This window comes from Lentinula edodes (assembly GCF_021015755.1).
Source record: "Lentinula edodes strain Le(Bin) 0899 ss11 chromosome Unknown C8R40scaffold_44, whole genome shotgun sequence".
In the NCBI taxonomy this organism is placed as follows: Eukaryota; Fungi; Basidiomycota; class Agaricomycetes; order Agaricales; family Omphalotaceae; genus Lentinula; species Lentinula edodes.
In genome coordinates this window covers 1-51,646 of record NW_025764350.1, presented here as the reverse complement: position 1 = coordinate 51,646, position 51,646 = coordinate 1, and the positions used below count along the sequence as shown (strand labels likewise).

General features: G+C 45.9%; 18 protein-coding genes across 18 annotated transcripts; 16 read left to right on the top strand and 2 right to left on the bottom strand.

The window, feature by feature from the left end:
- Nucleotides 1–8,586: 8,586 nt before the first annotated feature.
- C8R40DRAFT_1073199 (uncharacterized protein) lies at nucleotides 8,587–10,305 on the bottom strand (the record flags this gene model as incomplete). The annotated part of the gene is made up of 5 exons (XM_046226534.1): nucleotides 8,587–9,165; nucleotides 9,313–9,578; nucleotides 9,672–9,899; nucleotides 9,941–9,991; nucleotides 10,041–10,305. The coding sequence occupies 5 exons, from the start codon at nucleotides 10,303–10,305 to the stop codon at nucleotides 8,587–8,589; spliced, it is 1,389 nt and encodes a 462-aa protein (XP_046081568.1).
- Nucleotides 10,306–11,172: 867 nt separating this feature from the next.
- Nucleotides 11,173–13,723, top strand: C8R40DRAFT_1073198 (uncharacterized protein; the record flags this gene model as incomplete). Its single annotated transcript, XM_046226533.1, has 12 exons — nucleotides 11,173–11,253; nucleotides 11,287–11,313; nucleotides 11,368–11,500; nucleotides 11,610–11,775; nucleotides 11,833–12,310; nucleotides 12,360–12,387; nucleotides 12,436–12,792; nucleotides 12,839–12,904; nucleotides 12,963–13,045; nucleotides 13,114–13,321; nucleotides 13,377–13,517; nucleotides 13,572–13,723. 12 exons carry the CDS (start codon nucleotides 11,173–11,175, stop codon nucleotides 13,721–13,723), a joined length of 1,920 nt encoding a protein of 639 aa, XP_046081567.1.
- Nucleotides 13,724–14,463: 740 nt separating this feature from the next.
- On the top strand, nucleotides 14,464–15,604 carry C8R40DRAFT_1073197 (uncharacterized protein; the record flags this gene model as incomplete). Its single annotated transcript, XM_046226532.1, has 2 exons — nucleotides 14,464–14,710; nucleotides 14,781–15,604. The coding sequence occupies 2 exons, from the start codon at nucleotides 14,464–14,466 to the stop codon at nucleotides 15,602–15,604; spliced, it is 1,071 nt and encodes a 356-aa protein (XP_046081566.1).
- A 2,460-nt stretch (nucleotides 15,605–18,064) lies between these two features.
- On the bottom strand, nucleotides 18,065–18,655 carry C8R40DRAFT_1073196 (uncharacterized protein; the record flags this gene model as incomplete). The annotated part of the gene is made up of 3 exons (XM_046226531.1): nucleotides 18,065–18,145; nucleotides 18,175–18,402; nucleotides 18,452–18,655. 3 exons carry the CDS (start codon nucleotides 18,653–18,655, stop codon nucleotides 18,065–18,067), a joined length of 513 nt encoding a protein of 170 aa, XP_046081565.1.
- A 7,847-nt stretch (nucleotides 18,656–26,502) lies between these two features.
- On the top strand, nucleotides 26,503–27,837 carry C8R40DRAFT_638717 (uncharacterized protein). The gene is made up of 4 exons (XM_046235738.1): nucleotides 26,503–26,549; nucleotides 26,646–26,805; nucleotides 26,896–27,485; nucleotides 27,554–27,837. Exons 2-4 carry the CDS (start codon nucleotides 26,740–26,742, stop codon nucleotides 27,588–27,590), a joined length of 693 nt encoding a protein of 230 aa, XP_046081564.1. The 5' UTR covers nucleotides 26,503–26,549; nucleotides 26,646–26,739; the 3' UTR covers nucleotides 27,591–27,837.
- Nucleotides 27,838–28,045: 208 nt separating this feature from the next.
- Nucleotides 28,046–29,477, top strand: C8R40DRAFT_1073194 (uncharacterized protein; the record flags this gene model as incomplete). The annotated part of the gene is made up of 5 exons (XM_046226530.1): nucleotides 28,046–28,111; nucleotides 28,203–28,714; nucleotides 28,771–28,825; nucleotides 28,905–29,322; nucleotides 29,371–29,477. The coding sequence occupies 5 exons, from the start codon at nucleotides 28,046–28,048 to the stop codon at nucleotides 29,475–29,477; spliced, it is 1,158 nt and encodes a 385-aa protein (XP_046081563.1).
- A 1,604-nt stretch (nucleotides 29,478–31,081) lies between these two features.
- Nucleotides 31,082–31,731, top strand: C8R40DRAFT_1125900 (uncharacterized protein; the record flags this gene model as incomplete). The annotated part of the gene is made up of 3 exons (XM_046229001.1): nucleotides 31,082–31,103; nucleotides 31,162–31,414; nucleotides 31,480–31,731. A coding segment is annotated over one exon (242 nt), but the record flags the coding sequence as incomplete, so codon positions are not given.
- A 697-nt stretch (nucleotides 31,732–32,428) lies between these two features.
- C8R40DRAFT_638518 (uncharacterized protein) lies at nucleotides 32,429–33,959 on the top strand. The gene is made up of 3 exons (XM_046235737.1): nucleotides 32,429–32,929; nucleotides 32,996–33,468; nucleotides 33,522–33,959. The coding sequence occupies exons 1-3, from the start codon at nucleotides 32,861–32,863 to the stop codon at nucleotides 33,532–33,534; spliced, it is 555 nt and encodes a 184-aa protein (XP_046081561.1). The 5' UTR covers nucleotides 32,429–32,860; the 3' UTR covers nucleotides 33,535–33,959.
- Nucleotides 33,960–34,547: 588 nt separating this feature from the next.
- C8R40DRAFT_638490 (uncharacterized protein) lies at nucleotides 34,548–35,610 on the top strand. Its single transcript, XM_046235736.1, has 3 exons — nucleotides 34,548–34,715; nucleotides 34,767–35,212; nucleotides 35,271–35,610. Exons 1-3 carry the CDS (start codon nucleotides 34,647–34,649, stop codon nucleotides 35,281–35,283), a joined length of 528 nt encoding a protein of 175 aa, XP_046081560.1. The 5' UTR covers nucleotides 34,548–34,646; the 3' UTR covers nucleotides 35,284–35,610.
- Nucleotides 35,611–36,465: 855 nt separating this feature from the next.
- On the top strand, nucleotides 36,466–37,831 carry C8R40DRAFT_638791 (uncharacterized protein). The gene is made up of 7 exons (XM_046235739.1): nucleotides 36,466–36,926; nucleotides 36,979–36,996; nucleotides 37,046–37,069; nucleotides 37,130–37,215; nucleotides 37,275–37,407; nucleotides 37,474–37,707; nucleotides 37,769–37,831. The coding sequence occupies exons 1-7, from the start codon at nucleotides 36,578–36,580 to the stop codon at nucleotides 37,795–37,797; spliced, it is 873 nt and encodes a 290-aa protein (XP_046081559.1). The 5' UTR covers nucleotides 36,466–36,577; the 3' UTR covers nucleotides 37,798–37,831.
- Nucleotides 37,832–39,089: 1,258 nt separating this feature from the next.
- C8R40DRAFT_999372 (uncharacterized protein) lies at nucleotides 39,090–39,836 on the top strand (the record flags this gene model as incomplete). The annotated part of the gene is made up of 1 exon (XM_046236808.1): nucleotides 39,090–39,836. A coding segment is annotated over one exon (747 nt), but the record flags the coding sequence as incomplete, so codon positions are not given.
- A 48-nt stretch (nucleotides 39,837–39,884) lies between these two features.
- C8R40DRAFT_999759 (uncharacterized protein) lies at nucleotides 39,885–40,376 on the top strand (the record flags this gene model as incomplete). The annotated part of the gene is made up of 1 exon (XM_046236812.1): nucleotides 39,885–40,376. A coding segment is annotated over one exon (492 nt), but the record flags the coding sequence as incomplete, so codon positions are not given.
- Nucleotides 40,362–41,318, top strand: C8R40DRAFT_1024776 (uncharacterized protein; the record flags this gene model as incomplete). Its single annotated transcript, XM_046223064.1, has 1 exon — nucleotides 40,362–41,318. A coding segment is annotated over one exon (957 nt), but the record flags the coding sequence as incomplete, so codon positions are not given.
- A 573-nt stretch (nucleotides 41,319–41,891) lies between these two features.
- C8R40DRAFT_1001111 (uncharacterized protein) lies at nucleotides 41,892–42,113 on the top strand (the record flags this gene model as incomplete). The annotated part of the gene is made up of 1 exon (XM_046222755.1): nucleotides 41,892–42,113. A coding segment is annotated over one exon (222 nt), but the record flags the coding sequence as incomplete, so codon positions are not given.
- Nucleotides 42,114–42,617: 504 nt separating this feature from the next.
- Nucleotides 42,618–43,133, top strand: C8R40DRAFT_1056848 (uncharacterized protein; the record flags this gene model as incomplete). The annotated part of the gene is made up of 1 exon (XM_046225111.1): nucleotides 42,618–43,133. The coding sequence occupies one exon, from the start codon at nucleotides 42,618–42,620 to the stop codon at nucleotides 43,131–43,133; it is 516 nt and encodes a 171-aa protein (XP_046081554.1).
- A 461-nt stretch (nucleotides 43,134–43,594) lies between these two features.
- On the top strand, nucleotides 43,595–43,855 carry C8R40DRAFT_1001093 (uncharacterized protein; the record flags this gene model as incomplete). Its single annotated transcript, XM_046222754.1, has 1 exon — nucleotides 43,595–43,855. A coding segment is annotated over one exon (261 nt), but the record flags the coding sequence as incomplete, so codon positions are not given.
- Nucleotides 43,856–43,924: 69 nt separating this feature from the next.
- Nucleotides 43,925–44,122, top strand: C8R40DRAFT_999835 (uncharacterized protein; the record flags this gene model as incomplete). Its single annotated transcript, XM_046236814.1, has 1 exon — nucleotides 43,925–44,122. A coding segment is annotated over one exon (198 nt), but the record flags the coding sequence as incomplete, so codon positions are not given.
- Nucleotides 44,123–44,817: 695 nt separating this feature from the next.
- Nucleotides 44,818–46,417, top strand: C8R40DRAFT_1175477 (uncharacterized protein; the record flags this gene model as incomplete). The annotated part of the gene is made up of 5 exons (XM_046232335.1): nucleotides 44,818–45,129; nucleotides 45,376–45,462; nucleotides 45,511–45,658; nucleotides 45,712–45,950; nucleotides 46,013–46,417. The coding sequence occupies 5 exons, from the start codon at nucleotides 44,818–44,820 to the stop codon at nucleotides 46,415–46,417; spliced, it is 1,191 nt and encodes a 396-aa protein (XP_046081551.1).
- Between the last annotated feature and the right edge of the window lie 5,229 nt (nucleotides 46,418–51,646).

Genomic DNA, 51,646 nt, shown 5'->3' with positions numbered 1-51,646 from the left:
CTGCGCCGATACTGGCCCATTGGGAGCCGAATCGCCCACTTATCGTGGAGACCGACGCTTCCAATTACGCCATTGCGGCGATTCTTTCCATCCAATATGCTGACGGTGAAATTCATCCTCTAGCCTTCCTTTCCAGAACGCTTCACGCGGCGGAACTCAACTACGATACCCACGACAAAGAGCTACTGGCCATCTTTGAGGCCTTTAAAGCTTGGCGTCATTATCTGGAAGGTTCGGGTGATCCGGTGGACATTGTCACCAATCACAAGAATCTTGAGTATTTTTCTACTACCAAGGTTCTTACACGCCAACAGGTCCGATGGTCAGAATTTTTACATCAATTTAATATGGTCATTCGCTTCCGACCGGGGAAACTCGGCGAGAAACCTGATTCGATAACTAGACGCTGGGACGTCTACCCTAAAGAGGGGGATATCGGCTATGCCCAAGTGAACCCTCATAACTTCCGTCCTATCTTTACTAACAAACAACTCACTGCGTCTCTTCGAGCTACCTTCTTGGAAGGCCCGGTTTTACGAGCCTCAATTATCATGGATATTGAAGCCCTACACCAGGCAATCATCCTCGCCCTTCCCGCCGACCCGAGCTCCGTTGTTGGTTTGGAACTTGCAAAAGATCCTTCCAATGAACATTGGAGCTTAGGTAGTGATGGGTGATTATGCCTTGACGACCGTATTTATGTTCCTAATCATGGCGATCTTTGCCTTCAAGTCCTCCGTTACTTTCACGATCACCCACTCTCCGGCCATTTCAGCCAGAACCGCACTCTAGAAGCTGTACGTCATCAATACACCTGGCCCAAGGTCAGAGACTTTGTTCGTGACTACGTTACCTCCTGCACTATCTGTGGTTGCAATAAGCCCCGCCGTCATCGGCCTTATGGCTTGTTGAAACCTCTGCCAGTTCCGGTCCGACCATGGGATTCCATCTCCATGGACTTCATTGAGCAACTGCCAATGTCGAATGGTTACACCGCTATCCTAGTCGTTGTGGATCAATCTTCCAAACAAGCTATATTTATTCCAACTTACGACACCATTACTTCCGAACAACTAGCTGAGCTTTTTGTTATTCACGTTTTCTCCAAGCATGGTGTTCCTAATCATGTCACTTCTGATCGTGGTTCCGAATTTGTTTCGGCGTTTTTCCGGGCTCTCAGTAAAGCGCTCTCTATGGAACTTCATTATACCTCTGGATATCATCCGGAAGCTGATGGGCAGACCGAGCATGTTAATCAGACTCTCGAGCAGTACATCAGGATCTATTGCTCCTACCAACAAGATGACTGGTCGCCTTTACTTCCGATCGCTGAGTTTGCCTATAACAACGCTCCCAATGCTTCCACAGGTATTACTCCATTCTTTGCTAACAAAGGATACCATCCCAATATCACCGTTCGGCCCGAGGTCGATATGAGGTCTGATCTAGCTAGAGACTTTGTCGTCAACCTCGATGAACTCCACGTTTTCCTTCGAGAGGAAATCCTTCTAGCTCAGTCTCGTTACAAGGAACAAGCTGACAGGAAAAGAATCTCGCACCCGGAGTTCCTGATTGGCTCCGAAGTATTTGTTCTTGCTAAGCACATTCGCTCTACTCGTCCTACTGAAAAATTCTCAGAAAAATATCTTGGTCCTTTCAAGGTCATCAGTTGACCTGGTACTTTGTCTTATGAGCTCAAGCTCCCGGATTACCTTTGCCGTATTCACCCGGTTTTCCACGTCTCACAGCTGGAGCCAGTTACGCCGAATCCATTCCTGAATCGTACTCAATCTCCTCCACCTCCAATTGAAGTTGATGGTGAAGAGGAGTACAACGTTGCCGAAATCCTGGACTCCAAACTGGATAGAAGGTATAAACATTGTCCTCTACGTTACTATATTTGGTGGGCCGGTTACAAAGGTACCGACAATGAATTTTCCTGGGTTGCTGCTGATGAATTACATGCTGACGGGCTGGTACCTGCATTCCACGCTCGTTATCCTTTGAAGCCTGGACCTTGATCACAAAAAATCACTTTATTCCTTTTCTGCCGCGCTCCGCCGAAGCTTACTTTGTGCGTTAGAGGGTAAACACGATGATAGCAAATTGAGTGTTTATCCCTTTTTCTTAATTGTTCATCTTATTCTTTAATCTACTATTCCACTTATATTCCTTTCACACTTAAACTAATTATACTTCGAACTAATAACGTCTCACGCCACCTCGCGGCCCATTCACTTTCTGATTATAAAATGCGTTAACATTTTTTATATACAAACAAAAAACCAAAAAAGAACTTATACAACAGGATAGGAGGTTACAAGAAGATTACAAGAAGAGGCTAGAGCGCCGATGTTCGATGTCCGATATTCTACTCCACTGCTCTCTCCTTTCCCTTCTCTGAGGCCACCGCCTTCGCCGCTGTCGGCGCCGGCGCCTCCCCCTCTCCTTCTTCCTCTACCTCCATCTCTCCTCTTTCTTCCTCTACTTCTCCTTCTCCATCTTCTTCCATACCTTGCTGCACTTCCTTTTCCTCCTCCTCTTCTTCATCACTCCCCCTCACAATCCTCCGCCGCTTCTCGGTAGTTCCCCTCGACGGTCCAGCCATCGCCGATCCTCCTCCCATACCCATCATTGCCATTCTTGTCTCCATGGCTATCAGGCGGGCATGGTTGTCCTCTTGCCTCCTCAACAGTTGGCGGAGGTATTGGTGGGTTTTTGAGTCCGCCTCTCATAGCGCCCGGCTATCGGCGAGACTCTGAGCCATTTGGCTCTCCAAGACGGCGATTCGTTCGCCGGAACCGCCTTCCCGTTGTTTCGAAGTTGTGGGGCACCCCGAGTAGGAACACCTCACCTTGGTGTTGTGACAGGGCTTACAAATTATAGAACTCCTCTTGCCTGCCTGCATTTGGCAAGGGAGTTTTTTGGTCTTGCACCGTTCGCAAGGTGCGCGGTCTTCGTCATCGTCGTCCCCGTTGGGATCTCCGCCCACTGGCTAGAAACAAAAAACGTTAGTAAGGGGGGTGGAACCACAAAACCTTGACTCACCTGGGCCTTGGCCTTTCCTTTCCCCATCACTACTCGGCGAACCTCCACCACCAGCCTCCTTGGAGAAGCGGACATCTCACTAGGAGAAGTCCCCCTTTGACTTCTGGCGGTCGCCGCCTCGGCCAAAAGCCTCCTTCGCTCCGCAACCTCTTCCTCCTGTTGACAAGCCCGATTGGCCCGCTCTCGCGCCTCTTCCGCCGCACGCTCCCTAGCTGCTGCTGCCCTTGCAGCCTTCTCCTCTGCGGCCTTCTTTGCCGCCGCCGCTGCCTTTCTCGCTCTCACTCTCTCAACTCTTGCCTGCGCCCTCCGAAGTATTTCTTCCTCGTCTTCATCCTCCAGACCCTCCTCTTCAGGGACGACGGGATCAGCGGGCGGTACTTGTCGTGGCCTCAAAGGACCGGTGGTTGAAGGATTGCGGGTGGTAGTTTGGGTGCGACTGGTAGTCATTTTTGGACTTAGAAATTTGGGAACTTGGGTCTTACCGGCAAAACTCTGGGCCTTTTATACGGCAAAACTGCGCACGGACCAGCAAAAAATTTCCTTTGAATTGTACTCGGCTTACGGTGAACCAACGAAATTTTCCTGATGACAAAAAGGATAATTGCTGGTGCTAACGGGATATAAAATTTTTTCTCTGGTGACTAATAGTATTGCCCGATACTAACGGCTTTCGAGGGCTCAAGCCTAAGAGGGGGATACTGTCAAGTCCATGCCTCGGGCCTCCATTCCGCCGCTCGGTACTCCGAAGATCCACTCTTATTGTAATCTTACTCTTATTGTTCTTTCTCGCTACACATACCCTTTCGTTCTAGTCCCTTCTTATTGTCTTTTACTTTACCCTGCAGGTACTACTTGTATAGCTCCTAGTAGTTAGTCTGGCGCTCCGCACCGATGCGCCAATCCGTAGATATAAATACTGCCTGTATGCTACTGTAGTTCCTCAGTTTAATTATCGATTTAGATCAACTTAGATCTCCCTTCTCAACTTAGCTCTTCTCTAAGTCTTCAGGCTTATCGCCTTGAAGTACTCTCTACTATAACCTTAGGACTTAGACGTCCTCTGGTTCAGTCCTCGTCACCGGCGCTACCGCCGCTCCGACTTGGCTGCTACTTAGCTCCTCCCTCTACACTCTCGATCTCCGGGGACTAACGGCGTAACGGCGGTGTTGTTAATAACTTCACTACTGTCCCACTCGTCTTCCGCACTTAGACACCTTGTGGCTTTGGCACGGTTACACGGTGTACATGATCTTAACAAATAGCTGGTACTAACAGTTGTAACGACGGCCGGATTTCCACCATGTCAATGTATGCTCTGTCAACAAGTCCAACCTGATGTCCTCAGCTTTGAGAGCATTTGATGGATGTGTTACAAAGTTCTTCTCTTTGAAACCTCGTAACAAACGGATTGTTTCGCAACCACGACTCCGTGACAACGCCACATACGCACTGAAGGGACTCTGGTCCGGACCTCCCTGCGCTTTTCCTAGGTCTACAATCACATATTCTAGCATTTAACCTTGACCTTTGTAATCTGTGAAAGCATAACCGGGTGTCAAAGCCAGTTGCCGTCTAGTTATTGTTCGCTTTGTACCATCTTTGATGGTGATCGTGAACAAAGCTTCGCTTGGCGTAATTGGCAGGATGCCATCCTCGACACCCTTGACAGTAACTCGAGATTTTCTGTATGGTCGAAAGAAGACCACCGCGGGTGGATATTCCAGCATTGTCACGCCATTCACTATTCGCAGTTGCGTGACTTCCTGTTCATCTAAAACAATTCCCTCTATGACACCGCGAGTACCGTTTGCCAAATCGGCTTCAGTTGCAATGTTAATCAACACCATGGCTTTCATTCCAACCGCAATTTCCACCCGGTGTGAAAGGTTTGCGGTCTGCTTCGTATTTCTTTGAGCGACTCTCATTCGATTGTCTGAAGATAATTGTGATCCACGACGATTATCTTCAGCTGCACAGGAATACAAACATGTCTTGTTCCCTGCGCAATGCCTTCTCAAAGCAGCGGCATTCCACCTATTACGTGCAGAGTTTCTGGATGTGATTAACACCGCATTGGACCACTCTTGGCTATCGAAATTTGTCCGTGGGTTGTCAGGTATATCCAATCGCAATCCGTGCAGAATTTCTATGTCTTCCGGGGTGCAGCTTCCTGTCCTGAGACGATCTAAGAGCTTCATCCACCGTCGATCCCGAATTCGCATCTGCTGGTGTAATGTTATCGCCTTGTCAAATCGTGAGTAGATCTCTCTACCCTTTTCCCCATGTTTGCCGCTATGCTTCGGGTGATAGAGGGCGGCATCTGGGTTGGCTACTGGTGGAAATTGGTGGAAATCTCCTCAAAGGATTACATTCATACCTCCGAAATACAGGCCATCGCCTGGTTTTTCGAGCTTCTTGCGAACATATGCGACAATGTCACTAATATTTGCCAGTAGATCCTTTGTTGCCATCGATACTTCGTCAATGATCAGATACTCAACGGGGCCAATGTTGAGTTCCCTTTTTTGTGCAGTTCGAATAGACCCCTCTAGCCAGTTCACTCCTCTTGGGCCACCTGACAAGAATGTGCCTACAGGTCAATAACTATAGAGGTTCTGAGGCCGGATCTGGCCCGGGAATGGCCCGGGATAATTCCGAGGTCTGGAACTGAGTATTGGCCTGTAGTACACACTGGGAGTGGGACGTCGGTGAAGCTATTAGCAACACCCTTCACACACTGTTGGTGTCCCCGGGAATTATGGCAAGAGTGCAAGATTGGGATGAGCAGCCTAAATGGGGTTCCTGATAATCCGGGAGTCCGGAAGCAAAGGGTAAAGGAGATATTAAAGACTGGGATAAGATGGTACACTTGATTTCAAGCTTGACTACAACGTACAAAGTATTCTAGCTTATATACATCCCAAATACAGTAGTCATAAGACCTCGATGAAAGCTCGGAATAATAAATAAGTCACAAGGTAATTATTCCGAAGTCCGGCCGCTCTGGGCCGGGCCGGGAAGCGTATGGGTGAATTGCATGCATATGACACCACCTACAGGCACACCGGCCCACGTGTGAACAGTCCGACCTGAGATCAACGTAGCTGCTACCCCCGATGTCGCTGTTTTTGCGAGTTGATGCTCTATGCCCATCCGCTGGAACAACTCCGTTACTGCATTGATGGCAACCGTTTTACCAGTTCCACCAGGTCCACGTAAGATCATTAGAAGTTGTGGCAGAAGCAGCCCACCAAATGCAGCTTTCAAGTGATCTGCAACTACATCATAAAACAACCCCTGCTCTTCATTCAAGACATCATGAAGACATACATCTGAACCGTCATTGTTGTGCATGCGTGCGATTCTTTGAACACCAGGCACTGAATCGCTCAGTTGTTGTATCCCAGAACCTAGATCCAAGCCATCGCTGCTTTCAACAATGGTTCCGTTGGCAGCATAATCTTTCAGTTGGTCTGCCCATTCTGCATACTGAACTTTGTCTAGTGCCGAGCACCTTCTTGCGAGGATAGCGGTTGGATCCTGCTCATATTCCCTGTTGAAAACACCTGCATCATATGCGTGCTCCATGGCTGTGTCCCCGAATCTTTGATTCTGTCCCTTTTCAGCTTCTTGTGCTGCGATAATTTCCGCTTCGGACCAATCAAGATCTGCAACTACTGCAGGCAGCGCTTCGTCAAGAACATCAGCAGGGTTGTTGTTTGCTTCGTTCTCGTGCTCCTCCAGTGGGCCTTGGTACGTGCTGTATTCCTTCTCACAACGCAAAGAAGATTGGTCTGAACAATGATAAAAGTACTGAACGTTCTCAAGAAAGGCATCATGGGCGCCATGAGATTCTTGGAGGAAGCACTTCCAAGCTTCGTCGACAGTCTGAAAACCTTCAACTATATCTGGCAACTTTCGCCATGGCTTTAGCACTGCCAACAGCATCAACCTATACAGCAACTGATCCTCTTCCCTATCATTCCGCGGAAACCAGCGTCCCACGAACTGGGGCATGGTTTCATGTCCACGTTGGCGGACGATGCATGCATGTTTCGGACGATAGTTGTCAAGATATCAATGACAGGGGCTTGCCCTCGAACTTCCTGCTTCTGAGCTTGCCTCTGCAGCTGTTGCGTGACCATGATGTTGCTCGTAGGTGTCGCAGAAGAATGATAGTAGGTTATATCCGCCCAACATTTCACCCCTGTAGCCATACACTGACAATTGGTTCTGTATAGAGATCTTTCCGCTTTCACTTGTAAGACGCACACTTTCTGCCTGCAAAAATGATCAGCATTGTTAGAGCTTCAGCTGCTGATTCACTTACTTCCGACACAGAGTCCCACCTTGCCTCGACAGCACCTGGTGTACCATCCATGTTGGTTATTCTAATCCATCTATAACCGAACAGATGTTCAATGCTAACTCAAATTGTACTTAGAACCACGCACTTTTTGGACTGCAGGGCAACAAAAGTTTGCCGCAATGCTGCCAATAAACCGTCAAGATACACGGGCACAAAGAAGTGCGATATATATCTGTCCCCCCCACCCCATTAAGTAACTTATCACCTCAGGTGCACTAAGCTCTTGCTCGCGACTTAGGGACGCAGCACACCGTGTGATCAAACGACGACCAACTTGCTCGTAATCCGAATTCTTGGCCTCTGTTAAGATCATGTACGCCGTGTAACCGTGCCAAAGCTACAAGGTGTCTAAGTGCGGAAGACGAGTGGGACAGTAGTGAAGTTATTAACAACACCGCTGTTACGCCGTTAGTCCCCGGAGATCGAGAGTAGAGAAGGGAGGAACTGAGAAGCAGCCAAGTCGGAGCGGCGGTAATGCCGGTGACGAGGAGCGAACCAGAGAACGTTTAAGTCCTAAGGTTATAGTAGAGAGTACTTCAAGGCGTTGAGCCTGAAGACTTAGAGAAGAGTTAAGTTGGGAAGGGAGATCTAAGTTGATCTAAGTTGATCTAAGTTGATAATTAAACTGAGGAACTACAGTAGCGTACAGGCAGTATTTATATCTACGGAACGGCGCATCGGTGCGGAGCGCCAGACTAACTACTAGGAGCTATACGAGTAGTACCTGCAGGGTAGAGTAAAAGACAATAAGGAGAGACTAGAACGAAAGAGTAAAAGACAATAATGAGAGACTAGGACGAAAGGATATGTGTAGCGAGAAAGAACAATAGGAAGAGATTACAATAAGAGCAGATCTTCGGACTACCGAGCGGCAGAATGGAGGCCCGTGGCATGGACTTGACAGCCTCCTGTTTCTTGTGAAAAGTGTACCGCTTTGCTAGTATTGCGGTTTCGTTCGATGACTTATGCTGTTTCTTGAATGCATAATTGGAGAAATAAAACGCCATGTCTTTCGTTGTGTCGCCATTAGTGATCAACTTTATATCGTTATTACAAAGGTGTGTCTCCTGAATGGTCGAATTAAAAGTGTTCACATAACCTACCCGTCGTACCATTCCCCAGTCTCCATTCGGTTTAATCCAATTTTCATTGGACAGTGGCCAAGGTGCTCAGTTCTTGCAAACTTGTCGACCACCCTTCATGATCAGACATCTTCCCATCGCACACTGGTGCACCTGAAGTGCGCGTGTAAGTAATTTCTGCTGTTCCAATCGCTTCAGACTGTACTGAGGATCAAAAGGTGACTGCGGTCGATTGAACGAAATTGCAGGTTTTGCACGTAGACTTAACAAAGATTCCTGATCCAATCCCACATCTGCTGTAATGTTTGTTGCGATAAAATGAGCCACTTTCCGACGGAATGCTTCGGATTGCAGACAAGTCTTCATTACACTCGGTGCAGGCGCTCCGTCCAAGAACAGAATCATATGTATATGTAACATTCCGCGACCCTGCGCTTCCACCATCCCGACGTACGCCTTTACTTTCCCGAAGATTCCATTGTGACAACTAAATTGGCGATTAGTAACTTTAATGCCAAACAGTGTCTCCAGTATCGCCTTTACGACGAAATGAAAGAATTTCGCAGCGGCATAGGGGTCCGCGGCCATGTTCCTTGATCGTGTGCTGCTAACAGGCCCTGCTTCCACATCGAAGTTGTCGAGGTTGATTGCCTCGCCCGCAAATACCTGTGCAATAGGGTTGTGCACATCCGTTGGGTTCAAGGTCAACCACAGTGAAGGGGGATTCATCATCGTACAGAGGGACCAGATCTGTGACCGAACACTGACCCTGCTTTGGTTAGAACCCATTACGTGTGATCATACAGCGGATACATAGGAGCACAATGCTCTCATTGTTGGGTTGCTATATGGCTGCTTTCGTCGCTCTTGCTCAGTGGCCAAGACGAAGTCCTGCGCTTTGAGGTTTTCTATACCACGGCGGTTCCTAACATACTCCGCGCGAGTCATACGCAGTGCAGCCGAACCACAAATTTGCCTCTTCTGCAAAACACTGAACACTTGGAAAATGAACTGGAAATCCCTTCTAAATCTGCCATCAGCATATTCTAACGCCCACTGGCAATGAGCCTTGTAAGTTACTTTTCAACGCCGTGAGGTTTCAAATCCCCCACAACCATATGGAAAGAGCCAAGGAAAACAACCGAGGAGATGATTCGGGTTATCAGGAGTACCACTCGTTCGTTCGCCACTATCATCCACTCGGGGATACTTGTTCACGAATCCCCCTCTGCAAACCAAGAAATGCGCATCATCATTGTTTAGGCCTTCTTCGGATGTATTGCGGCACCGTGTTGTGTCGGCCATGTTTCGGAGTGCATGCGTAATCAAATCTGTTTGCGGAATATGGTTACCCTCAACATTGATTACACCATGGGCTTGCATCGCAAAAACAGCTGCGTCTATGTTAACGGATTAAAAACCTCAGTACAAGAGCACCTACCGGGTGTCGTGTTATTTGCATCCTCATCTTCGTCTTCAGTACCCACCTCGGCTGCGTCACACATCAGTTTCTTGCCCAGTATCTAAAACAAGACACAAACCATTGTTGGTACTGTATTCAGCTGCCTCATATCCTGTACTGCCCGTGTTTTCTTCATCTTCTTCAGGCACATACCCAGCATGTTCCTTTTCCAGCAACGCCACCTGGTCGGACCACTTGACGTTTCCCCATATTTCTTCTGGCACTCCATCCACAGGCAGGTCTTCGAGGTTTTTCGCTGATATCTGTAGACCTTGGTACAATTTGTTGTGGGCAATTAACCACCTCAATGCGTCAGCAACTCGAGCCCGTCGTACCCGTAACATTGGTGCCAAACTTCAAAGCGGAATGTTTCGTGGTCCAACAAATGTGACTGCAATCATTGCTGCTAGGATTGACGATCTCGGGGGAAGATAGCCGTCATCAACCATCACGGCTATTTCGGCAGTATTCAAAAAGTATGTGGAAATGTTGCCCTTCAAACCACTTGAGAGCATATCTGCAGGCCATGCTTTTGCTCCATGCTTTTTCGGATATAGCTTCACAATATAAGCAGCCGCAAAAAAACGGGAGACCAAAACCCTTTCTGGCAATGTTAAAATGCGAAGTTCAAAGGGTATCGCCCCGATCCACATATTATTGGCTAATGACAACCGCGGTCGTTGCTCATTCCGTAGTTGTTGCAGACAATCCATGCAAACAAACGGAGAGATGATTTTTGTATCTGGATTCGTGTACAGAAGTTTGCCTTCATGAAGAACATGTGCATCGTGTCCAACTTTGGGAACCAACAGGTGGCCGTTCAGTAACTGATAATCCGGACAGTCCACCACCTCTGTCCGCAACAGTTCCCTAGTGCAAACACAGCAAACCGACTGTTTCGTAGCGGCATTACCTGTGCATTGTATATAATCTGATACTAACGTTCTGCAAACGTCCTCGGAAGGTACTGCAAACAGAGGGCTGTTCATGACAGCCTCAGCGCCCTTTTACACTCTAATCAGCACAAACAGACTAACAAAGGCTTTCCACATACGATGTTGTTTCTGACATCAACTCTTCGCCGCTTGTTAACACCATCTCCCAAGTCTTCGGTGACGCTGGCAAGCGATCGTTTCCCGGAATCCAACCCGTGTATTGTCTGCATTAAAGGCCCGAGCAGCTCGGGCCGTATGCTTTGCAATCTTGTAACAATGGTGGCCTTCGATCTCAAGTCTGCGCTATTCAGAGTAATTCCATGGTTTGAGCAAGCTGCTTTCAACCGCGCTTTTGTAGTTCGTTGACAAATACGCTCGATATCATTGTAGGTGCTCATTACGCAGCGCAAATACCTAGTGGGTGAGACCTTCTCGTGTCACGCTCGACCTGTGAACTAATTCGAACAAAAGGTGAACTATCAAATTTCGCAAACGTACGGAACATTCCCGTATCCATCCCGCTTCTGCACTTCCTATCACTACTTCCTATCACGACTACTTTGCGCTATCATTCTGCTTCCATTCGTCATATCAGCTGGTCTCCGTTAGTTTTCCATATTTGTATCAAGATTCATTATCGAGCCTACTCCTTTGCAAATGGTACAAGTGTTGTACCTCTTGATCTGTGATTCGTACTGGTATCTTCCAATTAGAAACCTCCTCTGCCAAGGTCCACTTTGCTTTTTCCAATAGCAACCACCGGCGGGCTAAGGAAAGAGCTAAGGAAAGAGTTTCTATCATGCACTTCCGCTTTCGCAGAAATATGAAAGTGGAAAAACAAATATATAATAGTCAACCACAACCCCCAACTTGCAAATAGTAACCAAGTCAGCACTTCTTCTCACCATAATTAATTTTTGACTTAACAGTTTGTAGCATGAACGACCAACAACTTCACCGCTATTTTCAACAGCTCCATGCAAACAACACCTATCTAGGGTGGCACGACAACGCACTTCCAGGGCCGGGTTCTTTCTTTTACAATGACTCGATGTACGTCTGGTCTCACCCACTGCAGCCTGGACATGAGAGACCAATGCCAATGGTCCTTCATATCGTGGGACGTCTCTCCAACCAAGGTAACTTTACCAGTTTAAGTGGCAGCGTGAATGCCCTGCTTAACTCGCCCGCTGGGTCGGACAAACTACGGGTCAAAAGTATGCGATGCACAGCGCTAGTCGGTCGACCTCGTGCGGGTGCATTTCCCCAAGATTGGGAGCCAGCACTGACTAAAGTGAAACTACTACAAAAGGTGCTCACTCGATCCAAGTCTGAACCCACATGTTACCTCTGGTTCAATGAGGGGGGTGGCCTCGCTGATACTCACATGAAGGTCGGAACACCTTGCTTTCGAGTATGTGGCTATTCACTGTCACGTCCCATTACTGACTGTCTTTTTCTAGCCTCGCGCGTACGGCGAACAAAGTGACGGTTAGTACCTATTGAGTGTCGTTAAATTGCATGCTTACCTGTTCATAGGCCGTCTAACCGATCTTATACCTGGGAAGGACCGCAGCGACCCTCGATGGGTCGAGGCGTCACAAGCCCTCGCAGTCGCCGACTTCAATGCAATAGATCATACTGGAACTACACTGCCGGAACCCTTGCTCCCTCATGTTCTTAGTGGCGCCACTGTCGATATCGCATTCAGTTTGCGAGGTTGGAAATTTGGTCGTGACACAGTGTGGGGCTTCACGGCCGATATAAAGCAAATTGTTCTGCTTCGTCCTGAACAAGTTGAACCCATCTACCAGGGTATCACACCCCCAAGGGCTACCAGACACCCTCTGCCATCGATACCCATCTCATCTGTGCAAAATGGGGACTCTTACAGCAGTGTGTTTATATCAGCTTGTATGACTACCACTTAACAGTTTAACAGATTATGCCATGCACCATGGAAATCCAACGCCTGCGACACCAAATACTTTCATTCAAGCACACCATGGTGAGTCACTTAACATCTGCTGTACCGAAGTAGTGATCTTCTACCTCCCTTCTGTTAGCCAACGCTAACGGCACGTCTGATATGCTAAGCGTGCTCGGTCCTACCGATGCACCAACTCATCGTTCACCGTACCACGGACAAGTACCTTTTGTATCGCCAACAGCACCAACACACGTCCCCTACCCCAACACTGTTGCGGTATGTATTAGATTTCACTTGACGGTAACGGCTCTCGCTCAAACATTGGACAGCCAAGTGACTTAATGTTGCGTAATCCAACTTACACGACGTTCAATCCCCTCGAAAGCTCGTTTCTAGGGCCGCACGCTACAAACGATAATCCGTTCAACCAACAGGTGTTGCTACAAGAGGCTGATTACATGACGGCCATGTCATTGCCTACTCCTATATCACCCGGTAAATACTTGTCAACTCAGTATCCAATGGGAGGTTCACTTACATTACGGGTTAGCGCTGCTGTCAGACAAGACCATCACACCAAACTTTGATTGGGAAGAACCAGATCCCTCAAACCACTTGCCCATATTGACTCAGGGCTCTAACTTGGACGACACTCCAAAGGATAAACCAACATCAGATACGAGCAACAGTGGTTTGTTTTTGCCTGTCACATCGTAACACAATAACTCTGATCTGCTAAACTAAGGTGATCGCAACGGAAACACCTCCTCTTCCTCAGAGTCCGTCAATTTGACCGGAAAGGGTAAAAAGCACACAATTCCTGACGACATCGCTTTCCGCACGACATCGGCTAAAACACCGAGACTGGATAACGTCCAAGGAGCAAGTGCCAAATGAGCCGTTCCGGAGGATATTTCAGGATTGCTTACTTAGATTTCACGCTACGTTACTTTAGCTTTCATCCGTTTAGGTTGTTCAACTGATCCAACCGTGTTGTACATTCATGAGCTTCAACAGCTGATAGTGTTTTCCGTTTACTACCTTCTTTTGCACTTCATCCAAAATTTACATATCACGCTACCTTACTTCACCCTTCATCCGTTTAGGTCCTTCAACATTCCCAACGGTGCTGTACTATCGGAAGCTTCAACAGCTGAACTACTCTTTCCTTTTCTACCATATTTTACCTTTTATCCAATTAGGGTGTTCAACATACCCAATCGCGTTGTACGATAGCGCGCTTCAACAGTGCTACAAGTTGATAACAAATATATTCTACATGTAAATATGCCGGATTGTGTTTCATTCTTGCAATATAGTTTTATTCCACCAATATGTAAACAAACTTATTATTATTAACTGGAGCGCTTGAACAAGCAAGGTGTAGGGCCCCGCAGGGGTACACTAGTATACAGTATGACCTTGCTTGCTTAGGTCCTTCTCCAGTCCGCCCGATTAGCGCGCGTGAAGATTTTACCACGCTTGTTCCGAGATAAGTCAACCGCAGGTTGGCTTATCATAGGATAAGATAATGAGTGGCGATTGAGTACGATTAGGTGCCTGCTTGTTCTCACCCTCGACGCTCACCATCCGACCTCTTACAGCCTCATCTTTTGTCATGATTTTCGGATACAACCATGCAGCTCCCTCTGACCTTACAGAACCCTGACAGAGTGCATATAACGCACAGTAGTGTCGAAGCTCGGAACATGTTCGCTTCTTGGGACATAACGACACGTCTAACATTCAACAAAGAGAACAACGCAAATAACATCCGTCGCGACTTACAGCGAGCAGCGCATCTCAGGGATCCGGAGAACATCAGGTCACCATCGCCAGTCACTTCAGAACTCACCATCCAGCTGGAGGAATGGGAGAAGATTTGTACAAACCCAATTCGCTTTGACTCCTTGAAGCACCTGATTCCGGATTTCATCCTGGAATGGATGAAGAGTCGGAAGATTCAGGAGGTCAAAGATAAGAGGGAGAGAGAGGAATACTAGCAGAGAAGCTGAGGAGGAGAAGAAGAAGAAGAGAAGATTGGCTGAACCTTTGGTCCCCGTGGTGAAGAATCCGCTCATTCCTTTCCAAGCAAGTTTCCACGATGCATTATACGAAATCGCACACGTCTCCCCAATCCCTCTCCCTTTCTTCAGTAACGACGCTCTACAGTTCATTTCCGCCCGCGCCCACTCACTTCCGCATAAAAAATTCAAGTCAAATGATCCCAGGAAGAGTGGTTATTTCATCGACATCGAAGCTCTGAAGAAAATGCTCAGGATCAAATATGCAAACGATGATCAACTGGAAGGCCTCGACTACATTCTTTTCATCAAGTGCGTCAACAACTACATGAGATTCGAGATGAGTCGCGACCCAGCAGGTCCAGCTGGTACACGAGCACAATTCATTATCCAGCACTTCTCATTCTTCCTTAACAAATGTCATACAGCCAAACTCTACGCCTTCTGGAAGCCAGCGGAACTCCGAATCAGAAACGAACAATACCTCGAATTCACAGGTTTTATCCAGAGTGTGTATGACTCGGAATGGACCAAGGTAGAGAGTCAAGTTGAGTTTGAGGATACTATGGCAAAAGCTCGTGGCGGGTCATTGTGGTATTCCTACCCATTCCAATCCCACACAACCTCAGACACATCTCCTCCATACCAGGGTTCTCCGATCGGGGATATGCCACCACTGTCGGAAAACACCATCACACCTGACCACACCAGTGTCACTAATACCCAGGTAGTGAATCAAGATATTGCCGAATAATATTGCCGCAATGATTTGCAAGACCGCCTTATATTATTTTTGGACATCGAGTTTTATGCTCTAGGGTGTTATGCCTATTATTATTTTGGGTGTTATGCCTGTTATTATTTTGGGTGTTATGCCTCTTTATTATTTGGGTATTATGCCTCCTTATGATTTCGGGTGTTATGCCAATTTTATGCTTTTGGGTGTCATGCCATTCTTATGGGTTTGTTATAGTCTCGCCGGTCTTTATTTGTGATGCATAATGCCATGTATACTCAACAGTCAACTTATATCTATATTATAAAGCCTCAGCTCTAAATGGGGTACAGCTTCACCTTATTCAGAGCGTGCTGGGAAGGAGCCTTGGCTCTGTTTGGGTATCTAGCCCTCTCCTCATATATGGGTGGGAGCGCGGGGCTTTGCCCCCAGGCAAAACCTTTCTATATTGATACTGACACCTACAAATGATATTATCTAGGGATATATACGAGGACACTCAAATAACTTATTCTAAGATAAGATAATGAGTGGCAATTGAGTACGATTAGGCGCCTGTTCGTTCTCATCCTCGACGCTCACCGTCCGACCTCTTACAGCCTGATCTTTTGTCAACCCACCCACCCACCCTTTATATTGCTCTTAGTGTCTAGCTGGTAAGTTTATTACAGCTCAGATGCTCCGGTGACATGCCTAAATTTTGGCTAGACGTCTATACTGTGAATTGTGACATTTTCACGTATAGATTTGTATCGAGAGGACTGTAATTGAGACCCAGATTGACAGTCAAAGTCAATACTGAATCAGTCTAATAAGTTGAAGGGACCATATACCCATACTACCACAAGTTGGTTAGTTTACCCATCCCCGATATTACCTTCGGATAACAGTCTACCTGTTTGTCAAGCAGGATTATACCAGACTCGGACTACATCCGAAGGATGACCATTCACGTATGACATACCAAGGGTATTCTTATTGGACCTTACACTGGCAGGAGTTTGGAAGAACTTACTCAAGTGACCATGAGCCGAGGATTGACTCAAAATGACTTTCTAGAACTCAGGAATTGTCAAATACTCCTTCTAGAACGAGATCATGCATTAATCTAAAAGACTGTGATTTAGTCTAATAGACCAATCAAGTCGCATGGTTGAGGAAAATGACTAGAAGAATGATCGAAGTACTGCGAGGCTCCGAGACATATCAAATGAATGTCAAAGAGTCCTGACGTAGAAAATATTGAAGAATGCCATTAAATGAATACTATGCGTAACTCCCTTGATAGAGTATAGGCACAATGGGTGTCTGTTGAAAGAGAGAAGCAATTAGTTTAATCCAGACGAATCAGATTGATAGGATTAGAATCGAGGAGAGCTGATTTGCCTCCGGACGAGGTGACAAATGATCGAAGTAAGTGTTGAACAGCAATGACAGTTGAACACCATTTGAGTCATTCTCCAAAACAATTAAATTAAATGAATAACGAAGTACCTACCTATGTTTGGAGGTATACTTGAATCTTGGAACCATTATGGACCAAATAAGGACATGTAGATTCAAATTAAATGGTATCAGACCGAGTGTAGAAGTTTCCTTGCGGTTCCAAACGTTTATTGTATTAAATTAATTGTACTGTGCGATTCTATATTCTGTATGTATAAATAGCGATCCGATGTATCTGGAATACAAGTGATTTTGGGACGACGTTGCAGTGCTAATCCGTAAAAAGGAAAGACACACTCCCGCCAGACTGAAACCTCTTCGCTAGCAGCCATTCGGGCCCGGCACTTGTGAGTATAGGAACATTGTGTTCTGCTCCTTGTGACTGCGAGAAGTATATCCAGTTGTTGGGTATTCTTCGAACTTAGGATCAGTCGTTGGTCTTAAGGGCAAATCACGCTGTGTGGTTGTGCCAGCACATAGTTCTAGCCCTCTGTAGGGGTCTGTGTGTTTCGGTTTTAATTTACTTTGATTCAAACCCCCAATTCTTGATATACCCAAATCGATACAAACCAAAGCCCAAATCGTGCTAAATCTACCTTGATCAAAGGAATATATCGAATCCTTAGAACGATTCAAATTGATTGATCAAAGCTTCGTACTTAGCTCTCAAAGCTTTGCGGAACCTTTGCCAACGCTACCCCTTGCTATTAAATAAATTTGATAGCAGTGAACTCGCATATTGTGTATTAGATTGGTTGGTTGGAGTGCCCATTAGATTCCTTCCTTTCTCTTTCACACAAAAACGAGGCAAGCTCATTACCGGGCTTTAGATCCTCGCTTAGCGGTGTGTTGCCCACCCGCGCGGGGCTTCGCCCCCAGGCAAAACCTTTCTATATTGATACTGACACCTACAAATGATATTATCTAGGGATATATACAAGGACACTCAAATAACTTATTCAGATTATCATTTCGCGTCACGTTACATTATCTTATTTGCACACTTTCTCTCACCAAAACGAACATTGTTGGTCACACAATGTTAGTTCGGTCAGTATCAATATTCTTTAGTACAGAGGCTACCTGACCAATCTCCTTAACGTTAAATATTCCCTGCATTGCACAAAGCCTTTCAAACGCACATTATCTCTTAAAATCACTCCATCCCACTTCGCTATTGCCTTCCTCTCAGTCGAGTCGTAAACAGTCACCCTCATCTGTGTTCTTCTTGGTACTCCTACTTTGGTCAACATGTAATCCACTGCATCGGAAATAGTGTCAGGATGACCTGTCACCATCATCAGTAACTCTCGAATGTTCTCTAGTCGTGTCAATAGTTCAAGAAAAATATCAGCCACTTCATCATTAGCCTATCGCGGATATTATCAGTACACATCGTAAGTCGTTCTTTTGACGTACGTGGATTTCCTGATACCAAATTCCTCTCAGGACAAACTTGAGCGTTTGAAGCTGCGGTGCTGCGTTCAAAAGTTCCAACGCCTGTGTATACCGATGCCCTCCTTGCGTTCGAAGCTCCAATGCAGTTATAGTTCGGACTTTGGACAAAACATTGATGAACAGTGTCCATTCAAATTCAGCCACCTCGTCATCTATCAAGGTCATCGTCTGGATCTGTTCGTTGTTGCTTTCCAGCAACAACCAGTTGTGCACAATTGATCCTGAAAAATGGTCTAGTGCGGGAAGCTCGTTGAAGTCTAACGCAGCTCTTCCTCCCGTTCTATGGGACCTGTAATCCAGTCCGTGTCATAAAGTACGCAGCCCCTATCATTTTCCTTTTCTCACCGTCTCGACGCCTTTACTTGTACGATACATCATCCCATCACTGTCAAACCCCCATCGATTACTGATCCATCGATTACTGATCCACCTGACCCATCTTCTCCTTCTATTGGCTTCCGCCACCTTCCTTGTTCCTAAACTGTACAGTATTACATTGTTGTTTCTCGCAGACCGGATTATGTATATATAGCCAACCCTCCACAGCCTGGTCCCTTATCTTGACCTCTCTGTCATTATCTGGGACCAGGTATGTGCTTACTTATTATTACCTATGACTACGATACTCAATATATCTCTGTCATTATCTGGGACCAGCCTGCCGCCGTTCTGCTTAGTCGCTCCGCCTTGTTGCCTTGTCCAGTTGCTCCGCCTCACCGTTCTGCTTAGTCGCTCCGCTTTCCCGCTCCGTTAGTCACTCCGCCTCTGCCGCTTCGTGACATTAGGTCAAGATCCATTACTGCACTGACAGCCTACCGATAAGGTTGTCCTTGCAGGGTCTATAGACACCACGTCTTCCCCAGTTCTGCCCGACTCTGAAACACCTGTTGCCAGTATAGACTGCTCCGCACTCCCGCACGCACTTGACCCCAGAGACCAAGCTCACGCCCATAACAACGACGATACTTGGCGCGATTGCCAGTCTCAACCTTGCCCCAACGCCCTTTCGAACTCAATCCGAGAGCCACTCACTGTGAGCAATATAACCTTCCTGCCGATTCCCCAGCCCCGATTGCCTACTCCCATCATGTCGACTCCTATCCCGCCTGCCCCAAACACCTCTGCGGAGGATCTCATGGCTCAGCTCATCAGACAAGTAGCTAACCTTGCTACAGCTATGGAGGAACGCTCATCCTCTAAGTCAAGCATGAACAAACCCGAGGTTTTCAAGGGTAAAGATGGCGCTGAAGCCCGTCGCTTCATGGCTCAGTTCCAGAATTGGGCGTCAGAACAACCGGATCTCGCCAAAAGCCAAGTAAAACTCATCAAGTCCGCCTTGGGCTTCTTCACAGAAAGTGCCGGAGATTGGGCAACTCCCCATCTGCTACATTTCAATGCGGAAAATCCCCCTTTCGGAGGAAATTGGGAGGCGTTTCTGAAGGAATTTAGCCAACGGTTTGAACCAATGGACCCAGGTATGGAAGCCCGTAGCGAGATCAAGAATCTCAGGCAAAGTAAAGGACAGACAGTTGCGGAATTCGCTCAGAAGTTCAAGGATATCGGAGATCGGACTGAAATGTCTGATATTGACTTGCGGGAACGTTTCTTCACTGCATTACTCCCAGAGATCCGACAACACCTCATCACCGTAAACATTGCCCAAGGAATTGCTCCGACTCTGAAGGAGGCAATCAAACGGGCCATATCGGTGGATGTCTACCTGCACGATCCCACCATGACTGGCCGGAACTCTGGATACCCCCCCACGCATACCGCTCATACTACCCCTGCTGACCCCCACGCTATGGACATTGATGCAACCCACACCAGTAATGGGAATACTAGGGAAGCATTCCTAGCTCGCATGCGAGGACGATGCTTCGGCTGCGGTGCCCAAGGTCATGTCAAGCAAAACTGCCCACACCGAGAAACCACCTGCCGCTACTGTGGACGTCGAGGACATCTGGAAGCAGTCTGCCAAGACAAATTCATGGGACTCGGACGAGACCGAGGCCGACGCCAGCAACCTCGACGCCAACAGATATCCGCTACAGGACCCGCGCCATTCTCCCTATTCCCAAACGAATCCGTCCAAATCGCGTCCTCGACCCCAACACCTGCTCCTGCACCCGTAACTGCTACTCCGAGCCCCCCTAACCAGGACTTTTCCAATCAGATTGGTCAAATAAGGGAATTACTTGATCGTGCTAACGCTATGTCCTCCTCGTCCTCTGGCTTTCAACAGGGTTTTTAAAGAGGGTACCCGCTTCGGCTGCACCGAGAGTACCCCGTAATCAGTTTGTTATGTTCGCTACTTCCTCGTATGACTCGCACCCATCATGTACAATATCGTCGATCCGGGAATTAAACTCTACTTCCTCACATTTCCGAATTCATGCGAGACTAAGAGGAAGGAATCACAGTATAACAACTGCAGCCATGGTAGACTGTGGAGCTACCGCCCTGTTTTTAAACCAAGACTTTGTCACCCGGAACCATGTAAGATGTGCACCCCTCCATAAACCAATCGACGTTTTTAATATCGATGGAACACCTAACCGAGCTGGACGGATAACCCATTTTGCACGTCTAGCACTCACAGTGGATAATCAAGAGCGATGGATGGACTTTCTGATCACCAACCTAGGAGGTGAAGACATCATCCTTGGACTCCCCTGGCTACGGAAGGTAAATCCGGAGATTGATTGGGAGAAAGGACGACTTTCAGTAAAGCCTCCTCGAGTAACGATAGAAGAAGTCCCAGACGAGGAGATCTTGTACTCTCATCTAGCCGCCACTCACACAGAAACCCCGATCCTCGAACTCCCGGAACTGGAACCTCCCGCAGAAAACCCCCACATTGAGGTGCCACTAGAAGCGACCCTTGAACCGAGTGAATCAACAGCGGTGGAAGAACCACCAATACACCGAATTCGAGCCAATCATAAAACTCGCCGGGCATGGGTAAAAGCAGGAATTCTAGAGGAACAGACGGAGGAAGTCTGGTGCGCCGCAGGATTCACTTACTCCCAGCAGCTAGCAGAGGAAGCCAACCGAGACAAACCCGTTAAAACCTTCGAAGAAATGATCCCTGAGCAGTATCGTGATTTCAAGAAGGTTTTCTCAGAATCCGCCTCCGAACGATTACCTGCCCACCAACCTTGGGACCATGCGATTGATCTCGTACCTGGAGCACCGGCAACCATGCGTACCAAGATTTATCCCATGTCCCTAAACGAGCAGGAGGAGTTGGATCGTTTCCTAGAAGAAAACCTACGGAAAGGCTATATCGTTCCCTCAAAATCACCAATCTCATCACCGGTCTTCTTTGTAAAGAAGAAGGATGGGAAACTCCGTTTCGTACAAGACTACCGGAAACTGAACGAGTACACTGTGAAGAACCGATACCCTCTCCCATTAGTTGCTGACATCATTAGCCGACTTCAGGGAGCCAAATACTTCACGAAGTTTGATGTCCGCTGGGGTTACAATAACATACGGATTAAGAAGGGGCATGAATGGAAAGGCGCGTTCGCAACAACCCGAGGCTTGTTTGAGCCTAAGGTCATGTTCTTTGGTCTCACAAATTCCCCTGCCACGTTCCAAGCACTTATGAATGCTATATTTGCTGATCTCATTGCAGCCGGCAAGGTGGCAGTCTACCTAGATGACATCCTTATCTTCAGTAACGATCTCGAGGAACACCGACGAATGGTACGGGAAGTATTAACCCGGTTAGAAAAGCACGACCTCTACCTACGACCAGAAAAATGCGAATTTGAACAACAACAGATTGAATACCTCGGACTCATCATCTCAGAAGGGGAGGTGAGAATGGATCCGGTAAAAGTAGTGGCTGTTCGCGACTGGCCAGTCCCTACTAATCTTCGGGAACTACGAGGGTTCTTGGGATTTGCAAACTTCTACCGACGCTTTATCCGGAATTTTGCCAAAATAGCACGACCTCTGAATGACCTGACGAAGAAAGACATCAGCTTTACCTGGACCGACACTCGACAGAAAGCATTTGATACCCTTCGAGAAGCCTTCATCTCCGCACCGATCCTTGCTCTATGGACACCAGACAGGCCTACTCGAATCGAGGTAGACGCATCAGGCTTTGCCACGGGAGGCGCCCTTATGCAGAAGCAAGACGATGGCCAATGGCATCCGGTAGCCTTCAGATCGGCATCCATGCAGCCAGCGGAACGGAACTACGAAATCTACGATCGAGAAATGCTTGCTATCATTGAAGCACTGAAGGATTGGAGGAACTTTCTAGAAGGACTCCCTCAACCATTCGACATCATTACGGACCATTCGAACCTCGAATTCTGGCGCACTGCACAAGACCTCACCCGCCGACAAGCCCGATGGGCCCTCTATCTGTCACGGTTTGACTTTCATATGATCCACCGCCCTGGCAGAGTAAACACCCAAGCTGATGCTCTCTCCCGCATGGCAGTTCATCATGTATCGGACAGCGATGACAACCGACAACAGACAGTCCTTAAACCTGGCCACTTCGTAAAAATTGCAGCTTCGATCCTACAGAACCCCTTAGAGGATCGTATCCGGAAAGCCTCAGAACGGGAGGCACAGGTATTGGAGGGTCTCAAAACAGTCAAAGAGCACGGACTACAGCGCTTGGCCAATGGGATAGCCGAATGGGAAGAAGACAATGGGTTGGTCTACTACCGAGGTCGAGTATATGTACCAGCAAACGACGACCTACGCACTGAGGTACTCCGTCAATGCCACGACAATCCAACTGCAGGACACCCCGGACTACATGGGACACTCGACTTGGTCAGTACCCATTTCTGGTGGCCTACGTTGCGCTCTTTTGTGGAAAAATATGTTGAGGGATGCGAGGTTTGTGCCCGTAAGAAGATCCAGCGACACCCACGGGCCGTAACTCAACCATTAGATGTACCATCCGGTCTATGGGAAGAGGTAGGGGTTGACCTGATAACACAGCTACCTAACTCCCAAGGCTACGATGCTGTCTTGGTTTGCACAGACCTGTATGGAAAACAAATTCACGCCATTCCTTGCACCAGCTCCATCACAGCCGAAGGCGTTGCCGATATTTACTACCGAGAGATCTTCCGTCTCCATGGTCTTCCTCTTCACTTTAAATCCGACCGCGGACCCCAGTTTGCAGCTAAACTCATGCGATCCCTTCTCGCTAGGCTAGGAATTAAATCAGATCTAACCTCCGGATACCATCCTCAGTCTAATGGCCAAACCGAACGAGCGAACCAGGAAGTAGAGAAATACATCCGCCTCTATGTAGGACGACGACAAGATGACTGGGCAGAGCACCTTCCCATGGCGGAGTTTGTGATTAACTCTCGGACTCATTCTGCGCTAGGCATGTCCCCGTTCGAGCTAACCTACGGCTATCTTCCCCTGTTCAATATCCCAGTGGGCCAACGCAGCGGTATTCCAGCTGTGGATGACCGTATACGGATTCTCCGAGAAGCGCGACAAGATGCCGGAGCTGCCTTACACCTAGGAAAGAAACAACAGAAGGAGGGATACGAACGCGGGAAGCGGAAAGCTCATCAATTTAAAGTTGGAGACCTAGTCTGGCTCAGTGCGGAGGACATTAACCTTCAACTTTCCAGTGAAAAGTTAGGAGATCGACAGCTTGGCCCTTATCGCATTCTGGAGAAAATTGGCCCTTTAGACTACCGCCTCGACCTCCCCCTATCCCTAGATCGCCTCCATCCCGTCTTCCATGTCGATAAACTATACCCCTGGAAAGGTAACTCCATTAATGGCGAAATACCAACACCACCAGAGCCGGTATACTTAGAGGATGAAGACGAACCGGAATACGAAGTAGAGGAGATCTTAGACAGCCGGGTTCGATGGAAGAAGTTGGAATATTTGGTTAAGTGGAAAGGTTACGACGCAGGGCACAACTCTTGGGAACCCGCAGCCAACCTCAGTCGAGCACCAAAAATTGTTCGGGCCTTTCATAAAAAACACCCAACAGCGGCAAAGCCTTGACCATCGAGGGCAATGGTCATAAGGAGGGGGGTAATGTCATAAAGTACGCAGCCCCTATCATTTTCCTTTTCTCACCGTCTCGACGCCTTTACTTGTACGATACATCATCCCATCACTGTCAAACCCCCATCGATTACTGATCCATCGATTACTGATCCACCTGACCCATCTTCTCCTTCTATTGGCTTCCGCCACCTTCCTTGTTCCTAAACTGTACAGTATTACATTGTTGTTTCTCGCAGACCGGATTATGTATATATAGCCAACCCTCCACAGCCTGGTCCCTTATCTTGACCTCTCTGTCATTATCTGGGACCAGGTATGTGCTTACTTATTATTACCTATGACTACGATACTCAATATATCTCTGTCATTATCTGGGACCAGCCTGCCGCCGTTCTGCTTAGTCGCTCCGCCTTGTTGCCTTGTCCAGTTGCTCCGCCTCACCGTTCTGCTTAGTCGCTCCGCTTTCCCGCTCCGTTAGTCACTCCGCCTCTGCCGCTTCGTGACAGTCCGGTGATGGCGACGTGGCGTTGAATGAATTGTGTTATGTTCGCAATGTTACTCCTGTCATCGATGGTCAACTCTCGCAAGTCCTGAAACAGAAAACCGTCATTGTCCAATAGCCGTTGCAATGGCCTCTTGTCCCTCCACAAGGGTCTACGTCCAACGCAGATGGATAATTGCTGGACCCCCGTTGCAGCCCGTTGCATTTGATCCAACAACTTCGCTAGAGTAAAATAATCAACTTACCCAAGGAGAGCATTTCAAAGTTTCATAAAGTAATGTTTGCACACCTGGCTTACCCAGCGACTGTAAATCTAGTCGAACAGTCCGCAGCGTTTTCAAACACATTTGCAGCTGTCTTGGTATTGAGTTACGGATACTCTCGCTATGTTACTTGACCCTTCATCCGTTTAGGGCCTTCAACTGACCCAACCGTGTTGTACAATCATGAGCTTCAACAGCTGAATGTGTTTCCAGTTTACTACCTTCTTTTGCTTTTTATCCCAATCTTACATATCTCACACAACATTACTTCTCCCTTCATCCGCTTACATCCTTCAACAGACCTAACCGTGTTGTACTACCAAGAGCTTCAACTGCTGAACGAGTGTTCCCTTTGCTACCTTATTTTGCACTTTATCCGATTAGGGTATTCAACAGACCTAAAGATGTTGTACGATAGCGAGCTTCAACAGCTCTGGAACTTTATAACAGATTCTAAATGTAAATAAGCACAGATATGCCTGATTGTGGTTCATTGCTGCTAACTGCATCATTCTTGTTTTATTCCACCAATATTTGAAAAGAGTTATTATTTTTAATCGGAGCACTTGAACAAGCAAGGTGTAGGGCCCCGCAGGGGTACACTAGTAAAGTAACGTAGTAACAGAAGTCGTGATGTGAAAAATATAAAAGGAAGGTTCCCACGCTCAAGCCCACTATAGGACGATTCCTCATTACATTTCGGACTCGTAATTTTTTTAAATGTTTCCCTTCACTTCATGAGGACTAACAGCAGTGTACACCCCCACACATAACCTTTAACAGTTGCGACACCTGGCCACACCAAATGTCACCAATTACCACTATCATTATATGAAGGAGAGGCAGGATCACAATTGCTTCTAGATAAATACCGCACAGTACTTGCACCAAGAGCTGGCACAGCCCAGCGTTCTCCAATAGGAAATTAGCAAAATAGCCTCATTTCCAGCCAGTTCAGCAACGGCTCCTGAGCCAGGTGCGAGCTCGTCGAAGTCCTGCCCCTCACGTCCCGGGGACTGTGCGGTGTTCAGATCTTGGACCATGCCGTTTAATATACCTTTCTTCCTTCCTTCCATCATTGATGTAGTCGCCTGTTTCTTGTTTGCTTTCCTATAAATTGGGTCCCTTAGCTTATACGAAGGCAAGAGGTAGGTTTGGATGTCATTGCTTCCAGATGAGAGCTGGCACAGCAGGGCACAGCCTACATACTGATATTCCTTGAAAATTGGCGCATTTAGCCGCACTTTTCCATCATTGATGCATTGTGGTCTGTTTTTTTTCATTATTTTGAGTATAAATTGCTGATCCCCTGAGCTTACTGGTTGAATCTGGTTTTCGCACTCGCTATTCTTTGCTGGCAAAGATTAGTCCCTTCTACAAGTACCGCTTACTGCCAACTCTCTTTCGTTGCCACCTTCAACGAACACTTGCACGAAAATTTCACGACCGTATTCATTATGCGTCTCTCATTGACCTTCATTATCTTCGGACTAGCCACTGTCGTATGTGCGGCACCTCGACCTGTGAGTAACCATCATTCAGATATTCGTCGATTGCCTCCTTTCATGGAGCGGCACGATATAGCCCAAGTGCTAATTCTCCTTTTCGGCTAGATGAACGCCGAAACTCGTGAAATAGGACATACGGAGGCATTGAAGCTTCACGAAACAGAAGCCCTCGCTGCTCGTGCTGCCGCCGGTCCCAATCCTTCATCGTCCGACCAGGTTACCGCTGAGAAGAAGAAAAAGAAGAAGGGAAAGAAGAAGGACAAGGGAAAGAAGAAACATAATTCACAGAAAGATTTAGCCGCGGACAAAGACAAAGGCGATGGATTGGCAGCTGTTGTGTCCTGTACAGGAGGAGGAAGAGCATTGAGCGATTACGAACGGGGCATTGCTCAATACCAATTGGATCTATTCCTTAGTCCAAATCCCAGGCCGCCAGAGCTCCCCGCCATCCACATTCCAATGGACTTGCCAGAACGTTACGCAGTGCAAAATGTCGGTGCCGGAGGCCAAACCCATCAGATCATAAACTTCCAATTCGCGCACCCGAAATGTGGAAAAAGAGAATTATCTCTTTGCAGAGGATCCCTGAACCTTTCGACCAATGGTGGCAAAGTCTTTAACGAAGCAGGTAAATTGATATATTCACGAGCGGCGTCGGAAGCGATGTTACGGAAAGCAAAGATGGCGAACAAGAGGTCGGTGTCTCAAATGGCCATTAGGCAGGAACTCTGTGCTGACTTGGGTCACCTTCTCTCTTTCCAAGCATTCCCTGGCCCAAAGCCGGACTCTATCAAGGATAATCCCATTCGAAATACGAGTAAATCGGGAGTGTTACTTCAGCGATGACTGTGTTGTACCTGCACAAATAGTTCGTCAGTAGTTGGATCAACATTGCTTTTCTCTATGTAAATCTGGTCTTCTGTCGGAAATTCATGCGTTCACAATGTTCAAGCTACAAATCATTGCTGTGCTTTGCTACATGAACTCAGACTTAAACTTGAGCGCGCTCGGAGTGTCCTTCCGTCGGTGTTAATGATCACCTGAATCTACCGACGGTGTATGCGATATAAAATGGGTCGTCAAGCTCAAATTCCTCAGCTTACTGGTTGAGTCCCCTCTCAAGTGTACCTTGGCTAAATCTTTGCTGGCAAAGACCCAAGCCCTCCGACTGCTGCCTACTGCATCTATATCTGCCACCGACTACTATCGAATCGCGACCGCTGAAACGACCCACTGACGACGACAAATCCTCATCATGCGTATCTCAACCACCTTTCTCTTATTTGAACTAGCTTCCATTGCATGGGCGGCACCTCGACCTGTAAGTGACTATTATATTCTTGGAAAAAAATCTTCGTATGACAGGATATGAATCGGTTGAGCAATGATTTGATTGTGCTTGTTGCTGCCAGGTGAACGTTGGCCAACCGAATGCCCAAGCTCGCAGTGTGGCTTTTGCTCATGGAGTAGCCCCCGATCAGAATCCTGCTCTCCTCGGACGAGGTGCATCCCCGATTTATACTCGAGAAAAGAAGAGTCCGAACCCATCTTCTACTACCGCCGATAAGGCTGAAACGGAGGATGGAACTAAGATACTCTTTCGCCCCAAAGGCAGAGGTATATCACTGAAGTCCGAGCAGCAGCCTCTAGTCCAGTCAGCTGTGACTGCGTTTCTCAAAGTAGTCGTGCCCAACGTAAAGCCCAATTTCCCTAGTGCATGCTCACGGTTCGACGAACTGAAAACGGAGGTTCCTCCCGGTGGGAAGCCTGCGCAGGTTGTCACGTTTACTTTCGAGGATAAGAAGATATGTGGCGGTTACTGTACTGGTTTTCTTGATATCAAAACCCGTAATGGGAAGATTCGGAAAGCAAACGGCAATGAGGTTCATCCACCCAGGAAACAAAGCTCGCAGAGTTCTTCTAGGTTGGTATTCATTCTGTGCTTCGACTTTTGTTGGCGTTGACTTGAATATACTTCAGGCACTCTGGTTCTACGGCTCCTGGAAATCCTGATGGGCCAGCGACTCGACCTGTGGTGAGTTGAGCCTCGTAGAAGCGGCACTGATTGCACATATCACCCCGGGTGACTGAAATATTTTCTCCTTCTCGTTTAGGGTCGTGATGTAGGCCGGGGCGCTTCCCCCATCCATGGTCAGGAGAATGCGAACTTGGGGAAGCGGTTTTGGCCCTTCACTGCGAACGCAGCCAACAAGGAAACAGCTGAATCGAAGGAGATTCTGATTACCTATGTTAACAATGGAGGTAGACCGGCGTCAAACCAGGAGCAGAACATGATCAAACAACATACGACGCAGTTTCTCACCACAACGGAAGCGAAGAAAATCCTGCCCAACCCGAAACTAGGTCAACTTTGCCCAACGATACAAGTGTTGGGAGATCATTACAAGATCGTCAGCTTCGAGTTCGAGGATAAGACACATGGTAAATGTCGTGGAGATCTGAATCTCATAGACGGTAAAGGGAGAATCGAGGATGCCAATGGAAAGCTCATTTACCCTGCCGAAAGCAAAGGTCCGTGTGTTCTGTATGTGCTTCGAAAAGATGTTGTTCAATTACAAGTTTTAGCGCTTTCCAAGGATATGGCACAGGAGAAACACATACCTGAGAGTGAAAGTTGGAAGATACCAGATTATTATAATGTTACACGTCGTTGGGTAGAAGCTTGAAGCTCGGGCCGTTCTCCTGTATTTACTCGCAATTTTCATAGCGTGTACACCTGAATAAGAGTAGTACTGTTGTAGCAGTATATTTGAGTGATTTGGTGAAATCTTGGCTTGAACGGTATCGGACCGAAAGATTAAGCGCTTAACAATGAGATGTTGGTTATGTATCAGTAAATTTAAAGACTGTTTCGATATTGACCTTCGTGGATAGTCCACAGCGCAGCCTCGTTACCGACAAACATCTTCGGCTTCTACCTTCCCCATTGAGGAATCACCAGGACAAGATATTTGAATGAACCAAAAAGCCCGCAGCTGAGCCAATCGTAACAAGCGATTTGGAAGTGAAATGTACGACTATGTCATGCGCGAAGGTTGAAATGCTAACGAGAAGAATACAGTAGAGTCCGCCAATCGTTTGGTGGGCAACACGTTCTTGGACTCGTGTTCAGAAGGATTCAGATTCACTCCAAATAGCGGACAACTGGCCTACTTTCCAATTCCAAGATTGGTTTTTCTACCTCGTTGAAGCCATAGTTCCAGGTGAGCAATGTTCATAATTTATTGTTGAAGAGGACTAAGATATTTTTCAAGATTTGAAGCCAGTGTATAATGGGACAAACGAATTCACGCTCCAAGCGTCAAGGGCAACCTTATCCACTGCCTCCTCCTGGTAGTTTTCATCCGGGTGCTTATTATCCTCCTGCATATCCTGCATATCCCTCATATCATGCGCCCAATCAACACCTCGTTGTACCATATCCTTATGTACCTCAACCCCCAACCAAAAGAAGAAAAACAAGGCGAAGAAGACCTACTGCGAGCGAAACCACTCGACGTGCGCGTTCCTTCATTTTCCTCTCTCTTCCCAAGACTAATATAAGTAATTCCAGCTTATGTACCTCAAGCGGCGTCAGCTACTGATAGACCCGTTATGTCTATGCCTGTTCCTACTGTCGCCGAATCACGCGCAGCCACTCAGCCCGACAACCTGTTTACCCCGATGGCAAACGGTGGTGACAGACTCGCCAATTTTCCTGCAGAACCGCAAATTCCTGTTCCTCCAAGAGGTCGTGCACAAACTCCATATCACCCTACAGTTCCACCTCCAGATGACGACGATGAAGAAGAAGAAGAAGACGAATCCGCTCCGCCAGTTGTAGTACCTTCTGTTGCAGGCTCCGCACATCCACCATCCGTTTCACAGCATCGACGGCGACACTCTGAACCTCTTCATCCTCAAAATATACCTCCTCCTCCGCCTCCCGTAGACCCTACCCGTCCATCTGCTTTTGACCGTCCATTATGGTCTCCTTCCGGTAACCCGCTCCCTGAACCTCCTCGTGACCTATTCGATTCAGAGGCATATAAAGCCGTACTAAACATTCCTCGCGGCACCGATCTCTTCACTGCATTGTACGGATACCAACGGAATCAAGTACAACAACCCGGGCAGAGTGTCCCTTCTGATTTAAACCCTCAGCGGACAAGAACTGGACTTTTCGGACGTAAAAACTCCAAAGGTGGCGGTTTGTTTAGGACACTGACTGGAACTCGTGGCAGGAAGCAAACTTTGTCTGAAATACAGCCTCAGGACGTCGCCAGAGACCGTGTACGTCTGGGTGACGTTAGGCTAGTCCCGTTTCCTGTGCCTGTTGAACGAGTCAATGGTGAGACACCGTCTACGCAGGGTGCCTTCAGACATGTTCCTCCATCAGAGGATAGGTACCTGCCTACAACGCTTCCTGGCGCAGAAGTAAATGCGACAGCTACGGATGGTGTAATTCCTCCTCCCCCAGTACTTGAAGAGCAACCAGGAGGTAATCCGCCGTTCTTGGTAATGCCTGGACCAAGTGCTGCCCCTGCTGCTGGTCCATCACAGATCAATGCCCCCTTCCCGGTAATGACCGCTCCTCCTCGTGCACCTTCCGCAGGCCCACAACAACAACAACAGCAACCTAATTTCCCTCCCGAATCACCTGTACGGCATGTATATCACCCACCACTCATTTTCACCCAATACTCGCCAACCTATCAAGGTTTCTTCCCCCATTCCCCCCACCGAGTATTACACAACAACAACATCTACCCAACCGCCACCCATCTACACGAAGCCCTCAAATATCTCCCTGCCCACCCAACCATCGCCAACCAAATCCGCCTATGCGTCAACCTGAACGACGTCTACCCCCTGTCCGCAGCCAACACGGCCTACGTCCGTCCAGATTGGGGAGCAATCTTCCTCGATGAGATGGAGATGGTGCTCGAGCTCAAGTTCCGCCAACACGCGGAGTTGAGGAACCTGTTGATTGAAGGGATTGATGGGCAAAAAGGGAGGGAAATTGTGTATCGGGACGAACATGATACTTTTTGGGGTGATGGTGGTGGAGAAGGGCGAGGTGTCAATGAGTTGGGGAAGATTTTGGCGAAGGTTCGGGATAGGTTGATCGATGATAGGGAGAGAGGATTGGGTTGATATTTACTGGTGATAAGATGCGTTTTCGATCCCCTGGTGCTGTGCGATACATGCCTTCCTTCCGAATACCTTTCTACTATCTTTCGGCTTTATGCAGTCTTATGGCGTGCAGTTGCTGTGCTATAGAGGAATCTCGCTTCAAGTTCTCTTCCATCCGTGTGTGCTTATGGTCAATGCAAATGCTTTCTTAAACTGTTCTTTGGCCCAGTCATTCCAAGTTTCTTTCAGCGCTAAGTGCTTTTTCTTGCAACAAACACGTAAACACTGTGAACCATTAAATACACATCAACATATATACCCAATTTGGGACGTAGACATTGAGCAAAGATTATAGAAGGATGAGACTTGTGGCACTAGGGAAGTTTGTGTAAGATGTAGGATAGAAACAGCATCAGTTTATAAAGGTATGACAATTACAGAGCAGAGGGGACCTTTTGAAACAAGGAACAATCATGTAAGCAAGTGGAAAAGCTTAGGGAAGACTCCGAAGAGGTTACACCGAAACAGGATCACCTGACTGCCTTGTAGGAGATGCGTCGGAACGCACAAAGATAAAAAGATAGCAGGGTGAGATAACATGTTATGTACTTAGAAACAGATAGAAACTCGCATCTTGTCTCAACAAAAGGGCAATCATACGCTGATCATATCAGAGCGCAGGACAAGATCTGATTCACATCGTATGACAGCTTTCGCGCGCATCACTTGCCACCGTCGGTGCAAGCATATTCCGGAAGACGTGCCCTATAAGTGGGATCAAGCTCATCGTTCATTTCTTTCACTTACCGGTTAAGACCCTCCTCGCTAAAATCTTTGCTGGTCAAAGATCAAAGCTCTACTGTCCGACCTACATCACTTAGCCCCACCATTTGCACCAACGACAAAACCCGCGACTATCTTCATCATCATCATTATGCGTTTCTCAACCATATCTCTCTTTTTCCTCGGTCTTGCTTCCATCGCATTTGCGGCACCTCGACCTGTGAGTAGTTTGTCAAGTATTGGTATTTTCTTTTCGATAAACATCAACTGACCTCTTCTTGAACAGATGGAATCGAACTCGGAAGGTGTTACTCCCAGTTCTTCTGAAACGATCTCGCAAGCTCAGAATGCGGAAGTTTCATCAACTAAACTTGACATCACCTGGGTTCGCCCAGAAGGGAGGACAACCCGAGTCCCACGAGATCAACGAACCCAACAAAACATCCAGAAGGGAGTCACAACATTTTTTAATGACGAAAAAGTAGGAAAAGCACTGGGCGTCACGGAAAAATTGGTGCCAACATTCCCTGTGAACAGATGTGAATACTACGCCCCCAAAGCTAATTTTGGATCAATGGTTCTTAAGAGCCAGACGGTCCAAGTTTCGTTTAGAGGTTTAGAGATCTGCGGAGGCGCTTGTACTGCCAAGGTGGTCATTGGTGTTGGTTCGGGCGGCGTTCTGAAGGTCCAAGGCAGAATCTATAATTCGGCGACGAAACTCATTTTTCCAGTCACCCCTGAGAAAAAGGCATCAGAGAGGTCGGTGCTCGTTTTTGAGTTTGCTTTGCCTTCACTTAACTTATACTCTTTAGTGGAGAGGAGTAGGAAAAATTTGGTCCGTCGTGGAATTTCAAGCGCAGGGTTCGAAGCCTGTCGGCTGGATTGGATAGAGCGACGTGCGGGGCTTGCTGTGCTGCATTAGTGCACGTTGTGGTGTATATCGAATGAATAATCAACGCTTACTCGATTTTGTTTTCCCCGGTTCCGCGTTTTCAAGTATCTTTCGCTGGAAGGTCCTACTTCCAGTTCTTTCGAAACTCGCTCACAATCTGAAGCTCAAAATGCGGATGCTCAATCGACCAAAGTTGAGATTTGCCCGCCGGGGAGTAGAAGCTCAGTAGCAAAAGCACAGATTTCCTGACAAGGGCTACTACGACGACAATTCCAGGTTTGGAAAACGGATTTACGGTGGCAGGATGGTCCAATGTTCTTTTGGAGGTTTTAGAGGGGATCTGCGGACAAGGCTCTTGTATTGCTGAGGTGGTTACATATTGGTGACAACCCTAGTGGTCCAAGGCAGAATTTGTCCACCCAGTTTTTGTAGTGGGTACTTATCATTGAGTCTAGTCTGTCTTTACTAAACTGCTCTTCCCATCTCTTTCAGTGACGCGGAGCAGGATCAAACTGGTCCGTCGTGATGTATTGACGAAGGCTCGAAGCTTGTCAGTAAGAGGCGAACAGAATAGATGTGCTCGCTGCACTGCTTCAAAATACGTTGTGGTTGAAGAAATATGTACTGACACTATTGACAAACAGTTACCTAGGAAGCGCTTGAAGTTATGGATGTTGGAAAAGTGAGCAAGGATAGCAAGGTGAGATAACATCTGATAACATGTTACTTAGAAACTCGCATCTGGCCTCAATAAAAGGGCGATTATAGCTGATCATATCAGAGCGCATCCAGGGCAAGATCTGATTCACATCGTATGGCAGCTTTTGCGCGTATTACTTACTATTACTTGCCACCGTCGATGTTCGGGAAATTCCGAAAGACGTGCCCTATAAGCGGGATCAAGCTCATCGTTGATTTCTCTCACTTACCGGTTAAGACAGGTTGAGACCCTCTTCGCTAAAATCTTTGCTGGCCAAAGATCAAACCTCTACTGTTCGACCTACTCACCCCAACAATTGCACCCACGACTAGTATCCTCATCACCATGCGTCTCTCAATCATATCTCTCTTTTTCCTCGGTCTTTCCTCCATCGCGTTTGCAGCACCTAGACCTGTAAGTGGCCTGTCAGGGTAGTTAAATTTTACTTAACCTCATCTTGAATAGATGGAATCGAACCTGGAAGGTGCTACTCCCGGTTCTTCACAAGCTCAGGATGCGAAAGCTTTACCGGTTCACGTTGCTCTCGCGTGGGATCTCCCAGTAGGGAAGAAATTCCCAGTCCCACAAGGTTCAGGAATCCAACAAAACATCCAGAACGGAGTCAGAAAGTTTTTTGGTGACAAAAAAGTGGGCGAAGCACTGGGCGTCACGGGAAAACTGGAGGCTACACTCCCTGTGGGCGAATGTGAATACTACGCCCCCAAAGCTAATTCTGGACAAATTACGGTCCAAGTTTCATTTGGAGGTTTAGAGATCTGCGGAGGCACTTGTACTGCCACGGTGGTCATTGGTGTTCGTCCGGGCGGCGACTCTAGGGTCCAAGGCAAAATCTATAATTCGGCGAATGAGATCATTTTTCCATTCATCCTCAAGAAAGGGACATCAGAGAGGTCGGTGCTCGTCTTTGAGTTTGCTTTGCCTTCACATAACTTATCTTCTACTCTTTAGTGGAGAGCAGTAGGAAAAATCGCGTCCGTCGTGGAGTTTCAAGCGCAGGGTCCAGAGCCTGTAGGCTGGATTTAGATAGGGCGACGTGCGGGGCTTGCTGTGCTGCATTAGTGCACGATGTGCTCTGTTGTGCTGTATATTGAATGAACGATCAATGCTTATTCAGTTTTGTTTTACCCGGTTGCGCGTCTTCAGAGAATCTTTCGCTATCACTCTCAGTTTCTGCGCATCCATTATTCAATGCACATGAACAGCATTGGTGCCAACATTTGAGGAATTGCGGAAGCTTAGCCAAAGATCGAAATTTTTCTGTCCAGATAGTACGTCGTATTCCACCCACGACCTATCTTCCTCATTATGGGTCTCTCACTGGCAGAACATCTTTTTGACTCTGTCTGGATCAATCTTCTCTTCTTAAAGAGATGGGGTTAATTGAACCCGGAAGCCCCTACTCCGAGTTCTTTGAAATCACAACCTGAAGCTCAAAATGCGGATCCTTCATCGACCAAAGTTGAGATTGCCCACTGGATAGTAGAACCTTAGTCACATCGCGAGCCCAAATGAGATTTCAGGAAGGAGGGACGAAGTTTTCCGATGGTGAAACTCAGTAGCAAAAGCACAAATTTCCTGGCAAGTGCAAAGTGCATATACTACATACGAAGACATACGACAATCCCAGGTTTGCAACACGGATTTACGGTGGGGTCAATCTTCTTGGGGATCTGCAGACAAGGGCTCTTGCGTTGCTAAGGTGGTTATTGGCGTCAATCCTGGCCAGTGGCGGAATTCAGATGGTCCAAGGCAGAATCTATCCAACCGGGCCCAGTTTTGAGCTCGGTACTTATCCTTGAGTCTGGTCTGTCTTCACCGAGCTGCTCTTCCCATCTCTTTCAGAGACGCGGAGCAGGATTAAACTGGTCCGTCGTGATGTATCGACGAAGGCTCGAAGCATGTCAGCTCATGTCAGTTAGAGACGAACAGAATAGATGTGCTCGCTGGACTGCTTCAGAATACGTTGGGGTTGACAAAACATGTATTGACACTATTGAAAAACAGTTACCTTTGTTCAAATCGAACTATTGACCAGCTATAATGTTTGCACTACAGGTTCGTTCATTCCCGCTACCTTTAGGTAGTGGGTATTGTAGCACTTCATTTCAGGAACAGCAATTCCTTGCACGATCATCCGCTGATGACCGTTTTAGGATTGATGATCGATCGTCCGTTCATTACCACTTCAGGTTCTTTCATGATTATACAATTACCGTCGGGTCACTTTTCGTTCAACACTTTCTTTTGTGGCCTTCATGTTGCTCACAATCTCTGGCCAACCCTGCATTGCAGGTAAAGATATCACTATCTATCAATCCGTTGTTTCCAGATCTTTCGTTCGTGCTGCAAATCTTGGCAATTGGCACAACGATTTCGTCTCTGCCACCGTTAACTTCGGTCTCAACAATTTCGGTTACACGTTGCCCATAGACTTTATCGTTGTCAATGATGTTGCAGGTTTCGATGCAATATTTGGTGTAGACTTCCAACATCGGTGTCGATCCTCCGATTGTGTTCGGATATTTGACAATTTGCCGTTTGTGCAGTCCTCGCTGGAAGCTCGCCTCCCGCTTCCGATTTTACCTCACCTGACTGGTCAATACGGTATGTGTTACGTTCATCTCAAACCTTCTTAATTAATATTCTTTTCTCGTAGCTGTCAATCCTCGTCCTTGTAGGTCGCTTTCATCAAAAATTCTTGCCGCAGCTCACACTTTCTATAGGCGTACCCGCCATTCAGTCAGCTTGTGAGTTAAAATAGCTTTTTGCTTTATGTTATTTTCATCGATACGGGTTGACAGCGTTAGATTCTTCGCTGTCGTCGAGCACATTTCCCCGCAATATGCCATCGAATAACCAAGACAACACAAACATGTTCACTCCGCCTTCAACTGTGAGTTCTCTATTCTCGTGCTGCATGTTTTCAAGTATTTACCCGCGATCAATCATCAGTTCACGTCTCAATTCGCAGCGCAAAATTCTGCGTCGTCGTCTTCGAGACTTGTTTCTAACCCGCAAATCAGTTTTGTTATGAACAACATTGGTTCCTCTCCAGCTGGGACTCCGATTGTTTCCAATCCTTCAAGTGAGATTCCTTTCCCTCGTTGTTTTCACATCACTGATGCTTTTCGATTACGATTTTTTTTTTCAGTCAATGAGCCTGGACCATCACAACGCGCACTGTATGTGGGTGGTCCACACGCTTCCGAGGATATAATAACCAATAATTTGGTCAGCCCGAATGGGTGTTCTGCTCACAATGAGCTTCATAATCTGATTAACCGTGAAAAACATACCGTGACTTCTACGGCCTCAACCTCCGAGTACCATCCAGTCGTTTCCGCACTTCCAACGTCCAATGATGTTCTAACGGCGTGCTTATTCGGTAATTTTCAATCGGGTGTACGATGTTCCATGTTTGTATCTGATGCAAACACGCTGTCAAGATATGCTTCCCTACATGGACTGGATCTGAAAGGGCTCGTTGGTCAGCGTCGGCAGCGCGAAGCAGTCATCTACCATATCCTTAATGCACAATGTGTTCATAATTCACAGTCTACGTCAGCTCCTGCTTGTCGTATTTTTAGTAATGGATTGTCTTCTGTAACGGAATTTCTGACTAGTATGGATGATCTTCTCGCGAAATCCAAGGCTGTTTCGATGTCCGTCGATAAGCTCAAACTCATATTAGAAGCTTTGAACATTCGAGAGCTGATTCGTCCTAAACAGCCTCGCCGTCAAATGTTGGGTCTACTTCATAGATACCTCTCCCGCATTCGTGGTGCTCATATTGAAGCTGAAAAATGTGCTAATCCAGTGTTACCATGTTCTGTTTTAGATGTATTTCAGGACTTCAATAAGTTGCGATTCCCTGTGCTTCTTCAATATTGTTTGATGCATAAGCTCGATGTCAACGTTATTCTTGCGACAGCTGAAGATTTACGTGTACAATTAGCATCTCACATACTTTCTGCTGAATGCTATACAAACGTGACGGTTTTATCCAAATCGAACTGTCCAGGTGGATGCCAGTCTATTGCAACAACATTTAGTCCACCCGTTATGAATGAAGTCAGTGAGTTCGAATCCGCTACTGATTTCAAAAGAGCGTTAATACACTTGCTCAGCACTAAGCTCTCGCTACTTACTCTTCGAAATATTTTGCAGATTTTGGAAATCCCTTTCAATCAGAATGATAACAAACGCGTTCTACGTCACCGTTTACAGGTCTATAATGAAACTGTTGGCGTTGACTTGGAACGCGTGGAAAACGAAAAAAAGTTACAGAACCTACGGACTCAATGGCCTTCGTTGGTTCCCCAAGAGTTGAAACATGAGTTATTAGACCGATTTCGTGATTGCACTTCTAGTTATGCTTTGCGAAAATTAGTTTGTGCTTCTTGCTCATCTGAAGAGCTTGCAACTGCATGCCATGTTGTGACTTCTGATTCTGTTGATCTTTCTCTATTGAAAAGGCCTGATATGCGGTTGAAGAAAGGTTTTCCGTCTACTGTGGTTGACTCTAATTGGTTAGACAGTGATTGTGTTGCACCCAACATTGACAAAGTATTGGAAGATTTCCCTGATGCTGTTTTAGATTGCAAAGGGGTTCAGACTGACGAGCAAAATAATGTCACCTTATGTCTTTGCCCTGTTTGCTATTCCGCTTTGCGGAATAAAAGAACACCTGCTCTTTCACTTGCGAACCATATGTATTTAGGCAACGTCCCTGATGTCCTTCAAAATCTTACAGTAGTCGAGGAAGCTATGATATCTCGTTGCCGTGCTAAAAGCTGGATAATCCAATTAAAGGAGGCAGACGAAATTGCGAATAAGACAACTCAGAGGGGTTTGAAAGGAAATATTATTGTCTATCCACAAAAACCTACAGCGTTGGCGAAGATATTGCCACCATCTTTGGATGAATTAACTGCACCTATATGTGTCATATTTGTGGGTTCATCTCGACCCTCAGAAGAGTGGCTAAGGAATAAAGCTAAACCATTGACGGCGCGTCCCAAGGTTGTTCGTGATGCCTTAATTTGGCTGAAAAGTCATAACAAGTGGTATAAAGATATCATCATTGATTACGACTTTTTAGCAACTTTACCTGATCAATTTGTTTTACCTGTTCATGTTGAGTGCGTCGAATCCGGCAAATCTGCAGACAGTCTTACTGCTGGATATGATCCTACGCATTCGACATCCTCGTACCCAACAGTCGAACGTGGTACATCTGAAAATCATGACGAAGAAGTCATTTTTGAGAGTGTTGTCATTGCTGACGTAGACGCAAATGCCACTATGAATGAATTGCGCGCAGCTGCGATGCGTCACATCAAGTTCAAAGGAGGATCATATATCGAGATACCCCATGACACCGAGCCAATGAATGAGTTCTTCAATCCTTCCCTTTTTCCAATGATATACCCAACACTTTTTCCTTACGGGATCGGTGGTTTCGAAGATTACTCAAGATCAGAGCCTGTTTCATTGAAGAGGCATGTAAAATACTTGTTGAACCTGACTGATCATCGCTTTCAAGAGCATTATTCATTTTCTTTTACCGCTTTCAATATTCTCCAGCGTCGAAGCATGCTGCTACGAACGGCCCTCAAAGCTAAAAAATCTAACTTCCCTGTATTAGCAAGTCAGTTTGCATCAGTCACACCCAGTGCAATCGCAGCTGTTTCCGAACGATTTGCAAAAGGGGATATGGTTTCATTCAGAAACACAGAAGAACGCACTGTGCTTCAATTGATGCAACAGGTTAACCTTGTTACATCTTCAGTACCTGGCTCTACATCTTCTCTAGTGAATATGAGAAATGAAATCAGAGCTTTGATGATCGACCAAGGCTTACCCAGTTTTTATATCACCATTAATCCCGCGGATGTCTACAATCCACTGGTCAAATTTTTGGCCGGGTCTGATATCAACATCGATTGCATGTTGCCTCGGGATGTACCAGAGTATTGGGACCAAGCAATTCTCGTTGCTAAAAATCCTGTCATTGCGGCCAAGTTTTTTAATGTGTATTTGAATGCTTTCATTCATAGCTTACTTGGTTACGACGCTACCCATCAGGATATGAAAGGAGGTATATTGGGTCTTGTGAAAGGTTATTATGGTTGTATTGAAGCACAGGGCCGAGGAACATTGCACTGTCATATGATGATATGGCTGGAGGGTGGGCTCAATCCGAACGAAATCCGTCGACGCACTATCGAAGACCCTAACTCTGACTTTTGCCGCCGCTTGATAGCGTTTCTAGATGATACCATTACCAATCAATTACCCGTAGACGATTCGGTAGGGATACACGTACCTTCAGATGATTTTCATCCTTGCTCTGTTCGCGGAACAACCATGGTGGGATATGATGCTCAGGTCTCAAACCCGGAAGACGCTGTACGAAAAGATTTTCATAATCTTGTACAAACTTGTCAGATTCATAAACACACCGCAACATGTTTCAAATATTGTAAAGGCTCACAACCAAAAGAGTGTCGTTTCGGATTACATGAGTCCAATACAACTGCAGAAACAGTATTTGATGAGAATACTGGCGAACTAACTCTGCGATGTCTTGATGGTCTTGTGAATAATTTTAATGAGACGATTTTACGCGCCATTCGCTGCAACATGGACATAAAGTTTATTGGCTCGGGCGCATCTGCGAAAGCCGTCCTATACTACATCACCAATTATATCACTAAATCGCAGTTGAAAGCTCATGTGGCTTATGCTGCTCTGGAAAGGGCAGTGAGACGATTAGACGAGCAGTGTTCAACTGATACGCCGTTTACGATACGCGCAAAAAGATTGCTACAGAAATGTGCGTATTCAATGATAAGTCAACAGGAGTTATCTGCGCAGCAAGTTAATACGTACTTGTTAGACCTTGATGATCATTTTACATCTCATCAGTACAAAAACTTTTACTGGACGCAGTTCGAGCATTTGGTTGAGTGTCAGATACCTTCTCCTGAGTGTCAGTTGGCTCGAAAAGCCTATCAGTGTGTTGAAGATACTTTTGGTGACAAGGATGTTATAGACGCTTCTGGCAATGATACTTGCCACGACGAATTAGCTTCAGATGCTCCCGGTTCAACAACCTTCGATGACACACACAAACCTGTGGACCAATACGATGATGATGATGAGGTCGGTATCTCAGTTGGTAATGAGGGTTTCCTTGTTGCAAAAGCATCACAGCTTGATGATTATCGTTACCGTCCTATTGCCGTTGAGGATCTTAGTCTTTGGGAAAACATTGCACGATGCACGAAATCGCGCAAGCCGCGTTCAAAGAATAACGACGTATCAGAAGATTTTGATAACGATGATGATTCAGTGATTGTCGACGATAACGAAGAAGAAGTGGTCATAGGGTTACAAGAAAACATATCCAGTGACAACAGAGAAAGTGTTCCTTCGTTGCCTGAACTGTTGGAACATCGCACAAGATCACATCCTAAATTCGAGTTTGAACATGGACACCCTGAACAATTATCACACACCTTCGTGCTAGGTTCTTCAAAAAACCGTAAAATTCCGGTCCCCATAGGGCCCGCTCTACCGAGAAGAGATCGCGAAAACGATTGGCCAAGGTATTGTCGGTTGATGTTGATGTTTTTCAAACCTTGGCGAAATGCTGTAGATCTTCGAGAGCAACATGAATCGTGGCCAGATGCTTTTGCTGCATTCAATGCAAGATGTTCAGATGAGGTGAAGAGAATGATGGATAATATGCAAATCTTACACGAGTGCAGAGACAGTCGCGATGATCACTTTGCTAATCGAGCTAGTGCACGCAGGCTACGCACTACACATGGTTACGTTGGTTCTTCGGAACAAGAGCGTGTAGTAGAAGATGATTTTCTCGCTGAACATGATAATGAATCAGAAATTCTCGAACATTTATTGTCAATAGAAGGTACGAACTCTAGGCGTATTGACCAGTCAAGATACGAAGCATTGAGTTGTGTCCAACAGATGGAAAGTTGTGGTTTCTTTGGTCCTCAGCACACTGATTTCAACTCCAACATGACACACAAACCTGGTGAAGACGTCACAACTGATCTTCATCTGATACAAGATGATTGTCCTGAACATGAGCAAACCTGGAAAGACGCATACGTAGCCCGAAAACAAACTTGGCAGCAACAATTACTGGTAGAACCGGTAAATGTTAATTCAGATTCTAATAGGTACGACAGTCATTACGATAGTCATATTCACAATTTAGATGAGACTGACCTTAGGCTTGATAATGCCACACTTCGACCACCGATGAATGATTGCCAGCCAAGTTCTTTAGTAGATATTGATGACTTTGTTACCACATTCACACCGGCTCTCAATAAAGAACAAGAACGAGCATTTCGTTTAATTGCTTCTCATACTCAACTGGGAAAATCGGATCCGTTGCGAATGTTCCTTGGAGGTCCTGGTGGAACGGGAAAATCACATGTAATATCTGCATTGAAACTTTTCTTTGAAGCTCAAGGAGAGAGCAGGCGCTTTAGGTTAGCATCTTATACTGGTGTAGCTGCAAAAAACATTTCGGGTATGACTCTACACTCAGCTCTTTTGCTGTCAACGACTGCATCTGCGAAAGTTAACAGTAAATCTCGGAAAAATCTGCTTGCAATGTGGCAGGGAGTCGATTATCTATTTATCGACGAAGTGTCTATGCTCGGTTGTAGATTCCTATTGAAGATCAGCCGTGCTCTCAGTCAAGCGAAAGACAATACCTCACCTTTTGGGGAATTAATATCATTTTCGCAGGGGATTTTGCTCAATTAGGTCCAGTACGGGAGCAGCGTTTGTTTTCGTACATCGATACTCGCCGCGCTACTACGATCCATGGTCAAGAGATAGTTTTTGGGAAACTTTTGTGGTTAACTGTGAAAACCGTTGTGTTATTGACACAGATTATGCGACAAACCGGTACTCAGAACGAACCTTTTGTTGATTTATTGTCACGTCTGAGAATTGGTAACTGTACACAAAGCGACTATGAAATCCTCAACGCCAGAGTGGTGGGAAATGTACAACCTGATTGGAACGATCCTAAATGGGCAGGTACTCCGACTATTGTTTCTTGCAATCGAGTTAAGGATTTGATTAATGAGCGTGCTACTGAAGCTTTTGCGAAACGTACTGGTAAACCTTTATATTGGTATCACTCTTTTGATACACGAAGCGGTAAACCCATTGTAGAGCCAACTTTGCAGAATTATTTGGAGACGTTGGATTCTGGAAAAACAAATCAGCGGTTGGGCCGAATACCTTTAGTGATTGGAATGCCTGTAATCATAACACAGAATTTCGACGTTCATGCAGGGATAGTTAATGGGTCCCAGGGTATATTAAAAAGTATTCGATATAAAGTCGATGAACAAGGGCATCGACATGCTATATCCTGTGTTATTACTCTGTCCACAACGAATACAACAGAACCCTTACCTTACATGGACAGCAAGGACGATGTTGTGGCGTTAGAAGATAAAGTCAGTTTATCTTTCGTGCATGAATATACTAAGAAACGATGCACATTTCAACGTACTCAGTTGCCAATTGCACCAGCGTTCGCAATGACTACACATAAGGCACAAGGTCAGACAATGGACTCCGCAATTGTTGATATCGAGTCTTGTCACGGGACTGAGGCTCCTTATGTTATGATCTCTCGTGTCAAGACACTCGATGGTCTTCTTATACTTCGACCATTCCAGCTGAAGAAAATACAATGCCGCCAATCTCAAGACAATAGAGTCGAACAGCAAAGGCTACATTACTTATCACTTACCACAATCGTATCCGTCGGTTCCGTCATAGAGCGTGCTAAAGCAAAAAAGAGTTTGCGTACTTATAAAGGGCCTGGTCCAACGGTTGCCGACTCAGATGTCCAATCCCTGAGTAAGTTGGAAGCCATCCAACGAAACTTGTCTGGAATGCAGCAGCTCTCGAGCCCTGAGTGCGTTTCGGTCATTTCTGAGGTACGTTTTTTCTTCGTGTTTTTACTCCCGGCTCTCAGTCACTCTAACAACTAGGGATCCACGCCAGTACCAGTACCTATTGCTTCCGTGTTCTCGAACCGCCGCAAAGCATCCACCGAGCAGCACACGTCAGTCACTGCGCCTCCTATGAAGAAACGTAAAATTATCGCGTAGTTGTCTATTGAATGTGGCGAAAGTGAGTGCTATCACGTCTAGGACATTTTGCGGCCTAAACAAGACATTCTTAAACTTTTTTTCTAGATGTTCTACATCGGGAATGCCCACATTACGACTTTACGATCCAAATTGTGCAATGATCATGCTTGGACAATATTAAGACATGCGATCGGTCAGGATTCCTATGGCTAATACAATGGAAATTGTCTGACTCTTACACAGCGTCGGTTTCACAGTATCATTATGAATGACGATGACCTTATCAACTCAGTATAAATTACACTGTTTGTAGTTACCAGTGTAAATCCTTCATGTCAGCTCGATTGTATACACCTGGTTCATTCACGTCTTCTCGCTTCGAATTCCGTCAACGACCGGGCCAAATCTATGATGAGCTAACGCGATTATTCAAAGATATGGGGCCTACTGCAATCGCGAACGCAGAGTACGGCATCGACTTCTTTCGTGAAAAATACGGCAATGAATGGTCAACGCATTTTTGTTATGTTGATGGTGAATCACAAGAGTTTACCGGAAACTTATTTGGGGAAGTCTTGGGCGACATTCATGGCACTGCGGTTGGTGCACAAGGAAATCATTTCGTTGGGAATGATAGGTCATCGGTAAGCTTCACTATTTACATGTTTGTTATGGCATTGATATCAATTGTACCAGCGTAACCTAATAACCGATTTCACGAGAACAAGATGTAGTATAGTTCTTGGCTGTCCCTCCTTCGCTCCACCAGGTTTGAAGGATCTGTGGCACAATCAACTATGTACCTTGCGGATGATCAGTCATCTTGAGCGTTCAGAGGATCAGGCAAATAAACTATTCTATTCACTCTCTGGTCCTAATGTGATCTGCAGCTCGCGGTTGTGAAGGAAATTGTTAAAGAAGTCGTATCTGAACATCCCCTTGATGCCATAACACTCACTGGCCCGCTTTTATACACGGTAAGCATTGGCATGTTTAATAGTTCATTACTCATTTGCTTCGTCTAGGCTCCACAAGCAGAGCGTAGGTCAGGCACTAAGGGAGGCATTGATACTAACAATATCGCCTCAAAACTCAAGAAGCGTAAACTCACCCAATCCTCTGACGGTGAGAAAGAACCGGACGACCCTCACAAGAGTTTGGGTTTCCCTCCTGGTGTGTGGATTTCGACTACTACAGGTTCGGTGTTAAGTGTGTCTTCGTTACAGATGCTAGCATCACCGTCGGCGCGCAATATGATTACAAGTTGATGCCAGATTATGGCGGGAAGGTATTCGCACTCAATAAAGCACGCTTGCTGCAACCCGATTGGCGAAAAATCGACGGCGATTTGATAGTTCCTTGGAAAAATTACCTGCAACTGAGGCCGGGGACAGTGGTTGTTGCGAACGTTAGTTTTAGGCTTCATGTGCTGCAACCAAAAGACAAAAGACAAGTGAAACGAAAAGTAAGCTCGACTCATTTGATAGTTCCCTCAGTACAATTTTGACCAAGCCATATGTAAAACAGGTTTATCAAGCTGTTATCAACTTCCTGAAAGTTGTCGCTGAATCTGATTTACCGGTTGAGAGCCCGGTTCCTCCCTCTGCCCATAGTCCTCATGCCGAACGTGACATTCTCCCCGCTGATGATTGCGCTATTTCCGTTCTACGATCGATTGGTTCTACCCGTATTCCGCCCAGTGACGGAAAAGTTTTGGCCGTCGGAGAAAATGGTGATACATCGAAAGAGACCCCTGTTCCAGCCAAACGACTGCGGCTGGCAAACGCGTCTTCATCCAGACCTTCCTTAGACACCTATGTCGGACAGGTCGATCGATTGGAACACGCTCCAGACTTGTCTATTTTGGAGGATATGCACTTGAACAATGTTGATTATAATGAACTCATGGAGGAATTTGATGTAGATATGTAGAGTAATCACATTTCCTTCAATGTCACAACCTTAGTTTCGCCGTACGGACGTTTTGTTTGTTATTTTTGATCTTGAGTGTAAGGACTGTTCGCTCCACCATTAGACCTGATCGACATTCCGTTCGACTCCCATTATGGATTAAGGCACTCATAGCTTATTTAAGGAAGATATCCTGACTTGAACTCAGATCAACGGTGCTAATTCGATAACGAGCTTGCCTCGTTTTTGTGTGAAAGAGAAAGGAAGGAATCTAATGGGCACTCCAACCAACCAATCTAATACACAATATGCGAGTTCACTGCTATCAAATTTATTTAATAGCAAGGGGTAGCGTTGGCAAAGGTTCCGCAAAGCTTTGAGAGCTAAGTACGAAGCTTTGATCAATCAATTTGAATCGTTCTAAGGATTCGATATATTCCTTTGATCAAAGTAGATTCAGCACAATTTGTGCTTTGGTTTGTATTGATTTGGGTATATCAAGAATTGGGGGTTTGAATCAAAGTAAATTAAAACCGAAACACACAGACCCCTACAGAGGGCTAGAACTATGTGCTGGCACAACCACACAGCGTGATTTGCCCTTAAGACCAACGACTGATCCTAAGTTCGAAGAATACCCAACAACTGGATAGACTTCTCGCAGTCACAAGGAGCAGAACACGACGTTCCTATACTCACAAGTGCCGGGCCCGAATGGCTGCTAGCGAAGAGGTTTCAGTCTGGCGGGAGTGTGTCTTTCCTTTTTACGGATTAGCACTGCAACGTCGTCCCAAAATCACTTGTATTCCAAATACATCGGATCGCTATTTATACCTACAGAATATAGAGTCGCATAGTACAATTAATTTAATACAATAAACGTTCGGAACCGCAAGGAAACTTCTACACTCAGTCAGATACCATTTAATTTGAATCTACATGTCCTTATTTGGTCCATATTGGTTCCAAGATTCTAGTATACCTCCAAACATAGGTAGGTACTTCAATATTCATTTAATTTAATTGTTTTTAGAGAATGACTCGAATGGTGTTCAACTGTCATTGCGGTTCAACACTTACTTTGATCGTTTGTCACCTCGTCCGGAGGCAAATCAGCTCTCCTCGATTCTAATCCCATCAATCTGATCCATCTGGATTAAACTAATTGCTTCTCTCTTTCAATAGACACCCATTGTGCCTATACTCAATCAAGGGAGTTACACATAGTATTCATTTAATTGCATTCTTCAATATTTTCTACGTCAGGACTCTTTGACATTCATTTGATATGTCTTCGGAGCCTCGCAGTACTTCGATCATTCTTCTAGTCATTTTCCTCAACCATGCAACTTGATTGGTCTATTAGACTAAATCGCAGTCCTTTAGATTAATGCATGATCTTGTTCTAGAAGGAGTATTTGATAATTCCTGAGTTCTAGAAAGTCATTTCGAGTCAATCCTCGGTTCATGGTCACTTGAGTAAGTTCTTCCAAACTCCTGCCAGTGTAAGGTCCAATAAGAATACCCTTGGTATGTCATACGTGAATGGTCATCCTTCGGATGTAGTCCGAGTCTGGTATAATCCTGCTTGACAAACAGGTAGACTGCTATCCGTAGGTAGTATCGGGGATGGGTAAACTAACCAACTTGTGGTAGTATGGGTATATGGTCCCTTCAACTTATTAGACTGATTCAGTATTGACTTTGACTGTCAATCTGGGTCTCAATTACAGTCCTCTTGATACAAATCTATACGTGAAAATGTCACAATTCACAGCATAGACGTCTAGCCAAAATTTAGGCGTGTCATCCCCCCCAAACTAAAGAATTTGACCGTCCTCGGTCATTCGTAGTTTTGTATCGGGAAAGGATACCCAATCTGTTATTAGATTGATTCGACAAGACTATATCTCCTTTTAATGTAATTCACTGGGTTTGGATCTCTACTTCTCCGTGCTCTCCAATCAATTTGGATGCCCTCAAATGGGTTTCTAGCGCTCATCTTATCAATTTATTCACACGCCTGCTACGAATCGTAACAGTTTAGCGCTCAATTTGAATTGAATACTTTTTCGGTATTCCTATCACATTTCGAATTTTTAATTCACAATCTTTTATCATCTAGTCACAGAACAAGCTTCCATTTCACGGAGAACTGCTCTGACGTACACACTGATTCAGTGTGTACCTTTATTTGGTTCGGGGCACGGGGTTCAATGAAATTTTTCGTTGAAGTCCGTTTTCCCTCTTTATTCCTTTCTTTCATCTCGTTCGTCAAAATGGCTTCGACCTCGAGTCAAACTCGATCTTCGGCCACAACCACGCGTTTACCATGCTCTCTAATGGAAGCTCAGGTGATGCTCGCGGGTATTCCATCTAAATCAACACTTCCTCTCTTCTTCGAGAGTGCTGTTTTCAAGCGTCTTTTAGAGGGAGACTACTCTCCTCCGGTCGTTGATTCCACAAATTCTCCGGACTACGATGGCTCTGGAACCTTCCCTGCCTTTTCCTATCCCCGTTCTCTCGTCCCTTTCTGTTTCCCTCCCGACACATCGCGTCCATTGTCCGTGGCTTCTGGATTGGATTTGTTTTGTTCGGCACAAATGACGGTCCGAACTTTGCAGGATTTGGTAGATGTAGATGATTCACCTCCAACGGAGTCGGAGATTTACAATGTTTTTGAGGAGGCTGCTCCCTTTTTGGTATGTAGCCACCTTTACTCGTTTTCTTATTACTGGTTTTAATGGTTTCTCCTAGATTTATATTCATGACTTTTGGATGGGTCGGGCAAATTGCCCTTTATTCGCGGAACAGGTTTTATTATCTGCTGAATCGCTTTCCCTCAGCCTACCCGCTTTTCTTCGCGACGATTTGATGCAGCAATGGGGCATTCCCCCTGAGCATTGTTCCTCAGCTGCAGTAAGTGTTCTTTGCTATCGAATTCACTTTTATTCTCATTTAATTTAATTTACAGGGTGTTCTCGAATTCGAACGATTCCCTGCCATTCCCATTCCATTTTGTTTACGCTTTCGTGAGGGAAGCGCAATGATGCGCATGGTTTCGTCTAAAGATTTGGATGTTTTTGCCTCATTACGTGGCAAAGCATTATCGGCGGTCGCACTGAAGGACACTACTTCCTCACCACCCTTGGAGACCCAAGCTTCAACCTCTGTTTCCAAAACGCTCGTAGCTCCTCCACGATTAATTAGAAGGAATCGGGAGTTAGAGAACCTCAAGGCTGATGCCTCCTCATTTCGTGAGTTATAAATTTAATTCATAAATTTTCGTTTTATTTATCCATTCTTTTTTTTTTTTTTACTGGAGCCCACCGCGGATAACGAGCTTGCCTCGTTTTTGTGTGAAAGAGAAAGGAAGGAATCTAATGGGCACTCCAACCAACCAATCTAATACACAATATGCGAGTTCACTGCTATCAAATTTATTTAATAGCAAGGGGTAGCGTTGGCAAAGGTTCCGCAAAGCTTTGAGAGCTAAGTACGAAGCTTTGATCAATCAATTTGAATCGTTCTAAGGATTCGATATATTCCTTTGATCAAGGTAGATTCAGCACAATTTGTGCTTTGGTTTGTATTGATTTGGGTATATCAAGAATTGGGGGTTTGAATCAAAGTAAATTAAAACCGAAACACACAGACCCCTACAGAGGGCTAGAACTATGTGCTGGCACAACCACACAGCGTGATTTGCCCTTAAGACCAACGACTGATCCTAAGTTCGAAGAATACCCAACAACTGGATAGACTTCTCGCAGTCACAAGGAGCAGAACACGACGTTCCTATACTCACAAGTGCCGGGCCCGAATGGCTGCTAGCGAAGAGGTTTCAGTCTGGCGGGAGTGTGTCTTTCCTTTTTACGGATTAGCACTGCAACGTCGTCCCAAAATCACTTGTATTCCAAATACATCGGATCGCTATTTATACCTACAGAATATAGAGTCGCATAGTACAATTAATTTAATACAATAAACGTTCGGAACCGCAAGGAAACTTCTACACTCAGTCAGATACCATTTAATTTGAATCTACATGTCCTTATTTGGTCCATATTGGTTCCAAGATTCTAGTATACCTCCAAACATAGGTAGGTACTTCAATATTCATTTAATTTAATTGTTTTTAGAGAATGACTCGAATGGTGTTCAACTGTCATTGCGGTTCAACACTTACTTTGATCGTTTGTCACCTCGTCCGGAGGCAAATCAGCTCTCCTCGATTCTAATCCCATCAATCTGATCCATCTGGATTAAACTAATTGCTTCTCTCTTTCAATAGACACCCATTGTGCCTATACTCAATCAAGGGAGTTACACATAGTATTCATTTAATTGCATTCTTCAATATTTTCTACGTCAGGACTCTTTGACATTCATTTGATATGTCTTCGGAGCCTCGCAGTACTTCGATCATTCTTCTAGTCATTTTCCTCAACCATGCAACTTGATTGGTCTATTAGACTAAATCGCAGTCCTTTAGATTAATGCATGATCTTGTTCTAGAAGGAGTATTTGATAATTCCTGAGTTCTAGAAAGTCATTTCGAGTCAATCCTCGGTTCATGGTCACTTGAGTAAGTTCTTCCAAACTCCTGCCAGTGTAAGGTCCAATAAGAATACCCTTGGTATGTCATACGTGAATGGTCATCCTTCGGATGTAGTCCGAGTCTGGTATAATCCTGCTTGACAAACAGGTAGACTGCTATCCGTAGGTAGTATCGGGGATGGGTAAACTAACCAACTTGTGGTAGTATGGGTATATGGTCCCTTCAACTTATTAGACTGATTCAGTATTGACTTTGACTGTCAATCTGGGTCTCAATTACAGTCCTCTTGATACAAATCTATACGTGAAAATGTCACAATTCACAGCATAGACGTCTAGCCAAAATTTAGGCGTGTCATCCCCCCCAAACTAAAGAATTTGACCGTCCTCGGTCATTCGTAGTTTTGTATCGGGAAAGGATACCCAATCTGTTATTAGATTGATTCGACAAGACTATATCTCCTTTTAATGTAATTCACTGGGTTTGGATCTCTACTTCTCCGTGCTCTCCAATCAATTTGGATGCCCTCAAATGGGTTTCTAGCGCTCATCTTATCAATTTATTCACACGCCTGCTACGAATCGTAACAGTTTAGCGCTCAATTTGAATTGAATACTTTTTCGGTATTCCTATCACATTTCGAATTTTTAATTCACAATCTTTTATCATCTAGTCACAGAACGAGCTTC

What these genes read in the sequence shown, in the direction of transcription:
- C8R40DRAFT_638717 (XM_046235738.1), top strand. Translation starts at nt 26,740, where the DNA reads ATGCGTCTCTCATTGACCTTCATTATCTTCGGACTAGCCACTGTCGTA. An exon ending in TATGTGCGGCACCTCGACCT is followed by an intron (nt 26,806 to 26,895) that starts GTGAGTAACCAT and finishes CTTTTCGGCTAG; the next exon opens with ATGAACGCCGAAACTCGTGA. An exon ending in GCAAAGATGGCGAACAAGAG is followed by an intron (nt 27,486 to 27,553) that starts GTCGGTGTCTCA and finishes TCTCTTTCCAAG; the next exon opens with CATTCCCTGGCCCAAAGCCG.
- C8R40DRAFT_638518 (XM_046235737.1), top strand. Translation starts at nt 32,861, where the DNA reads ATGCGTTTCTCAACCATATCTCTCTTTTTCCTCGGTCTTGCTTCCATC. An exon ending in CATTTGCGGCACCTCGACCT is followed by an intron (nt 32,930 to 32,995) that starts GTGAGTAGTTTG and finishes CTTCTTGAACAG; the next exon opens with ATGGAATCGAACTCGGAAGG.
- C8R40DRAFT_638490 (XM_046235736.1), top strand. Translation starts at nt 34,647, where the DNA reads ATGCGTCTCTCAATCATATCTCTCTTTTTCCTCGGTCTTTCCTCCATC. An exon ending in CGTTTGCAGCACCTAGACCT is followed by an intron (nt 34,716 to 34,766) that starts GTAAGTGGCCTG and finishes CATCTTGAATAG; the next exon opens with ATGGAATCGAACCTGGAAGG.
- C8R40DRAFT_638791 (XM_046235739.1), top strand. Translation starts at nt 36,578, where the DNA reads ATGTTGCTCACAATCTCTGGCCAACCCTGCATTGCAGGTAAAGATATC. An exon ending in ACCCGCCATTCAGTCAGCTT is followed by an intron (nt 37,070 to 37,129) that starts GTGAGTTAAAAT and finishes TGACAGCGTTAG; the next exon opens with ATTCTTCGCTGTCGTCGAGC. An exon ending in GATTGTTTCCAATCCTTCAA is followed by an intron (nt 37,408 to 37,473) that starts GTGAGATTCCTT and finishes TTTTTTTTTCAG; the next exon opens with TCAATGAGCCTGGACCATCA.